The sequence below is a fragment of the Falco cherrug genome, chromosome 3 (assembly GCF_023634085.1).
Source record: "Falco cherrug isolate bFalChe1 chromosome 3, bFalChe1.pri, whole genome shotgun sequence".
In the NCBI taxonomy this organism is placed as follows: Eukaryota; Metazoa; Chordata; class Aves; order Falconiformes; family Falconidae; genus Falco; species Falco cherrug.
The window spans coordinates 65765492-65837580 of NC_073699.1; the positions used below are offsets into that span (position 1 = coordinate 65765492).

General features: G+C 38.0%; 1 protein-coding gene across 1 annotated transcript; it reads right to left on the reverse strand.

Annotated features, from left to right (window-relative positions):
• Nucleotides 1-6517: 6517 nt before the first annotated feature.
• On the reverse strand, nt 6518-16419 carry DSEL (dermatan sulfate epimerase like). The gene is made up of 2 exons (XM_055705635.1): nt 15837-16419; nt 6518-15143 (listed from the first exon to the last, which is right to left on the reverse strand). Exon 2 carries the CDS (start codon nt 14208-14210, stop codon nt 10560-10562), a length of 3651 nt encoding a protein of 1216 aa, XP_055561610.1. The 5' UTR covers nt 14211-15143; nt 15837-16419; the 3' UTR covers nt 6518-10559.
• Between the last annotated feature and the right edge of the window lie 55670 nt (nt 16420-72089).

The following is a 72089-nucleotide window of genomic DNA, read 5'->3' on the forward strand; positions in this document are numbered from 1 at the left end:
ACCTAAAATTGAGTTACTGAATCTTCATTGGTAATGTGAAATAAAAGCCAGTAAGTACAAGAGTAACTGCAAAGTATCTAAATATGGGTAAGACCACCTTTTCATGAGTTTTTTACATCTGCTTTCAGTTAGAAGTTGTTTAGGTGTCTAGGTGATTCTGTTTCAGAATTCCAACAAAAGCAAATTGGTCACATTTGTACCTGTTTTGCAGGATACCTTATAGAACATGAATAGTAATAATTTAATAACAGACTTAATGGAACTTCTGCTAGATTGACCCCATGGATTTTTTTCCTGAAACTTTAATAGCATCTGAATGTCTTTATTTTATAAATTATTTATTTATTTATATTATCTTTAAAAGGAATTGTGTAACTTTTTTTTCCTTTTGATTTCCTTGCACCATTAAATGAAAAATAAAATTGCACCTAGATTAATTTAAAAGACAGTAAAGCAAAGATATATAGATAAGCTTTTTAAAAGTACCCTTAAGTTGTAAACTTTTCAAGGGAGATTCTGGAAAGGATGCTATGAGTCTGTTGCTATGCACAGCCAACTGAACTAGGAGCAGTCAAAGCAGATTGATGGCAAGCACTTTCATCAATCTGTGAACAGTGAATATTAGAGCTCTTAGTTTATTGCCTACCCTGGCTCTTTACTAATCATTCTATTCACTTCATGTGTTAAAGGTACTAAGGCATGGCTATTATCAAAGAAAGATGCAATACAGATAGGTAAATTCCTATACACTACAGTCAAAGGGATCATTGCAAATGCAGCCTGGAGTAATTTAGAGGTACAAACATACATTCCAGTGACAGCAGTTTAAAAAAGTCCTAGTATATCAACCAAGCTAGGATATCTTCACTTAGACTTGCTCTTTTCTTTCAGCAAATGGAAGAAAACTCATCTTAATCTAGCCTGCAAATAAAGAGGATCATAAAGATTACCAATTAGGTTGAGAAATGGAGGAAAGCTACACTCATACTTTTAAAGATCTTTTATGATGCTGGCTTAATCATGACTGATAGTATTCTGATTGTCTGTTAATATGGGTATTTTCACATCCCCTCTATTTTGTTCAGCAACAGTGCAGTCCATTCTTTAACATGAAACAACTCTTTATTACAGAAATAATCTTTTATTTCAAATGTGTCACCAGTGGATGCTGGCAGTTGAGAAACCATCGATAGTGAATCTATACCCAGCAGGTGAAGCTGCACCCTCTCATTGAAAAGCATCCTTTGTTGTACAGGATGTTGTTATACAGCTACACTAGGTAATAGCTATCTAGTTACAAATTAACACAGCTTGGGAGTACAAAAGAATAGAACTGCTTTGAAGAAAAAAAAATAAATCAAAATACAACCAAACAAAAGTACCTTTTAACTTATCTTTCTGTCGGTACTTTTATGGTAATTCGAAACAGACAACGTTCAGCTGATCAGTTAAAGTGCATAATAAAGTCTATTATTCAGGCATTCACAGTGCGTGATATGGCAGCTCATTAAGACCTAAATATTCCAACACACGCTTTCAAGTCTGTTCTCTTCAGCAGCATAACATTTTGTTTCTCCTGTTTCTCAGTTCATTTCTGTGTACCTATCACAGTCCTCACCAGCTCTGAGATTATGTGTCTTGAAATCAAGTGGCATGTAGGATGCAATTTATGAAAAGAAAAGACTAGAACACAGCAGAAAGTTCAAGAAAATACAAAAAAATAAAATTTCAAACTAAGATTTGGAAAACATAGGAAAAAATATATTTTTAGGCAAGCTGTAGGACGGAAACCTAAATCATCTACAAAAAGCCCATACAAAATGGAAGAAACTCCTCTGTTAGAAAAGCAATGAAGACTGAAAGTATTAATGACTTTCACAGAAACAAGTGTGTATTTTTTATCTCTGACAGCCTGCCTTTTATCATGCTCTTGGTATTACATTGGATTTTTGGTTGTACATTGGATTTATTCACTTTGGAAAAACCTTTAAGAAAATAGCTGGAGATAAATATTGTCAAAGAATTTGCAAGAGACAGCAACATTTGTTTACACCACACCTTGCTGCTCCTATAATAGGTGTTTTCCATGTAATTTTCAAAGGCCAAAGTTGGGTTCAAGATTCAGAAGGTTAAAAAAATAATACTTGTAAAAGTACAGTGACATGACCTAGGATGAGTTACAAAGGATAAGCACATACCACTCATCAATTGCAAAATAGTTCAGCAGCCACTAACAGAGAAGGCACAGGGCTAACACCTTCCAATAAAAAAAACAAAACAGTAAAGCTATTTCACAGGTAAATATAATGGCAAGACTAAAAAACATGCAAAACTTTGCTTTAGAACATTTCACAAGATTTACAACTTTCACAAGAGAGAGAGAATCAGGTCTTATTCTTGCTCCTATGGTTAAGGTATATCCTAAGCACCTTCTGCCAAATTACATGAACTACAAAATGAGTTAGTTAAATTTGCAAAACTGCTGCAGGAAACTAGCTACAGTTCAGATGAACCTGCAGTGGGTTTTAGACATTTGCAGCATTAAGGATGCTGAACTACCTGTGCCTCTGGATCTGATAAGACGCTGCCTGCACCAGCCCACATTCAGTAAGAGAGATCCAGACAGCTACAGTTATTCTAGTTAACTTGATTATGTGTCTTTTAAAAAATAATTAAACACACATGAGAACATTCATGGTGGCTGGAACTTGCTCACCTACACTGTTAAATCGTTAGAATGGTCTCTGGGCCAAATATCAGTCTCCAAAAAAATCCCTGCATATAGTTCAGGAATTAGAACAGGCACTATTCTAAACACACAGTTTGCATATAGCTACACTGTTTATAGACTATAAGACTTCAAAATTATGGATTGCACCAGTTGTCCAGTTCCCGAGAACTAAGCAGGAAATCACCCTTTTTGTTCTAAGAATATAGCTCTTTTGTGATCTTTTACTTAACACCAAACATACTTACTGGGCATCCAGGGGCAGACAGAATCAGGTCTTGCTTTCAATATTTTCTGAAAGATAACAGTGGCTTCCACATTGAAAACAAACAAAACCAGCAATATTTTAAAAATTTAAATACATCCACTTGACCATATCACAAAGTTTTTTAATATCCTAAGTGGTGAAATAATTTAAGGAGAAAAAAAAAAAGGGGGATAACACAAAAGTATTATTTTACTAACAATATTTTTATTTTATGCAGGATGTTTCACAAAATTTTGTATGGACACTGTATGCACTAGAACTGCTCAGACACAAAAATCGACTTAGATGTAAGGCCATACACATTTAAAACCAAATTCACCCCACTTGAGGCCTTTCAGTGGGCCTAAAGAAAGATCTAGTCACTCCTGGCTTTCAAGGATCTGCAAAGAGGTAAGCAATGTCTGATTTACCTTTGAAGGCAACACTCAATTTTCCATTGATTCTAGAGTGACAAGGCTCCTTATTTAGCTGTGAAAGTTAAATTACCTAATGTGAGATTGATTAATTCAGGTCATGTTCTTAAACACCACAATATGTTTCTTAGTAAGATAGTAAACTAAATATTGAGCTTATACCAGCATAAAAGAACCTTTCAGAAATTATTGTTAGGTGAGAATGAAATCAGACTGTCTTTTTTCTCCTACATTACATATAAGTCTCAGCATATTGTCAGCTCAAAAGATGTATCGTTTAATTTAAAACAGTAACATTTTGGTAATGCGAAACAGCACTTTCCCATTATTAAATATTTTCAGAGACAGCACAACATTACCGATTCACATCCTTTATGTGAATAGTGTAGATCACGTATCAGCAAGTTTCTCCTGAGTAAAGAAAATCAAAGTCCTGACATTTGAAACTATGCTTTGTACATAATTTGGAATATCCATTTGTTTCTATACCTCTTTTTATGAGTTTATAAATTTATCACGACAGCCTGCAGGTAGCTTTGATTAGGGTTACAGAGCAATTTGTATTTTTTACATTTATAAAATACATTTCCTTTATTTATCAAATAACAAGAACAGTAATCTTTCATGATCACTTGAGGTATTTACTTCCTGTAAGTTCTGCTGGTTTGGAATATTCAGGCTAAGTAGATTATAATAGTTTGATAACAGTAGAAGATATTATTTCGGCCTTGTTTAAATCAATACTGCAACATTCACGGAGGTCAGCAAGGTATCATTCCACTTATGACCCAATCTGAACAGCTAACAATTTAGGGATTTGATCTGTGACTCAGTCCATGATATTCCACACTGAAATACAATAAAATGGAATTTGAGACTGTAACAGTCTCCAGACAGACTCCTCATTTGGAAAACACCCCAGTCATGATGAGATTTAAACAAAGGTTTTAGTGTGAACCAAAGCTAAAAGGGAGTCCAGAGGAAGGAAGGAAGGCTTATGATGCCCTGATCATAGAAGCATTTTAAGAACCTGTACTTATCCTCTTGAAAAAAATAATTTGACGAGCAAGTAAAAAGAAGTAATTTTGATAAATTACTTCCAAGTCACCTATATATCTATATATATCACAGTTTCTAATTATAAAATATTCCAACATATGGAATCCAACATATGGCCCACGCTGTGGTGGTGCACCTCTCCCCCTTTGACGACCCCAGAAGCTGCCAACTAGGCCTCAGTGCCTTCAGTAATGAGCTGGATGGCTGAACCCCCCTTGACCGTACCAGAAACCCTTACTCAGCCAAGGCAGAGAACGGCACTGTCCGGAACTCCCATTAACTGGTCATAGCAGGGAACAAGAATGGAGACAACCAGTTATTCTCTAACAACCCCGGAATGCTGCCCAGATTGTAGCCTGAGTGATAACCCAAGTGGAAATGTTCTTGGAATTTTTGAAAAATTACAGACTCAGATTGTGGCCAGGATGGAAATATGCAGATGACTAAAGCCAATAATCTCACAACCTTATTAACAGCTGTCCAAAGTGAGACCCTTTTGAGCTCTCCTGGACAAACGAGCTGCAACCAGCACCTCCCTCTGAGTGGGACATTGCTCAGAGCTCGCAAACCACCAAGTTTGTGATATGAGGGGGACCACTGTGGGAATCTGAAGAGACCTGGGCTGATACCCCTGCTCCTCGAGGTTCAACTTCACCTGCTGAGGAATGCAAAAGGCATTAGATGTAACTATTTCACTGAATTCAAAAGGAACTTTTAACAGGCATACCTTTGTTATGACATGCATTGTAAGCTTGAAGTAGTTAGGATATTTTTGTGATTTGAACAAATTTTATTTAGTATTTTATTTGCTGCTAAAATCCTATGGATAATTTTGAATTATGAACATTCTCTCCCTCCCTCTCTCCCCCCTTCAGATACAAAGCGTTGTCCAAATCTGAGACTAAGATTGGACCTAGCCACATGTAGACTCTGTAAGAGCTCAGAAAGCACCAGCATCTACTCTGAACCTTGTGATTTAGTAGAAGGGTCTCCTTTATTCTTTACCCCACTCTCTGTATCTCTTCCATTAAACATAAACTGTTGACCAAGTCTGAGCCTAAAACTGGACTTAGCCACACCTAAACTCTACAAGAGTTTAGAAAGCAAGGGGGTCCACTCCAAACCTCGGACTCAGTGGGAGGATCTCCTTTACCCTCTTATGCCTTTGATCTTTATGAAGTATTTCCAACTCTGACTCAATTGTAATTTGACTTATCTCTGTGCATTTATTCCATATAGTACGTAATAGAGTGAACCTTGCCATCAAATCTTGTGCAGTCACAATTCTACAAATTCATATTAAACCTTTTTCGCTCAGACCCTTTGGTAGTAATTTTTTAAGTGACCTGACCTAAACCACTCCTTTCACACACTCTCAAAGGGGATAATTTTTGGAACTTACAAAAATACTGAGGTAATATATTTTTATCCTTAATCTTGAACTGTGCATTTCAAATGTTTTCAGCAAATGCAGTATTAATTCCAGATTACATATGTTCATGTTCATCAAATAAATAGTGCCTCTGAGACTAACAATGGAAATAATTGACTGTCAAGGCATAGTGAGGACTCCCCTAGCAGTCACATCATGAAGTTTCAACAGCAAGTGAAACCGTTTTTATGGTTAAAAAAAGTAATAATCCCATGACTGCAGCTTTACAAATCAGTTACCAATAACTTTATAAAACCTGAAGTGCATTTTTTGTTTGATTTGCATTCTAACATATCAGAACAGTATTACATTGTCAGATGAATTGTGCCGTATATTTTACATATAATTGAGGCTCTTGTACAGAAATTCAACTCTGGATCTGGCAAATTAACTGTTCAAACATAAATCCCATGAGGACTGTGTGCCAACTGCATGCTAAGAGGGTGAAAGGAACCAATATGACCATGATACTGCAGCTCATCTCCACAAACATCGCTCTTGGGAAAAGCCTACTGGGAGCAATAGAGGCATTTAGGCACACTGAGAGACTAGATTCATGTGATTTGATAGAACTCTGAATGCCAAGACCCATGTGCATCTCCCCAGGGCCAACGTCACTTAGTACAAAGTAAATAACTGAAATGCTTTCCTTGGCATTTATTTTTCTTAGGCTTCTAAATATGATTCAGAAATAGACACATTTAAATAAAGCCTGCCTTTTTACAATACCTCAAAATCTTAGCTGTCTCAGAATTGGACAGGCCAAATTACGACATAATATAAATAATTATCAACATTTAACACAGGGAGAAAAAGGAAGCAAAATTAAGAAGTAGTACTGAGACTAGTTTTCAGAAGAGTGTAACTGAAAGTGCCAGAACACTTTTCAATACAATGTACCTAAACAGACATGTTTTTCAAAAAGATCTAACAATTCTCAAATTTTACTGACAGTCTTAAACATTAATATAGGGAGAAAATGGGAGGTTAATATCTGTGTCTATGTAGTGATCATTTTTCCTCTGGATGCCTGTGATAGAAGAGAATTTTGAGGATAGTTCTGCACACCCACAAAATCATTTCATATTATAACATTGCACTCATATTCTTCATACACAGAGACACCATAGCCTCAGTAAGAACACTTGCATAAGAAAAAGATCTATTTAATGACCAATTTGACTTAGGATCAACACAGACATAAAATTGGAATTTATCGTTTAATAGAGAAAGCAAGCTGGTTCTGGGGTTTTTTTTATTTATTTTTTTTATCACCAGGCCTCCACAGGCTTTTTAATACCACAACTGTCATGTTATGGATAGTGCCACTGAAATTTATTCTGCAAAGTCCCAGATCTGCAGTTTTTAGTGGGCATTCTCATCAACTATATGCATGTTTATTCAGCTTTCTGCTGTGTCTTGAGTTGCTGTTCATACAGGTAGAGGGCCACAATCTCAACACATGTCATTCAGCTCCACAGATGGGCTACCTCGTTTGGTACTAACCTTGGTCAAGTGGTCATGTACCTTATCATTTAAAACTCAATAAAACAACTATTTGATTGTAAATTGAAGACTTGCCATATATTAGCCATTCCTACTCTGTTGTTTTCAAAGACACAGCTTTTCCTTCTACGTATTTTTAGCATAATGATTATAATGTATTTGCCCTCAAAACAAGATCTAAAAATAAAGCAGAGTTCTCTTCTACCTTTTTGCATCTGCATAAGGAACACACATTGCAACAAAATCTGAGTAATATGCATTCTTTGAACCTGGAAGGTACAGTGCAGAAAAGAAATGGCTCCTAGATCTTGCACATATAATGACAGCAACGATGCTATTATAAATGTAAGTGCATGGGTTAACCAAAAGCAGCAGAGATAACACTCCAGACAGACAATTTTGTCCATCTTAACTCCTCAAAATCAAACAAAAGTTATTTTATAGGCTATTGTGGCATTCCATATGGTACTTTCAAGAATGGATTCAAAATTCTCTTTCTACTTCCACAAATACACAGTCAGTCTTAATTCTTACCTTCAGCTACCCTAAAACATCTGACAGAGAAAAGCCTTTTTATTTGCTCTGATTCTAGAACGTAAATCCTGGAAATAGAAGGCAAATGCTGAAAATTATTCTGTCAAGTACAGACTGTACAGACATTAATACCTTTTTATTTTTAACATATGATCAAAAATGGCTTCAGAGAGAAGCCAATTTGAGAGAATGATACTTGGAAACCAAAGTTTCACTAACATGTCAGTGTATCTTAACTTGTTTAATATTCCTCTTAACAGGGCATTCCACCTAGCCAGGGGTGAAATCCAAGACTGAAGGGGGAAAAAACAACTACTGCTAGTAAATGACCGCTAAGTTATGATTTGTGAGACCACAAAATATCAATAGCTTTATCATGCTAGAGGCCTATTTTGACATACTAATGCAGGGGTCCTCAAACTACGGCCCGCAGGCCGGATACAGCCCCCAGGGTCCTCAATCCGGCCCCCGGTATTTACAGACACCCCCCTGCCGGTGGTTGGGGGCGGGGGAAACCAAGCAGCCGCAGATGACTGCCTGCCACTTCATCCGCACGCCAGCCCCCTGTTTAAAAAGTTTGAGGATCCCTGTACTAATGAGTGGCCAAGAAAGAGTCGTTTTTATCTAGGTCATAATGAGATATCACAATGTGCTCCAAAGGATGTGAAATGTACGTATGGGAGGGACAAGACAGCAGAGTAAGACAGGGACGTAATAGTGAGATTGGAAGGAAAGACAAGAACTCCTTTATATTAAAAATCAGCAAAGGTACCTGTAATCTGTACAAAGAAAGTCACTGCACCTTTGACATTGTCAAATGCGAACCACCCAAAATAAACAGTAATTACGTGCATATTTCAATATAATAAGCCGAAACTCTGATCCCAGCTCCCACAAACCATCTGAAGCATATTTCAAGACAATTCCATTTGTAATAAAAACCAGATGGTAAAGGAAACAGATGTGTCTTTGTGATCTGATCTACACATCTGCAGACATTTATAATATGCATTCATTTCCAAAGAATGCTGAGCAAGTTAAATTGGGAAATGTGAATATATATATATATATATATATATATATATTTATTGGGCATGCACAAAGAAAGAGTGTGACTCAGGAAGAAAATAAGCTATGACAAAGACACATCTATTCTATCAAGCCTATCTGTTTCCAAACCAATACCATATTACAGTACCATGTTAAACACCAATCGTGATAAAAATCAAGACAACTTTGGAAATAGTTTACTGTGGGGAAACATCACTCAAATGTTGGGTTGCTGATCACAGGTGATTTTCAGATTTCTCCCCTCTCTGAAAGAAGACCTGAGGTTAGCAATGATTGTCCTTCAGAAATTCATTATACAGAAAAGCAAAACACCCCTCAGCAACACAGACCTGGAGATTTATTTAAGATCCTCTGAATCTCAGATTGCCATTTTATGCAGACATCAACAATAAGCCATTGACAATGACACCAAATATTTGCACCGGTCTCAGTGATAACTATGCACAAAATCAGCAGAGAAATGTGTTACAACAAAGAAGGATGGAAAAGTCTCACTACAGAAAGAGAAAATGCTTGCAGAACCTCTTAGGCAGGAGGTACAGGGTAAAGCAGCGCAAGGAGCCAAGATGTTAACAAACTTCAAAATTAAGTTAGGTTGAGGCAGGTCAAAGCTACACAAAATCTCCAAATTTAACTGCTTGTTTGGGAGATCTTGTTGGTTTCTGAGATTTAGTCCCATTTCTTTTTCTCTGGATAGTTTACTTCAGGCTCACAAAGCGTACCATATTGTCAGGCATGGAGAATTAAGTCTTTTCTTTCGTCAAAGCACAAAACACAGTACAAGTGCCACACCTCTGAGCTGAAGGAACCATGTCCTATAATGATATTCAGTATCCATGTCCATTTCAGTCCTAGGCCTGTCTGCTGAGACTGTAAATAAGGAACTAGATTCACTCAAATGTTCTGTTTCCTCCTGCTGAAGGGATGCTGAACAGCCTTAAATATCAGCTTATGTTTATTTTGCACCACCATATTGACCAGTGAGACACAGAAAGAATGCATCAGTAAACCTGTCCAAAGGGGCTAATTATCACCATTGGGAACAGGGCCAGTTTAACCAGTTTAATTTCATAAAAGCTGTCATACAGTCATCAGATGGTAAGTACTTTCAGGAACTAACCACTTGGGCTGGAGTCAAACTGGTGAACTGGAGGTGAAAATCTCCATATTCTATTACTAATCCCCTGAGCTAGAGAGTCCCCAGCTGGTAGTTCTGCAAAGATTCACACACCCTTTTTTAAAGGCAGCAAAAGTAGTTACAAGTGTTTTTAGGTTTTGTTGTTTTGTTTGGGTTTTTTTGGGTTTTTTTGGGTTTTTTTGTTTTTTTTGGTTTTTTGTTTTTTTTTTTAAAAAACCAACAAACAAACAAACACACAATAAACCAAAACCAAAACCACAGTCGCAAGAACAACTATCTTTTTCTTAAAATAATCTCTCTGAAAGTAGCAGACTATACACATTTTACAAGAATAAACAAACTTCTCTAATATTTATTCACAAATTGGGAGTCAGAGATCATTAGTGCAAATTCCTGCTGACCAGCAGCATTTATTCTATAAACTTTGGGTATCCTAAGTGGTCCATTAGAGAACAACAGATATCTTCAATCTGTCTAATTTCTTCATTGGGCATGTTCTGTTTCCAGGCATGAATGCTACTTGGTGAAATTTCCCCTTCATAAGGAAGATAGAAAAGACTGGTGGAGGTGGCAAATAATATTTGGTTTAAACTAGCAGGGGGAAGAGGAATACCAAGAAAGGCAAAAATTGTTTCAGCCGTCTTCTGAGGAAAGCTCACAATATCTTCAAACTTGACCAGGTGATAATTTGTTGGCAGCAAGTCCCCATTTATTCTCAATGCTGCTGCTGTGTTTGCTAGCCATAAATAGGACAACACAGAAACAGCGTTTGAATTAGAATTTGAGAGTTCTTTTCTTAATGATTCATATTCAAAGGCATAGCCTTCATTTAAACTGCATTTTCCTTTACCATTCTGCCCTTCAAACATTGCAGCCAAGTGTTGTGGAACGTTTTTCAAGGAGTAAAGGCTTGGCTTATTTTTGTACAACATTGAATAGATCCACGCCCGTGGGTCCCTCACTACATATAATGCTCTCATTGACAGTCCTAGGATTTCCTGAAAGAAGGGAAGCTTTAATGTCCAGCTCCCACTACTTAAGCTAAGTACAGGTCGTGCATTAGGATAATAGATGAGATGTCTTCTCAGTTCCCTAATATATTCAGCATCTTTATCTTGACTCCCTCTTGTCCTGCTTCTTTGCTCTGACAAAGATTCTCTCTTTTTGGTTCTTTTCTTTTTGTCTTTGCTTGTGGCAGAATGCTGAGCAATTTTACTTTTGCTGGCTTCATATAAATGAATGTTTTGTAAATGTAACTTTGTGTCTTGAACCAGAGACTGGAGCCACCCCTGGATACGATGAAAATGACCATTCTGGACATCAGAAACCTTCCATTCACATGGATCTACAAAGGAATCAATTTCAAATTCAGTCTCAGGAATTTCGAGATAGGGTGTAGGTATCCTGATGTATAAGAAGTCACTGCTATTGAAAAACAGCTGTTTTAAAATTTCTGCACCAGAAGCAGGAAGTGAAGTAATGATAACATCTGGCAAAACATCAGGGTTTCCTTCTAATTGTTTGGCTTTATTGCCTTTATCATGTTCCAGCCTTGTCATGTCACTGCTCCACTTTGCACAGATAGGCTGAGTACACATGCTCCACACATCCACCAATTCAATAAGCCACAATGTGACAACCAGTATCAGGATCCAACGCAACATTTTACCGAAGGATACATAAAACCGCCACTGAAAACCCAGTATGACCAAACTAACACCCAAAATTAACCCTGCAATTATGCTCACTTTGAATCCAAATGGGAAAGCTACCCTACTATTTTTTATCTGTTTTTTCATGGATTCAGTACCTAGACCAAACTTAGTCACTTTGTTTTCATGAACTACTTTTGCAAAACCACCGAATCCTAAGTAATCAAACCTTGTCTTTAAATTCTGATATTCAGTCACAACAGAGATGGTATTTTCAGTGTTGTTGACACTGAGTGAAATCTGAAATCCATATTTAGCATTATCTATGAGTCTACAGTCAGAAACATTGACATATGGGCCATAGAAAAGGTAAGCAATCCTTGTAAGTGTGTTTTTCATTGGAAAGGTAACATTTACAAACTGAGTCCATCGCTTTTTGAATTCAGCAGCTTGTTCTGCCTCCTGTATCCTAGCAACAGGACTACTCCCATGATGATCAAACCAAAACATCTTGTAGTGGGCATCCCACACATCCATCATAGCTCCATTGTATCTGTTCTTAAATTTATAGGGTATGTATTTAAAATCAATGTCAAGATTATGAAAAAAGGCACTGACAGAATTAACAGGAGAGTCTTCTTCCTTCTCGATATGGTCTACTACTAACAATGTTTGAGAATTTAAGAGCAGCAAAATGCGATACACACTTTTCAGTTTCATTGCTGATGTGTAAGCAGATACTGCCTCACCACTCACGAACATCATGTCTCCAGCCTGGGAAGCTGTTATAATTTCTCCAGTTGAGTCTCCAACCTCACCACCAATCCACTTCAGCCACTGGGCACACTCACCTAGCTGTCCCTCCCAAGGCTGGTTGCACTGGCTCGTAGGAGATGGAGAAAAGACCAAAACATTGTTCAGATGGCTCAGTTTAGGTCCATAAAGAGCCTCAGATACAAACACCTGTCCATTGGGAGCAAAAGTGAAAGAGTTCTGATCAGGATGTTCATGTCCCGGATTGAAACTTCTCCACCCATCAATCCAGGAATACGGTTGAAAGTGAACAATATCATAGACAGCACGTCCACCAAGTTTTCCAGACTTAAAGGACACAAAGGTGTTTGTCTGACTATTTGGCAGTCCAGCCCCATAAGTAACAACTCCCCAGTTCGGAAACACATGCATTTTAGCCATACCATAGTCAGGAGGCGGTTGAGGAGTGATTTCAGCAGTGTACCATATAAATTCAGTGTGTAGTGTGCTCCACCTCTGTGCCGTGGACGGCACCATTGGCCCATCCTTGGGTCTGTGTTTTCTAATCTGCTGTGCCAGCCAGTTGCCAGCTCCATTCTTCATAATAAACTTATCCAAGAAAACCAGTTGGCTCTCAGGACCATAAAACCAGTTGTAATTAGAATCCGCTATGCCCACTGTCCTCTGAAAGCCTGGTAACAGGGTGGCGTAGTAAAACCAAAAGTGCATTTTGAGCCAGTTATTCTCCAAATTGTTAATACCGAAGTGGCGCTGGGCCAGGAAAACATACTGCGTTACCGACTTGGCTGTGTAACTCCCATAAGCTACTCCTTCATCGAGAGTCCCGTCTACAATATGATTGAGCAGAAACATTGTTTTTTCCATCACATCAACAACAGTGTGTTTCCAAATATTTGCCTGAGATCCTCTGTCCACCCCTGCAACTAAAGCCCCAATAAGCAAAGCAAGCATGTTGGTTGCTTGGTGATTATGGAGAAGCTGCTTTCCCCAGGAACGAACCTTTGAGTACTCATACATTTCCTCACTTACAGACCATATCTTCTCCAGGTATTTTTGCCTTCTCTCATCTTCCAGTGAATTATACAAGAAGTCAAAAGCAGTGGCAAATCCTGTTAGGGAGTGACCAAGTGGCACTTCGTCTCCAGGTGCATTCTCAACCAACCAGTTTTTGTAGCCAGCCATTCTATCCATATACTCTAGAGCAAAATCAAACGCAGCTTTATCTTCGGGGCACAGCAAACAATAAAATGCTAGAGGTGGCAGATTGTTACCATAAATCTCATTCCACTTTGCAGCAAAATCAACATGCTTGGGTGGAGGTAAGTAGTATAAAGGGTTCGATAGCATAACCATCACCGCACTTCTGATGGCTCTAAATAGATGCAAATGGCTTGTATGAGCCTTCTGCCTCAGTGCCTCAACATCTTCAGCGCTGAAATACAAGCTTGGATGAAGAACTGTTTTTTTCAGTTTCTGCTCAGCACTAAGACCTTCAAGTTGCTGTTTTTCATATTGATCTACATTTTCTACGAAAGTCACCCAATCAGAGTAATTGCTTACAGATTCTTCAAAAGTGAAGACAGCAAACATCGTTAATGCTAGAAATAAAGTATGCCCTGTGAACATCAGAGCCATGATCCATTAGGCAGCTCCTCTTCCCCAGGCATGCATTTCCTAACAAAACACAATGTTCAGTTATCAAACTTTGATCCAGTTAGTACAAAAGTGAACATCTTAAGGCATATTTTGAGGAGAAAAGATTTAGTGTGTACTGTGCATTGTAACAGACAGTCAGTAATCAGAGCTGCAATACTGAAATAACAAGGCTCTTGAAAACTCAAATCTCAGGTGCCTTGTCTGGTCACAGTTTTCTCAAACAAAACACTAAATCTAAATACATAAATATTAAAATCAGGGAAAAAGTAAAATCTCTAGGACATGCATATAAAACACTGGTTCACAATGCCCAGTAACCTGAAAAGAAGAAATTGGAGGCATACATTTACTTTTTTAAAAAGCTTTCCATGAGGTCAAATTCCACTTCTGGAGCTGACAAAACTCCACTGATCACAACATTATTACACATTGTTTTAAATAAATTATATATTTGATGAAACAGGGAATTCATAGCACTGGGAAAAGAGACTCCAAAACTGAAGTTATTGTCTTCAGCCTTCACCTTATCTCAATTTCCACATACACTCTTTCTATTTTTCTCTTTTGGGACTCATGGGAGAGTGGGAAGAAAAAATAAATTAAAATAAAAATAATAATCAACATAGATCCTCCATTAGCTCCTTTTGATGAAACTGCAGTGCTTTTACCAATATTCCCCTCTGTTTGTGAAAGGTGTGTCTTAATTAATAGTCATGGAGCATCGACATATTTTCAAGTCTTCTTTCATCTTATCTTCAGCTAATGATGCCCAAATTTTGCCTCAGTGATTCAGGTAATCCTGCTCTTTCCGTTATGAAGCAAAAAGGAAACATGCGAAGGAGGCAGAAAGCCAGTATTTTTTTGTTAAAAGAACAGTTTCGGGTTTCCTTCTACTTTGCATGTTGGCTCTTTCTGTGGAAACAGAAACAAAATTTCTCTGAAGCTCTATAGGTGTCAGAACATATTTAAAGTACTTAAGATAACAAAGTACTTCTAAGTTTCTCAGAAAGATGAGTTAATACAGCTTTTCTTTTAGAGATTTTTTTTTTTTAAAAAAGGAGCATTTTCAAAGTTTCACAAAATTTATCTTCGGCAGAAAAGCAATTCAGACTGGCTACTTAAGCCCACTTTATTTCACCTTTTCCTGCGTGCCTACGAGGTCTCTGGGCGGATTCTCCCGTAACACTGTCAGGAGCTACCCAAGGAAATAAATCGCAAACACGCCACCAAAATTAAACGGAGCTCAAATAAAAACAAAATAAAATTGCACGCGTATCTGAGGCACAGCCCTGGTTCTGCCGGCGAAGCGAAGGCGTGAGGAGGGAAAGCAGCCAGACCGCCCCCCGCCGCCTGCTGCCGCGCCGCCCGAGGCGCCCCCGGCCCCGCCGGCCCCGGGACGAAGCCTCACGGCGCCCGCCGCGCCCCCCTGCGCCAAGCCGCCGCCGCCCGCGGCCAGCAGAGGGCGCCCGCCGCCGCCGCCCGGCCCCGCCGCTCCGGGGCCGCACAACTTGCACAAGTTTCGGCGGCGTCGGCGGGCGCGCCCCGCATGCTCCCCCGCCGCGGCCGGGGGCCTCCGTCTGCTCATGCCCGGCGTCCCCGTCTTACCGAAGCGGGTCCGGCGCGGGTCGGGGCGGCCGGCAGCTGCCGCGGGGCCGCGTCGCTCTGTCCCGGCCAGCGCAGCCCGGGGCCAGCCTCCGGCCGGGGAGCTGCGGGTGGCGGCGCGCTGCGCCAGCTCCCTCCGGCCGGGCCGGGCTGTGCTGGCGTCCGATCCCTTCCCCTTGCCGCTACTTTCCACCGGGCTGGCGGTAACTTCGGGCCCCTGCCCTCCGCCGGCGGCTCCCGGAGTTGATGGCGCGCGAGATGCGGAGGCGGGCGCCCGGCGACGGCACGGGCAGCGAGGGAAACTCGCAGGGATGGCGCTCCGGAGGGGCGGGGAGGGAGGGAGGGAGGGGAAGGGGGGGGCGGCAGAGCCGCCCCCGGTGGAACGGGGATGTGCCGATCCTCCGCGCCGTGCTCGGGCGGCGGGCGGGCTCCCGCCTCCGCCGCCGCTCCCGGCTGCTCCTCTTCCCTGCGACTGCGTGAGCTGGCTGCGGCTCCCAGCGCCGAGCCCAGCCCCGCTCCCGGCGGCGGATCCACCGCCGCCCCTGCGCCTCGCCAGCGGGCTGCCGGCGGAGCGGAGCGGAGCGCGGCGGGGGCGCCCGCGGGCGGGGCTGTGGCGGGCTGGGAGCGGCGGAGCCGGGGGGGGGCGGGGCCGCACCGCCCGGGCGGCTCCTGCGGTGGCTGCCCCGAGCCCGCAGTGAGGGCCGGCGAGGGAGTGCCCGGGGGGCGGCGGTGGAGCGGGCCCCGGTGCGGGCGGCGCGGGGAGCTGGCAGGTGTGAGAGCGCTCCGTGCAGGAGGAGATGCCGCGGGGAGTCCCCTCCCCCGCAGCCGGCGGCCGGCAGCTGCCGCCCCGCCGCGGACCAGCTCTCCGGCTCCCAGCCGGGGCCATGGCAGGGCACGGCGCGGCGGCGGCCCGGGGGCCGGCGGGCAGGGCCGGGCCGGGCGACAGGAGCCGGCTCTCCCGTGGGTAGCAACTTTGCGAGCGCAGAATAAATACATGGCAGTGCCCATATCTCAGAAACACGGGGGTACGCAGCACCTGCTAGCTGGAGCGGTCCCACTTTCTGTCACTGCTTCCCTGCGCCAGCACTTCGTGCGATGCAGTAAGATGGTTCTCGCTCAGCTTTAGCTGAAGGCTTCTGAAGTAAAATGCAAAACCCTACCGAGGTGTGAAAACCTCCGCCCCTCAGCTGGCTCAGGTCAGCGGTGCAGCGGAGGGGCGGCAGAAGGCCCTGGCTACCCCTGGTGGCGGCGGTCGCCCGCCGGGCTCTGAGGCTGTGACACCTGGCTCCGTCTGGGTAGCAGTTCGGATCGCCGGTGGTGGCCCGCGGAGCCTGGTTTTGTAACCTGCCTGATGTGGTACCAGGCTGTTCTTTGGCAGTAAGTGCACGCTAGGAAAAGAAAGGATGTGAGATTTGGGGTGTTACCATTCACTGTGTTTGGAAACTACCTCAAAGGATGTGGGATTTAATCATCCCAATAGTATATGTCACCACTTCTGCCCAGGCATAGCCTATATTCTTCTTAACTTTTCTTCCCCCCTCCCCCCCCCCAGTATCTTAGAAAATACAGTTGCATATTTAAATACTTTTTAAGCTACTCAATGTATAACTATCTTGAAATGAATATATGAATATATAAAGGCCATACATTATGGATACTGATTCTGTTTCTATGTGCTGTGGAGAGCACCTTAGAAGGATTAAATTATTAAATTATGCACATTTCCATCAATGATGAACTATGCTCAGAACCATCCTAATCTTTCAGATGTGCCCTATGGACTTGGCTTAAGAGGGAAAAATACTGATTATTGCCCAGATGGTATCTTCCCATCGGAAGAAATTTGCATAATGGCCAAAGATCAGTACATAATTCCCTGACCTTGAATATGTTAAAATTCTGTCTTTTCACGCTACTGGGGAAGTTATTCCAGGAGGAGAGCAAAGGGAAATGTAAAGCAATAATAGAGGCCACATTACTCTTTACATCGGTAGAAACTGAGTGGAATACACTACAGATGAAAACCTTCTAATTCTTTTTCCCTCTTTTCTCATTGTACCCTGCATTACCCATTATGTTTTTCCCAAGGCTGACCCATTCTGGAACATATTGAAGTCTCAGAGAATGACTTCTCCCATAAATAGTCAGGCAAGTCTGAACGAGCAGAACATGCGGAGGACTTCCGTTATGTTAAAAGTGAGAGTAAAGCCCTTCCAAGAGCCCTTCTCACTCTCTGGGACCTGTGGTGAGATCATGACATATACAGTGTTCAATTGCAATGTGATCTTTGTGAGGAAGCATGAAAATTAATTATTGACTGGCACCATATGTTCATAAACTATACCATTTTGACAAAGTTTTATATATAAGGCAGTGAAGGCATTTGTAAGGAATTTTGCTTTTTCGGTGGAAGCTCTTTCACATTAGCAAAGATGCACTGGCAGAATACTTAAGGCTGATTTTCTCCTAAGCTGATTGCAAAGCAAAAGCATCTTTAACCAAGTATGATTTCAACCAGTATAGGTTACTTTCTGCTATTTTCAAGTAATGTTGCTTAAAACTAAAACCCAAAACAAAACAACACCACCCAAATAACAACAGTGGTAGAACTCATATTAAATTATTTTTCTATTAGCAATTTTCAATAGTCAGCAAAGGCCCATAGTTACTATACTGCAACAGAAAACCAAAAACAAAACCTCATCAATTCAACCATTATCCAGGAGAAACAATTAAGTGAAGCAAACTTCAACAAATTTGGGTTAAGGTAATTAGAAATCGTGACCCTGAGTTGTAACCAACTCTTTTGCATAAAACGAGCTTGAATTGCATTGGCATTCCCTCTTACTTCATTGCATAGTGCTGTTTAAAGAGTGGTCAGTAAAATCACTTTCAAGAACAACTGATAATTTGAAAGTAACTAGTTAAAGTTATCATTTACGTTTTTATTTGTAGAAACACTGACCATCTGGCAACAAATTGCATTATATTGTTACATTTTCAAATATTCTTCATAACTCTGAATAATTTGCTGAAAAGCAAGGCTGGTGGGCTATCAGCAGGAAAAAAGACACTGTAAAATACCTAACAAGAAAATGAGTTTTGACACATGGGAAAGTGACCTCGCTGTCACTTCAGGTTCTTAGTATACGAGATCGTGAGTCATTGTTGGTGATATGCTCTGAGGTAACGCTTCAGGAATAGTATTCCCTGTTGATACCAAAATCAGCCATCTGAACGATCTTGAAAATGCTAGCAGCGTTATCCTGCTTGAGTACAGGCCAAGTGCTAACAGATGGAAGTGAAGAGTAGGATAATCAGCTGGACTGCAACAAAATGTTTTCCAGTGTCAAAGAGGATAAGAATTCAAAAGTTCATAAATGAATGAGATGCTGCTGTCAAATATGAGACATTGATCTGCATACACGAAAAGAACCAGATATTTAGGTAGGATCTGAACTGAGGTAACAAGGTGCCCGGTAATGGTGGACTCTTCAAACTTCTGTCCAACTCCTGAAGTAGCAGAAGTCCATAAACTCTTAAGTCAAAGTCCAAGTTTTATTTCAGAGGCTCTACAAGATTGTGGGAGAGTGATTGACCACTCAGAAATCTACCCATTATGGCAGGACTCAGTGCTTATGTCACACGATCATACTCATTTAGGAATCTGCCTAGCCACCCAAATCCTAACCGGCCTACTACTAGCCATACACTATACAGCGGACACAACTCTAGCCTTCTCATCCGTCGCCCACACATGCCGAAACGTACAATACGGATGATTAATCCGCAAGTTGGAAAAGACCTTTCAGATCATCAAGTCCAATGATTAACCAAGCACTGCCAGGTCCACCACTAAACCTTGTCCCTAAGAAACACATCTATGTGGTTTTTAAACTTCCAGGGATGGTGACTCAGCCACCTCCCCCTGGGCAGCCTGTTCCAATGCTTGACCACCCTTTCAGTGAAGATTTTTTTCCTAATATCCAATCTAAACCTCCCCTGGCACATATCGAGGCCATTTCCTCTTATTGCCTGCTACATGGGAGAAGAGACTGATGCCCACCTTGCTACAACCTCCTTTCAGGTAGTTGCAGAGAGCAATCAGGTCCTCTCTGAGCCTCCTTTTCTCCAGGCTAAACAACCCCAGTTCCCTCAGCTGCTCTTCACAAGACTTGTGCTCCAGACCCTCCACCAGCTTCATTGCCCTTCTCTAGACACACTCCAGCATCTCTACAACCCTCGTGAAGTGAGGGGGCCCAACACTGAATACAGCATTCGAGGTGCAGCCTCAGCAGTGTCGAGTACAGGGGGACAACCACTTCCCCAGTCCTGCTGGCCACACAGTTTCTCATACATGCCAGGATGCCTTTTGCCTTCTTGGCCACCTGGGCACACTGCTGGCTCATGGTCTACCAGCACCCCCAGGTCCTTTTCCTCCAGGCAGATTTGCAGCGACTCTTCCCAAAGCCTGTAGCATTGTGTGGGGTTGTTTTGACCCAAACTGAGGACCTGGCACTGAGCCCTGTTGAACCTCATACAACTGGCCTGGGCCCATCCATGCATACTGTCCAGATCCCTCTGCAGAGCCTTCCTGCCCTCAGGCAGATCAACACCACCCCCACCTGCACCCCCAGCTTGGTGTCATCTGCAGACTTACCGAGAGTGCACTGAATCCCCTCATCCAGATCATTGATACAGATATTAAACAGAACTGTCCCCAGTGCTGAGCCCTGGGGAACACGACTAGTGACTGGCCACCAGCTGGACGTAACTCCATTCACCACCACTGTTTGGGCTTGGCCATCCGGCCAGCTTTTGACCCCGCATAGAGTGCACCTGTCCAAGGCACGAGCAGGCAGTTTCTCCCGGGGAATGCTGTGGGAGACAACGTCAAAGGCTTTACTAAGGTCAAGATAGACAACATCCCTCATCCACTAGGCAGGTCATCTTGTCATAGAAGGAGATCTTGTTGGTCAATCAAGACCTGCCTTTTGTGTACCCATGCTGGCTGAGCCTGATTACCTTGTTGTCCTGCACGTGCCACGTGATGCCACTCAAGATGATCTGCTGCTCAACCTTCCCCAGCACTGAGGTCAGACTGACAGGCCTGTACTTTCCTGCCCTTCTTGTAGGTGGGTGTCACATTTGCTCACCTCCAGTCTTGTGGGACCTCCCCAGTTAGCCGGGACTGCTGATAAATGATGGAGAGTAGCTTGGCAAGCTGTTCTGCCAGCTCCCCCAGTACCCTTGGGTGGGTCCCATCTGGCCCCATAGTGTGTGTGTCTAAGTGGAGCAGCATTACTAACCCTAACTGTGGCCTGAAAGATATCCTTTTCTTAATCTGGATCCACTCATCGATCAATTCCTTGTGAATTCTTGCATAAATATACTTTATGCAAAGGTCATTTACAACAGACTAACAAAAAATCAATGGATGACAATGCAGTGGTCATGAGGATCCTCTTTAATGAAATAATTTGTCAGGAGTACCCACCTTTCACAGGGAAGACATGGGTTCAATGGTCTTTTATCCTTTAAGGGATGGTAACAAAAATCTCTCAACTCTCAAATGACTGAATTTCTTGCCTGTTTCAGCATACATCTTTTTATTCCAAACTAGGGGCATCCTGTGAAATCATGCTGTTTTTCATGAATATAATCACACACAGAAGCTTACACAAATAATTTTATCAGAGGGAAATAGAATGTCTGCCATCCAAGAATAGCATACGCATTTTACGATAAACAGGTGTTGGAACGAAGTGTCTACTGCGTTCTCAGAGACGGGATCATTCCTTCAGTTCGGGCTTCCCGTTCTGACTGTGACACTGATTTTTGCAGTACTCAAGTCCATGTCCTGTCTGTGTAACTCCACCAGACAGGAACACACTCAAAACCCTCGCTATTAGCTGGTCAACTAGTTTTGGAGGGAGAAATCAGGTGTTGCTGATGAACATTTGAAAAATAAAGGGGGTGAAACATAATGTGAATAAACAATTTATATCTAAGTTACTATCTTCTAGGGATTAAGTGAGTGCAGGGGAACTGTATTGTAGAGTGCACAGAAAAAAGCAAAACAGCATGTTGTGATGCTGTTCTTACTGTGGTCTTTATTTTTATTCTTTATATTTTATTTTTCATTTATTTTAATATAATTTATTTGTATTTATTTTAATATTGTTTTTAAATTTAGGAATGGTAACTAGTTAAAAGCAACCGCAACAAAACACTAGCAAGCAAGCAAGAATATCCTGCCTTTATTAAAAAAAAATTAACATGATTAAGTTTATCACACTGTGCAAGCAAAGTAGAAAAGGAAATGACATTTTTTTCCCATATTACAAAGGCTTTTTTTTAGTGGAGTTCTCCAGCACTGCAAAACTAGAGTGCTCACAGGCTGAAAGGTGCCTGGTGTCACTGTCAGCAGAGAGACGTAGGATGAAGCAACCGCCAAAAGCCGCAGTGCTGCACTCTTTCTCTGTCCCAGCTGCGTGCTCCTGCCAGCCCCTTTGTGTCGGAGCAGTTGGCAGTCTCATTGCTACATAATTGCTCGTGCAGACACAACAGGGCAGCACAGTTTTAAGCCAGTTTAAGTAGATTGTGAAACTGCATCTTAAAAATGCCAGCTGCATACAGCGGTAATTTTAAATCCATTCATGACTACCTCAGACTGCATACGAATTAAATAGTACTATTCATACTTTGGTAGCATTTTTATCAAACAATCTTCAGTGGAAGTGATTTAAAAACATCAGGGATGACATTGTGTACAGCAGTGGGACCTCAGGAAAATTTTCAGCAGTCAGAACAGCGTGGTGCCAAATTCTTAGGATATCAAATGCACTGGAGTAATGTCAGAGCAGATCTACAATGGTGCACATTTTTCACCATGGAAACTCATCACCAATTGGAGAAAGATTAATGCCGCAAACGTTGTATTTACGGAAGCATTTAAGTATTCAAGGCTTGCTCATTGCCCTTTATTTTGGCTGTTGTGCAACCTGTCCCTAACTGTTGTCATATTAAATACAGTAAGTTGGCAAATTAATCATATCATAAACCCAAAAGGCCATTAAAGGAAGGAGTCTTATTTTCCTTACCCCAGTGTCTTGGAAGTCTAAGAAATTCTTGGCATTAAACTCCCCCACCCCCCAAAAAAACCCCACAAAAGCAAGCCACCAAAAACCCCCAACACTAAGCTCACCAGGCATTAAGTTTTGAACCAGGGAATGATACAGTCACTGGACATAGGAGCCATCAAATAGATGCTACAGTTTGGAGCAGAGAAGAACTTAACATCAGAATCTCATCAGGCAGATAATCTCTATATAATATTGCTGGAAACAGGGTTTTACCCTTGGACTGCAAATAAAGGTCACACATGAAGAATCAATGCATAGAGTCATACCTATCCTTTGATTTTGGTATAACAAATCCCATGTTTCCTCATTTTAGCAGAGGTATTTCAACTGTAGCTTTGCAATACTAATATAAGCTCACTGTTGTGATTTCAGTGAAGTGCATGCCTTTCTATAGACTTTGTAAGCTTTGGATCTGGGCCTAAATCCCAGTACCCCATCACTGGCGACCCTCCGCCAACAGTTATTAATACAGTATTAGAATTAGCTTAAAGATGTTTTTAAATATACTGTCCTGCCCATGAGGAATATATAAGAAAAATATTCTTACTGGACAAGCAGAACCTACAGAGGCAGAAATTAAATCATAAGACTGAAAATAAAAACTGTTATGATCTACACCATTGTTTCCAAACCATATGATTAAGGAGATACTAAATTAGACATTCCAGTGAAAGTGTATAACTACAAATCTTAACTAAGCATATTAGTTCTATTCATTATGCTAATGTATAGGCTTCTATTTAGCAGCTTTAGAAGCATTAGAAAACAGGAAAGCTACAGTTTACAACCCATACGTGTATGCTCAGGTTGGCAGCAGTAATTAATAGTATGTCCTGGTTTTGCTTTTTATAAACCAAACAATATTTAAGACAGATATTAAGATGATTTACATCACAAAGAATTTAAAACTGTACTTACTTGAACTAAGCATATTGCATTAAGAGGAGTGTGAGCCGGAGTAACATGTATTAGTTCACTCATTATCTGAGGGAAACAGGTGAGTTCTCAGGTTCAAATGGAGTATCTCAGTTTGCCGCACAGTGCTCTGAATTTGCATAATATTTAACCAGTTCTACCTAAATATCCTAAGTGATTTGCTGTCAATAAAGGCCACATTCATCCAACTTAGTGGCATATCCTACTTTGCACAGTCCTATTAGATTTAATAAAATTACTATGAAGTACTACTTAATGAAAAGGTGTGGTTCTACAAGTACTTTAATATTAATGAGCACTCCTTGGAAAGGAATGATGTACCACTCTTATCATATCTGGTTGCCTATTCCCATCTCAAAGTGTCCTTTTCTTCAAGGACAGTATAGCTGTGATGAACCAGGTAAGAGGACTGATTTTTCAGAAATCTGACAAAATAAAGATTAGTTTCCAGCTAGGTAATTTCCTTCAGTTTAGTTCACCTGGCATAAGGTAACAATATATTTCTGGAGGTGGGGAGTAGTAAAACTTGCTTCTTTAGAGACTACTTTAAGGTAAACAGCCTGTGTAAAGCTGGTTGAATCCTTCCACACCTCATTCTGATGTTTTGCTCTGCAGGAGGAGAGGTCTAGAATACCAGCTATTTTTAATCATCTAAGTCAGCCTTAAAAATTTGAGAGTTATGCATGTTAAAATTTTTAAAAGTTGTCATGGTTTAACCCCAGCTGGCAACTAAACCCCACACAGCCACTCACTCATCCCTCCCAGTGTGATAGGTGAGAGAATAGAGTAAAAGTGAGAAAAGTCATGGGTTGATATAAACACAGATTAATAGGTAAAGCAAAAGCCATACATGCAAGCAAAACAAAACAAGGAATTGATTCACTGCTTCCCATCGGCAGGCAGGTGTTCAGTCATCCGCAGGAAAGCAGGGTGCCATAATGTGTAACAGTTGTTTGGGAAGACAAACACTAAAACTCCAAACATCCCATCCATCCTTCTTCTTCCCCCAGCTTTTTATGCTCAACACGACATCACATGGTATGGGTTATCCATTTGGTCAGTTGGGGTCAACTGTCCTGGCTGTGTTCCCTCCCAGCTTCTTGCCCCGCCCCCCCCCCCCCCCCCCCCCCCGCTCACTGATGGGGTGGGGTGAGGAACAGAAAAGAAAAGCCTTGACTCTATCTAAGCACTGCTCAGCAGTAACAAATACATCCCTGTGTTATCAACACTGGCTTCATCACAGATCCAAAACAACACCATACATGAAGAAAATTGATGCCGCCCCAGCCAAAACCAGCATAAAACTATAGACTATCAAGCCTTTTCAAGTAAGAGTTCATTGCTGCAAATATTTTTCAAAGTTATTTTAAAAAAAACATTCTCAAGCACTTACAGTTACTCATCAATTTTAACATAAAATTTGCTAAACGTTAAGTAGATTGCCACTGGCCTCCTTTAATTCATGTGAGGAAAGTGATGCAGAAATATTAAGCTCATAATAATATATCAGTAAATTATCATTGTCTCAGGTTGGATTATAGACCACTCAGCGACCTGTGTTCTCTTTCAACCTGGAATACAGGGTTCGTATTAAATTATTTTGGATCTAACTCAGATCTTTCAAAGGCTAATTTTGGGGCAGGTTCCACCCTAATTAGTTTTTCCTGCTAATGTATTTTGGCCTGCAGGTTTCTTTTAAAGTATCTTCTCCATCTGTACTCTGTTATTCTGAGTGCCTTTGTTGTCATTGTTTGTAACTTGTAAATGCTGCCAGAGAGACTGGTTATGTCTACATAACACCGCGTAGCTCTGCACACAGGCACCCAAGCTAGTTGTAACAAGCTTAGCTAACTGGAATAGATAACATGCTCTATTAATGAAGCTGTTCCTTCTGAGATCTAAGCTGATAATTGAAAATTTGCCTGAAAATTACTTCAGGGCAGTGGATGGTTCTTAGCTGACCCATGTTAAAGAGAAGACACTCTTTAAAATTTGGAGGATAAAGTTAGGATGCAAGTTGATCAGTGTATAGATCACTACATAGAGAAGTCACACTCCAGCGTTCATAAATTAACAGCAGCAGGTATAAAATGATCAAATAGCTGGAACCTGAAGCTCCAACTTTAATGATGTAGAACTTGTACATTATTAACAGTGGTTGCAATTAAGACTGGAGGAGCTTTTCAAAGAATATGATGTATTCTCTGTAATTTGAAGTCTTTAATTAAGACTGGATGTACCTCTCAAAAGATATTGTCAAATTTGATAATAAAAGAACTCAGGAGAAATTCAAAGGTCTTAAACTCTATGAATTTCTCATCACATCAGGCTTTCTTTTATGGCATTCATTCATCTAGAAAAGTGGAAAAATACAATGGACATTTATAAAGGTCATATAAATAGGTTTCTTATAATGGCAATTTAATTGCTTTCTGTTCTGCTAACATAACTGCTTTTGGAACCAGCTCGAGACCTCTCAGCAATATAGAAAAAAATGAATTTTGCCACTCTATGTGTGGGGAGGCAAGTCTGGTCCTTCAGCAGTAGAAGACAACATAGGGAGAACTAGTAGACCTGAAATGGGATGGCTGTCATGTCAAACTGCTTCTTTTCTCCCTCCCTGGTTCCACAATAGCAGTAACTTCTAGCCCATACACCCTGACCTTTTTGGCAATATTAGCCAACCAGAGTGACTTTCCAGGCATAAAGCATAGCTATAATTAAGCTGTGGATGTTTTCATGTCCATTCCAGGTGCTGCCTAGGCAACTGCCTATTCTGCCAATGCCTGAAATTGGCCCTGATTGCACTAGTGATTCATTAAACTATTGTGGATTCATTCAAAATCCCACCTTAGTAGCCATTATAAGGCCATATATAATAGTCTGCAGTACAACTTCTAAATCAACAATTCATATATAGTATAAAAGACTTTGTTTGGTTTATGAGGTCTTAAGAAACAAACAGCTATACAGAGGTGTTGTATATCAACTGATAAATACATTCTTTTCTTATACACATATGTACAATAGATACCCTTGGCACACATGAATAGTATCATTTTGACTCATAGGAATGATATATACACAGAAAGATAAATTCACTCAAGTATGCTATCTAAATCGTACTACTGAAAGGCAGTAGATGTAAGAACAAAAATATTCATCCATTTTGCATGAGATACTTGCCATCACAAATGCTTCAGAGAACACTTAAGCAGTTAGCATATTTCTGACATTTTTTCATTTCCAGAAAACAAGGCAATTGATAGATCTCTTTTCTATCTAATTGTGAGCAAATGTGGAGCCTTCCGTTTCAGATAGTTCTCCCCTTTGCTGTTCTACCACACAAAAAATTAATCCAGCTCCAGATCCTTTGTAATATATTTAAAATCACTACAGCAGCAAGCAAACAAATGCACAAACAAAGTCTGTCAAAAACCTGTTAAAAAAGATGAGTTCAATTGCCTGTGCTGAGCCATGCCTGTCCCACAAGCGTGGGATTACCCCTGGCAGGCAGAAAGGCAACAAGGAATCCCTAGTAAGCTCTGTAACCTTCCTTCTTCCTCCCAAATCCACAAGGTTTTGCAGCTTGCCCACAAAACAAGCCAAGTTCCAGCCATTTCAGACCAGAGCTTGTTAGACTTGTGACAGATAGGCACTGCTGCTGCCTAGAGTTGCAAAGAAATTGCTGAGAATTGTTCAGAATTTTCCTGACAGTTCTCTGTAAAAGTAAATGATTTATTGATTCTGCTGATTGATGGGATCAAAACATACTATTTGAACGCATGAAATCTCTTGAAATTATGACAATAACTGATAAAATTTCTAGTCATCTTACCCAGTCACGTCTATATTCCTCATCCTCTTGGCAGTTCACTTGATAGTGGGAAGGTACCCAACCTTCTCTTGAGCTCCGAGACCTTACCAACTTAACAAATAAGAAATAAGAACTTTGAGTCTGCTGTTAAATTAACATGAGTTCTTTGAAACTGTAGAAAATAGCACAAACCTGTTCAAGCATTTTTTTCTATCTTTGTTCTACCATAGAGTAAACCTTTTATTTAGGCAAAGCTTCAACACATTAGGCTACCTAAGAATATCAAATACCTATTATTAAAGATATTACAAATCAGACAATTTGCCTTCAAAATATATAGAACCATAGTCAGAAAAAGGAAAGTCTAAAAGTCTAAAGTATCAGCAGTTACAAATATAAATATTTCAAACATTAAACAATTTAAATATTTCAAAACAATTCAGCTTATGTTTTAAACTGGACAAGTTTCTCCAAACCCCATTATTTTAAAATGTCCTTCTAGGTCCAATGGCCTGCAAAGGAGATTGGGACCATCTTGGGGGGGGGGGGGGGGGGCGGGAAAAAAGTAGCCAAGCATTGGCCAGGGGTGCTCACAGACCACCCATCAGCTTTTCTCATCTAAACTTAGGTATGTGTCCTAAATCACCTATCTCAGAATATGTTAAACAGTGTACAACAGCAGTGTACTCTTTCCTTCCAAACTATTGAAGAAGTCTAGCTAAGAAGTCAAGATACACATGACTGGTTTAGATATGTCAGTGTAGATGGAGATGAATTTAGTGTCTGGTATCCAGTCCAGTATTGTCTGAAGTCAAAAAAGATTCTATTGTCTACCTCTCAGACATTAAATTAACCCCTTGGTCATTAAAAGTAAAATAAATCAAGGTCTATTTCAGTCTTGTTGTATTACAGTTTGAGATGTGCAATGTATCCTTTAAGAAAATCTGTGTGAAAGAGACAAGCTAGCCCATAGCAGTGGGGCTTAAATAGCATCAGAGATTTGGTGAAATAATGCAGTGCATCAGCCATACTCTATGCAATATTTTACAAGTTTTCTAAACATGCTGCAGCAAATTTATTTTAAAATGCATCATTTAAAGAAATATCCTGCTATAAAAGTAGTTTATTTTCATCTCAACAGTAACATGAGAATGCAGTTTAAAGAGTAAGTATTGTGGTGAGGCAATGTATAACTATCATCACCGTTATTTTCAAACACAGCTTTACTTGGGACTGTGAAATTTGCTGTGTACCTTTCATTCAAAAATCTATAAACACTTATGAGGAAGAGGCAGAGAGAGGAGGAAGAGGAAAATGTTGAGAAGGATTCTTTAATTAATAAAAATGCTGAACTGTAGGAGGGAATACATTAAAAATCAGTTATAACTTAACAACAAAGCTGTATGCAGTTAAATTTATCAGTTCATTGCTTTAAATATAGGACACTGTTTTGTTCATGATTGCATAGGTGGCAAATCTGCATTAGCTGTGGATTTTGTTTGACTCATATTGAGGAGCAAGGGCAAATCCTACTTCTACAGCATATACAAAAAACCCCAAACCTTTTTCACAGGCAGTTTGCTGTTAGGATTGCTTTTCAAGTTGAATGCCACTGAGTGAAGGAAAAGTGAGGTAGAATATTCTTCCGGAATGGGAAGCATCTGAACCTCTAAACCTCAACAAAATGTTGTTATTAATTACATTGACTTTTCCAGTCAGCTCTGAATAGCACTTTTCCATTTCTTATTCCAAAATTCTAACAAAAAAGGTGGAAGCAGACAGTATTTGCTATAATATTACAGCGGTAAATTGCAATGGTTTTCCTGAAGAGCATCTTGTTTCCACTTACAGTCTCCACTTACATGGAGTCTGTGGTATCACAGGAACTTTGTCTCAGTAAGCATTTACTAACTATACTGCAGTCGTATAGTGGACTTTGAGGCTTACTAATTTCACACAGAAACTAATCAAATTTAGTCTATTATTGAAACCATGAGTGAATTTCCAAAGGGCTTGTACTGTGTGCAAATGAAGGCACAAAGACAAGTTCCTTTTTGCCTGAAGATGGATACTGTTGAGAGATAGACTTTATCCTTCATAGCAAACCCAACAACAGACATGTTGAAGCAATTTGCAGCAATTTTAAAATTATTTTTGCAAACACTTGTTTCCAGCCATTCCAGTCACAATATTGAAAGATATATCTAAATAAGTACATCAAATTTAGGATTTTTTATGTCTTTTTCTTCTTTTTTTTTTTTTTTTTTTAAGAGTTGCAGTTTCCCCCTACATTTTACTTTTAGACCCAAATGTGCCCTGCTGTGCCAAACTGACATTTGAAGTATCCCAGGTAAGGTATCATCATGCAGCAACATGAAGAGACTGTAATATTCACTTCCAGGAAAACAGCACCAATAAAAGACAGGTCACAATATTTCTTTTTTTTTTCTTTAATTCTTACTTCACCAAAATATAAACTATCACACATCACACATAGATTTTCATACTTTTTTCCTCTCATGTGATTTTTGTCAGACCAATTACTCTATGTCACTCCCTTAGAAATTTCCCAATCTATTTTATATATTTGGTAATAGATGTCTGAAACGCTTTCCGTAATACTGCGTTCTTTAGAGAGGGTACCTTGGAGCTGCCAGTCTAACAGTTAGGATCTGCGTTCAAACAAAAATAAGCATAGAAGCAGAACAATAGCATTAACAAGCATAAGGAAAATGATCTGAGATGCTGACAACTAAAATGTTGCATTTTAAAAAGAAACTATTTTAACATTTCCTCTAGCATGGGAATTGGTTTTTTCCCCTCCCCACTCTCCTGTCCCCCTTCATTTCCCCCCCTGACACTAGAGAGAAAAAATGCTGTGACATGATGGGGAGGTAAAGTAGTTTTTATTCTATTTTCATAGCTCTTACCTAACCTTCTTGTCTCCTGTTCCTCAAGGGTCCTATTTTCCAACATCATAACGTCTGCTTTTTGTTTCTTAACCTTGCACTTTCCCTCTTTCCCTCTTTCCCTCCAGGCTATTCACTTATTTCCATTCCAATTCCTCCTCCCCATCAGGACTTCGGTAGGGGGAAGTGCAGGTTAAGCAGAAGACAGAAACTCCCTGCTCATAGTCTTGACTTTTACTTACATTACAGGAAAACTTCTGCCTTCCTTTCTCTTGCTACAGAAGCCAAATGCTATGCAGTTTCAACTCAATATGTGAAAAATGTTTTTTTTTGCAGTGGTTCTTTGGCTCTAGTGTTTCCGCTGCCTCCTGCAGGGTTGGTCCAACCTTGTAATTCCCTGTGAAATCACACACTCTTAATACTAGACAGACAGCACAATCTCAGCCTCGATGATGAATTCCTTTTCTTTGCTTAAAAGAAACTAAATGCTACAGTTTTGCAATGGACATTTAAAACAAAAAAAAAAAAAAGAAAGAAAATCTGCTATTTTAGCTGAAAATTCACGCAAAATACTCAGCCTGAGGCAGACACCTGACATAGCCAACATAGACACGTTTCAGTGCAGTGGTTGAAGTTCAGCAGTTCTAAACAAGTCCAGATAGAGTTTTGTAGAGACTGTAAACTCACAACAATTCAATACAATGGAGATGTAACTGCATGAGTTGAACGAATTAATTTCAACTTTTCCCCACTATTCTTTTACCACGGATGAAATTAAATGTTAATTTAGGGTCCTCCAGCCTCAACAGCTGTAAGGATAAAGCTGAGACCTGTTTGATTTCTGATTGGTTTTGTTTGCTTTTCAAAATGTGGATGTAAGACAATAAAAGCTGGTTGGTCATCTACCGGGAAAATAAAAATTTACAGGAAAGTCATTGCAAGAAACTACCATTCTCTTTCATAGAAATAGAAAATAGAAACCAAAATGTTCCCAACCAGTTATAGCTCTTTTACTAATTTTAAGGTGATTACCTTCTACCAACATCTAATGGAAGAGTAAGTATAATTTATTTCAGCCTGTTGTGTGGCATATTGGTGCTAGTGATAATAACACAAGTTCTAGTGTACTAGTTTTGCAGTATCAAGAAGCCATCTAATTTTTGCTTATATAACTGCAAATAACAGGAGTGTGTTTAATAAATTATTTAATAAATAGACAGAATAAGGCATAAAATTGCAAGATAAATCAGATTAAGGCAAAAGTACACATTTAATTAGGTTTCCTCCTTGTCTTCCATTAACCTTGCTGAATATTTTGTCACTTCTGAAGTAAATACATATCTGACAAAATAACATTATCAATTTTTTTTGTTTAAATTTGTATCTTTAAATGAAAGGAAGATAATAAACATAAACTAGCAATCAATGTTTTTTTATGAAAAAAGAAGTTTTGTTCCTAATAAATTTGGAACTGCTTGCAAGTAATTTTCTGGATATGAAGAAAATAATTAATAGCTGAGAATTTGTGTCTCAAGTTATGATTTCATTTATTTATTTATTTACTTACTTATTTATTTTTTAAATGGGAAAAGGGAGGCTTTTACTTAATACTACGTAGTGTTTAAAATTGGAATACTCTATATGAAAATAGTGCATTATATTTATATTTAAAGATGCATATTTGTACTTTAAGACTTAGATGAATGCTCAAAATGCAGTCTAGTTATTAATCTGAAATCTATAAGAATATCTGGACATAAATGGAAAAAAAAAAATAATACTAGCAAATTTTTACCTTATCCCTTTACCAACATAAATATTGGTTGAATAGTCATCTAGAAATGAAATGTCTTTGGCCATCCATTGAGTAATAGAACTTAATTGGTTATGAGTCAGATGTAAAATTAAAATTGTCAGAATCTAGATAATAAGGGGATCAGGAACTCCCTAATTGAAGGTGAACGTCTACAACCCCTAATCAGCTTTAGAAATTGCAAGACCAGGTTTATACTCCAAACAAGTTTAAATTATGACCACTGGCACTGCATCATGTTGGCAACACTGACAGGAAATCTATGTTTATGACAATTCTTGTTAAATGTGTATTTCAGTTTCCTTAAGAGCTCTGGAAAGCCAGCCTTTCCCCTGCTGTTGCCATCGAGGAAACTAGTGTCCTAGAATGTAAGGAGCGCCCGCTGTAGTCAGGCAACAAAACCAGTAGCAGCATCCACCACTCAGGTGATAATCATTGGCAATATCTATGAGACCACTCCTAGAAAGCCATTCCCAAGTGGCTACAGGAAAAGTAAGTCTGGGTCTCCAAGGATCTTTTCCCAAGTTTACCATGTCAGCTCTGCCCATATCCTCTGCCTTTTAGCTTCCCTGTGAGAAAAGCAGTGAAATTCAGTTTTGCCTGCCCTGCTGAGAATTCATAGACTGCTCTGTCCGAGTGCTAAACACATTCATGAAGAATAGCACCAAAGTATTGAACCAGTACATAATGAATCTTTCTAATCATGCCCTTGCCCTTCATTTCCAATAGTCAACAGCTCTCAGAAGTGTGAAATGTACAAACACATGAAGAGCTTTCCATAATTTATTTCTGTTTACCGAGAATAAAAGAAATAATGTGGCATCTCCCTGGCAAGCATATATTACCTTTCTCCATTAATAAAATATTCCCAAAAGGTTAATTACACAAAAATAAAATGCAGTTCAGCATTTAGACACTGTAGTAATACATTAATTAAGCCTTAATGTCAATGCCTATAACACTTTTGGGGGATTAATGACCAGCTGCGAGAGCTGGTGGTCCAAATCTTTTCCACAGGTCATTTATCCTACCTATTTATTCATTTTCTAAGAAATGGTCCTGAGTAAAGGTCATTACTGGTAAGTCACTTGTGTAAAAACAATATGTAATAACAAAAAACCTCACCTTGTTATGCTTTTATTATTCTGGAACATTTATCCAAAAGATAACATATACTCTTTCTTTAAGCCATACTAGTTTTTGTGGACAGCCAATATTTAAAATCGTAGGAAAGTTATTCCACAGATATATTTTTTACACTCATTTTTATTGTCACAAACAGAAGTTTAAAAAACTCCCTTCTTCCTGCTAACTCTGAGAAAAAGGGGGGGGGAAAGGCAAAACCTACTCTCACATTTTTTACAATAAACTATCTTGACTTTAATATATATATGTAAGACTTGAAAACCTAAAAGCCATAGACTGAAACAAAATTAAGTCATCTATGAAAACAAGCAAGCAAAAATCCACCAAGAGATCTCTCCCAATAATTTTTTTTTCTTCCAGTTGCTTATCCTGCAAACTCATCTTCAGGAAAATCAATGATAGTTTTATTTATTGAATGAATTAATATCAAGCTGCAGCTTTTACTCAGAACTCTGTCCTGCTGGGATCACAAAGTCCACTATCGGGAAGTTATAGGCAAAGGAAGGCAAAACAGCATACACCATCTAAAAACTACTGATCTGATAAACATGTGTCCAAGAGACCACTCCCTACACCTAGTGATCTTGCCAGTTTGCCATTACAGCTCCTTTCTTAGGTAAAAGCTAACATGATTCTTTTCTAAAACTTCAATTCCTATATTCATCACAATTTCATGTTGAAATTATTCAACAAAATTTAGGCTTGGGGTCCTACCTGGTGGTGAGTAGGATCAAGAAACTTTGTGTTTCCTCGATATCTGGAAACATCAGTATGGTTGGTTTTTTTCATTTTCATAATAGTACAGAGACTACATGTATTTGCAGATATAAAACTCAACATGGCATTGATTCTTAGGAACACCATTTCATAATGTTTTGCTGCCTTTTAACAATTTTTTTTTTTCATTTAAACCTTGTGTAGTCCTAATTATTACATAGAGCTTTATATTCTCACTTTCCAGAGACTGTACTGACTTCCCATTCATTTATGGGTGTAAATCCATGCTATTATTTTCCTCTGCAGTTATATGTGACTTGGCACCTGCCTTTTCTCCTTCTGCCATGTTTTTGAGGCTATGTCTACATCATGACAGCAGATTTCTGAGCTTTACTGTGCTAACTGCAAAAGTGGAAGCTTGGAGTAGTAAAATGATGGGATTGGTAAGCTGGCATTTATTTGCTCAGGCATAGCACCATGCACACAAAGCTTTCTCATCTTTCACAATTGCGCTGTCTGTCTGCACAGACCCTGTGGCTGTCATAATCTGTGAACCTCTGCACCATGCACTGTTCCCTAATGCAGACTTGGCAATAGCCATTCCTCTTAGGTTAAGTGAGAAGATTCAGTGATATTTAGGTTTATGTGTAGATTCTGCTGATAACAATGGGCTCCAAAATGTCCGGATATTTAACATTTGATAAACTAATATTTTTACTATCTTTGTGCATATCCAATAATTGATCCGCTAGCAGATGATCTCAGCAAAAAGAATAATAAATGAACAACAGTGGAAAGTGGACAATGTCTCTTGATTGTAGTCAGTGCAAGGGCCTTTGACAGTGCTCAGATGCATGCTTATTCTCTTTATTTGCTTTCCTTTGTGTTTGTTAAAGGGTTTCCAAGAATACGAAATCACTCTCCTTCATATCTATCTGAAAATGTTTGAAAAAATGAGTTGGCAGAGCTCAGATCTCCTCAGAGGCTGACCTGTTTTGGCTTCAGAGGTACACTAGTAATGGAGCTTGAAATTCAAATATAACATTAAAATATTGTGGAGAATCTCCTGCCCTTGCTAGGTTTTCTTCATCTCTGTTTTACACACAAGCTTTCTCTGCTGTGATTCCAAGTCTCTGCAGGCAAGGCTTTGTTTCTGTAAGCTGTTATTATGCTCTGGCAAGCTAAGGGAAGCTGTCAGATAGTCTACTTTGATGTCATCTGGATCCAAACAGAGAAGCTTTTTGTACAAACAAATAATTATCATTTCCTTGCTGCCCTTTGCCAGTTATCAGTACATATACTAGTGAAACTATACAATCAGAATCTCATCTTTTTCTTCTTTGTTTGTTTGGTTCTTTTATTGTTGTTGTTTTTGGGGTTTTTTGTTTGTTTTTCCTTTATCCCATAATAGACGAGAATGTAGTGTCTATTTTCTTTTTTGGTCATAAAATTGTTACATTATTTTACATATTTGGCTTTCTGATGAGTCTTCTAACAGTCAAATACTACTGTTAATTTTCTCAGACTTGCCCAAGTTTTTACAGTGTATTTGCCAGTGATTGTATATTCAACCGATGTTTAGTTTCTGGGATTAAAACCAGACACTTTTCCTTCTAATCGCTCAGTGCTTTCTGTTTCGTTTGTTCTTGTGCCTGTATACTTATGATGTCCATCTGTAGGCTGACTCCAGATTTGACAAAGAATACACTTAGGGTCTACTTATGATATTTTAATGTAAGCATATAGTTCAATATGTCTTTGCTACTTAACAGTTCCCATCATATTTTAATTATTTCCCCAAAGCTCTCCTTAAAAGTAAAATGAAATGAAACAACAATCAGCACTGATAACTTCAACTAAATGTGTGAAATAGAAACAAAGGAATTAGGCATTCTTCATCCCACTGCCTTGTCTCTCAGGTGTTATGGCCTGCTTTCTTGAAACCTACATATACATTAAATCAAAAAAACACACAAAAAAGCAGGCTGAAAAAATGTTACTTTAGATTTACAGTTCAACACAAAGTCAGGAAACGCAGTTTGGTGTTTGCTTGTGCAGCCTCCATTCAGTCTATATTTGCATCCCATCTTAGGTACTTAGTAATTCATGGGTTCCAATAAAAAAATATCCTGCGGAATGATGTCAATAGAAAATTCATAATGTACTTGCACCCAGAAAGGTGTATTCAATATGTGTAAAGAATATGAAATCCAATATTTCCGAATTTCAAGTGTTTCCCTTGCAGCCAGAGTTAGAGTGATCCAAATGGCACATCATGAGCTGACATAAACCCATAGGAATCTTTCCTATCTGGCTTTTCCCATAGAAGGGAAAGTGTCTGTTAAGGAAGAAGTACTGTGCAAAGAGTCAAATGGCCTGTCCTACATCTGCTTAAAACCCTCTCCAGGAACAGAGGTTACTATTGCTTCCATAACACTGTAAGGAATGGTGAAAGAATCTCTGCCCTAACAAAATCCCTCTGAGTCACTCAGAGCAGCTAACTGCTGCTTCTGCCTCCTGGAAAGCAGATATAAGGTGGTTGTGGCACTTCCTAAACACTTGGTTATTCCTGAAACTGGAAGCCAGTTCTGATGTAAATAATATCCTCCGGTATAAATAGCGTTCAATTTACTAGCTTTTAAGAAAAGAAAAATATGAGCAGAAAAACCTCCATCATATCTTACAAAGATAACCTTTTAGGTTTATAGCACAGGCTTTTATCATATAAGATACATGACTACATTAGTTGACATCCAGATACTGTCACAGAAGAAAAGGATTTTGCTTAAGCCGCAGACATTGAGCTGATTCTTTCACGTCATTGTTCCATATCTCCTGTCTGTTCCTAGGATGACATGTGCTGCTGCAGCTGTATTGGTTGGCAAGACAGCCCTGGCTATAGTGCTTATGCTTAGTTATTATTTTCATATCTGCCAAAATGTTTTGGATAAATGTAAACGAGAGAAAAGCTGTAACACATTTCAACTATTCACATCACAACAGAAAGCCAAGTAGAACATCTTTAGGTGAAAAAAGATCCCATTTATACCAGGAAAACTCCCTATTTTATCAGGTGTAATAGAGAGACTTTATTTCTCATAAGAGGTCTTTAGATAATATTTTTATAACTGAAAGGGGTTTTTCCTAATTAAAGGAATTGTCTTTAATGATTATGGTGTAAGCACTATCAGGACAGAATATCTTCTTGTTTGCCCTTGTCTTGTCAAAGGTTTTTGTTACGTCATTACTTTAGAGATGGCAATGAAGAATCATTTGTTTCCTGGTAGAAAAACTGGCATCAAAAAATGCCTTTAGATCCCATTTGTCATAGGTTTTTTAATGCAGCAGTGTCAACAGAACAGTAAGATTAAAAGCCTTATGATGTAACAGTTACAAATGATCAACAGCAAGGGATTGCAAAAGGTTTATACTTTTCTTTGGTCTCCAGTTTACTATCAGTGAATATCCCTAAACTATGAGATGAGCTGAAGTCTCTCATTAGGAAGCTGAAGACAGGTACTTTGCCTCTGTGAAAAGCATCAGCCGTTTGTCTGGGAAAGAACTCAGATTGAAGTTGCAGTGTATAAAGGATAAAAAAAAACCAACATGAAATACACCCGCATGAAAAAGAAAATCTGCCTTCTATGTGTTTACCTAATGTTTGCCTTTTTCTAAAAAATATTTACATTAGGAAATACTGTGAATGCCAAGTCCAGCAAGACACAATTAAGCAAAATAAATAGAAAAGGTGATACCTGAAAAATGGAAAAATATGCCTAGGTGCAGCCAGCAGCAGTAGAAAGAACATTTCTACTGACAGTGGACACTAAAAAATCTGAATTTGCAAGTTAACTAAAATTCCAACATTTGTTACCTTTCTGTGGCAGTTCATTTAAAAAAAATATGAATGTTATTTTACCAGATGTGCATGATAACCTTGTTTTTCCCTTATTGTTGGGAGGATGGATATTGAGATTTGTATCTTCTGCTTCTGCTGTCAGATCACTTGAAATCAAAAATTCCTCAGAGTGTGGAGAAGCTACATTAAATATACAGAGCTCAGCCAATGCTGTCGGTTGATTCTGGGAAGCAGCCAAATCTCTGACATTGGTTTTGCATTAATAGAACTCTGCACTGTGTTGAACATATGCTTCTCAACAGGCAGTATAGTACTGTTTACAACCAAGTGATGGTGCAATTATTTGCAGAACTTTATTTTTCCCCAGAAGAAAATGTAAGATCATTCCATCAACAGCCAAAAGAACTCTGAGGTTCCAGCACTTTAAAAATCAAGCTACTTAACTGCCCTAGTATAAGGCAGAATAGTATAGATTTAGAAACTTAATTTTAGGTACACGTTAAAGCATCCTAACTTCCTTTATTTGCCCCATTCACTGAAGATTTGCAAATACTTTCTAGAAACAGGAATACAAAGTTTCTGAAAAACAGTAACCTACTGCAATCTAAGAAACTCAAAATCAACTAAACCATTTAAAATATAGTAAGTACACAAAAGCACAAAGCTAAGTGAAATTTATGGTTTAATCTATAAAGTATGTTTAAGCCACATTAACAAGCAAAATATTGCCAATCCTAAGTGGCTGCAGTTATAAAATCTATATTCTTAAAGCAGGCACCTGACTCCCTGTGTATTACATAACAATATTAGTACGACTTTTCTCCCCTGCATTTTTTACGAAGAGGTTTGCTGTTGTTTTTGTTGTGGTTTTGTTTGTTTGTTTCTTTGTAATTAATTTTTAATTAATATTCCCATTACAACCTGTGGTAGCTGTACCTGCCTTAGAAACAAGTGAAGATATTAAAATATATCATGCATTGCTTGCTGTGCACAATCTCTGCAGAGGATTTGTTTTAAATTAAGTCTTTCTTTTCTTGATGATGGAAGTGCCTCACTTTGTGATGTGTCTGAGGATGTGATATGTCACTAAGGATTTACAGACTTCCTTTGGAATCTGGAATCTTAACTTCCTTTGGCAAGAGGTAGAGTCCTGCTTTCTTTCAGAATATCACGGTGATATGCCTCTTCTCTGAAGATAAAAGCACTCATTCAGAATGTTGTAAACACTAGCTGTATTTCTTTGTTTTGTCTAAACAGATACGGATCTCTAGTTCTTCCTTCTCAGGGGAGTATTGTAATGACTAAAGATAGGGGCTCTCAAGCCTTTCTGTTCAAGTTTCATGGGGCAATTTTAAGAAAGAAGAGGTGAAACAATGCCCAATTTAATAACTGAGAAATTTACATTTGAATAGACAAATGTCAGTTTTAGTTCCTACTCCAGTGACTGTTAATAGAGAGGATTCTCAGGAATGAATATGTCACACTTATTTATGGAAAGTAACCAGAATATTCCACCAGCTGCTCCTCATTTCCTGTCTTCTTCCAGTGGCCAATACTAGTGCAATTAATTAAAGCACCTTTTCTATCTTTCGCTTTGAACTCGATGCATACCTATGCTCCTGTACACAAAATGGTGAAAGCTTTGAGACTTTTTGTGATAGGTTATGGAGAAGCAGAAAATGACTGTATAAGAATTTCAGGACCTCTTACATAAATATGCTTACTAAATACATGAAAATGCGTGTTGAAGGGAAATACACATTACTGTTTGGAATCATAGAATCATAGAGTCATGTAGGTTGGAAAAGACCTTTCAAACATCAAGTCCAACCATCAACCAAGCACTGCCAAGTCCACTGTTACCGAAGTCTCGAAATGAAGAACTTATTGACACCAATGTGATGCAGATAAGCAGACACTTCTTTATTGATGGCCGGGTGCGTGAGTGAGTCCTCTCACAATCAACGCACACCAAACTTCAAAATCATACACCATATATAGAATTTATTCATACATATTCATTAAGTATTCATACATAAACATAATATTTCTCGAAAATCATTAACATACTCTCCTCCCATATTTGATTCTGTGCAGTAAAGATTAGAAAGATCTAGAAATGGGTCTGGGGTACGATTTGGGTAGGTGGTACATGAGTCGGTGGTCACTATCTCCCCCTGCCAGAATTACCTTTTACTTAAGATAACTGTTTCTTTGCAGGTATCTACGGGTTGTTCCAGTCGACTCTTCCCAGTTCCCATTAATTCTACATTTTGACATCTCAATGGATTCTTCTAGTGTACACGTAAAAACTGTATCCAATCATCTTGAACCTTAAGTCTGATATCTAAGTTCTAATCATTCCTACTAGGTGATTCTGTCCTGTTCTTTCGGCCTTGGTACAGGACGGTACAAAGGATTTCATAGTAGCTGTCGGTTGTTGTGCAAATACAGACTCCACTAAAATATTTCTTATCATTTTATATTCCTATTAAAATAACTCTATAAGATCAAATGTGTTTCAATATAATCAAATATGGTTGCTAATTCTAACTAAGAGCAGATATGTAACACTACCATGAAACCTTGTCCCTAAGAAACACATCTATGTGGTTTTTAAACTTCCAGGGATGGTGACTCAGCCACCTCCCCCTGGGCAGCCTGTTCCAATGCTTGACCACCCTTTCAGTGAAGATTTTTTTCCTAATATCCAATCTAAACCTCCCCTGGCACATATCGAGGCCATTTCCTCTTATTGCCTGCTACATGGGAGAAGAGACTGATGCCCACCTTGCTACAACCTCCTTTCAGGTAGTTGCAGAGAGCAATCAGGTCCTCTCTGAGCCTCCTTTTCTCCAGGCTAAACAACCCCAGTTCCCTCAGCTGCTCCTCACAAGACTTGTGCTCCAGACCCTCCACCAGCTTCATTGCCCTTCTCTAGACACACTCCAGCATCTCTACAACCCTCGTGAAGTGAGGGGGCCCAACACTGAATACAGCATTCGAGGTGCAGCCTCAGCAGTGTCGAGTACAGGGGGACAACCACTTCCCCAGTCCTGCTGGCCACACAGTTTCTCATATGTGCCAGGATGCCTTTTGCCTTCTTGGCCACCTGGGCACACTGCTGGCTCATGGTCTACCAGCACCCCCAGGTCCTTTTCCTCCAGGCAGATTTGCAGCGACTCTTCCCAAAGCCTGTAGCATTGTGTGGGGTTGTTTTGACCCAAACTGAGGACCTGGCACTGAGCCCTGTTGAACCTCATACAACTGGCCTGGGCCCATCCATGCATACTGTCCAGATCCCTCTGCAGAGCCTTCCTGCCCTCAGGCAGATCAACACCACCCCCACCTGCACCCCCAGCTTGGTGTCATCTGCAGACTTACCGAGAGTGCACTGAATCCCCTCATCCAGATCATTGATACAGATATTAAACAGAACTGTCCCCAGTGCTGAGCCCTGGGGAACACGACTAGTGACTGGCCACCAGCTGGACGTAACTCCATTCACCACCACTGTTTGGGCTTGGCCATCCGGCCAGCTTTTGACCCCGCATAGAGTGCACCTGTCCAAGGCACGAGCAGGCAGTTTCTCCCGGGGAATGCTGTGGGAGACAACGTCAAAGGCTTTACTAAGGTCAAGATAGACAACATCCCTCATCCACTAGGCAGGTCATCTTGTCATAGAAGGAGATCTTGTTGGTCAATCAAGACCTGCCTTTTGTGTACCCATGCTGGCTGAGCCTGATTACCTTGTTGTCCTGCACGTGCCACGTGATGCCACTCAAGATGATCTGCTGCTCAACCTTCCCCAGCACTGAGGTCAGACTGACAGGCCTGTACTTTCCTGCCCTTCTTGTAGGTGGGTGTCACATTTGCTCACCTCCAGTCTTGTGGGACCTCCCCGGTTAGCCGGGACTGCTGATAAATGATGGAGGGTAGCTTGGCAAGCTGTTCTGCCAGCTCCCCCAGTACCCTTGGGTGGGTCCCATCTGGCCCCATAGTGTGCGTGTCTAAGTGGTGTAGCAGGTCGCTGACCATTTCCTCTTGGATTATGGGGGCTTCACTCTACTCCCCAGCTCTGTCTTCCGGCTCAGGGGACTGGGTACCTGGAGAGCAACTGGTCTTCCTATTAAAGACTGAGGCAAAGGAGGCATTAAGTACCTCAGCCTTTGTCACTATGTTTCCCCCTGCAACCATTAAAGGATGGACATTCTCCTTAGCCCTCCTTTAACTGCTGATGTATTGATAGAAATATTTTCTATGGTCTTTTAAGGCTGTAGCTAGATAAAGTTCTAGTTGGGCTTTGGCCCTTCTGATTTTCTTCCTGCATAACCTCATGACATCCTTGTGGTCCTCCTGACTTGCCCGCCCCTTCTTCAAAGGCCATAAATGCTCCTTTTTATTCTGAGTTCCAGCCAAAGCTCTCTGTTCAGCCAGGCCAATCCTCTTCCCGGCAGGCTTACCTTTTGGCACATGGGGATGGCCTGCTCCTGCAACATTAAGATTTCCTTCTTGAAGAATGTCCACCCTTCCTGGACTCCTTTTCCCTTCAGGGCTGCCTCCCAAGGGCCTCTGCCAACCAGTCTCCTAAACAGTCCAAAGCCTGCCCTTCAGATGTCCAAGGCAGCAGTTCTGCTGACCCCACTCCTTACTTCTCTGAGAATCAAAACCTCTATCATTTCATGATCTCTATGCCAAAGATAGCCTCCAGCCATCACATCACCCACAAGTCCTTCTCTGTTTACAAACAGGTCCAGCAGGGTGCCTTCCCGAGTTGGCTCATTCACCAGCTCTGTTAGGAAGTCCAGGAACCTCCTAGAGTGTTTCCTCTCTGCTGTTTTGTATTTCCAGCAGACATCTGGGAAGTTGAAGTCCCCCATGAGAACAAGGGCTAGCAACTGTGAGACTTCTCCCAGCTGCTTACAGAACATTTAATCTGCCTCTTCATCCTGGTCAGGTAGCCTGTAACACACTGCCACCATGGTATCTGGCTTGTTGGCCTTCCCTCTGATTCTTACCCATAAACACTCAACACTATTGTCACCATCATTGAGCTCTGGACAATCAAATCACTCCCTAACATACCGGACTACCCCACCACCTCCCCTTCCTTGCCTACCCCTTCTGAAGTGTTTGTAGCCATCCACTGCAGCACTGCAGTTGTGCAAGTCATCCCACCATGTTTCTATGATGGCAACTATGTCACAGTTTTCTTGCTGCACAATGGCTGCCAGCTCCTCCTGTTTTTGTTGCCCATGCTGCATGCACTGGTGTAGAGGCACTTCAGCTGGGCTATTGATTCCATCACCTTTTTTGCAGGGGAGAAGCCCTAATCCCTATGTGACCATTCTCAGGTTCTTCCGTGGTCTCTAACACATCAATAACCCTTGTGTCTTTGCTGCCGCATGGATCTCCATCCCCTACCTCCGCTGAGATGGCAGACAGAAGGACCTCGCTAGCACAATGTCCTTTAAATATTACTGTGCTGCCCCCAGGCTTGTCTCTAGTCAGCCTAGTTTTATCCCTTTTCCCCTTCAAATCTAGTTTAAACCTATTTCAGTAAGTCCTGCTACCTCCTGTGCAAAGATCCTTTTCCACCTTTAAGACCGGTGTACCCCAGCTGATGTCAGCAGGCCTGCTGTCTTGTAAACCAACCCATGATCAAAAATCCCTAATAATGCTGTTTTGATGTCAGACTTGGAGCCAGGTATTGATCTGCTGGCTCTCCCTGTTTCTTCCCTCATCATTCCCTGCAACTGGAAGGATAGAGGAGAACACTACTTGTGCTCTTGATCCCTTAACCAGTTGTCCCAGGGCCCTGAAGTCTCTTTTGATTGCCCTTGGACTTCTTGTTGCAACTTCATCGCTGCCTACCTGAAAAATCAATAGTGGGTAATAATCTGAGAGCTTTACCAGGGTAGGAGGCTTTCTCTTCACATCTTTAACTGGACTCCAGGGAGGCAGCAGTCTTCCCCAAGTAGGTCCAGTCTGCATATTGGGCTTTCTGTTCACTTAAGAAGGGGTTCTTCTGTAACAATGACCCATCTTTTTTTCTTTAAAAAGAATTGTTTGTTCCTTAACAGCAAACTAGGTCATGGCTTCATCCCATTCTAGTTACTGAAAGGTTATCAGTAAGAGCATATCATCTTCTACATCTAGAACAAAACCAGAGCACTGAACTTTAAATTGCTGAGTCTAATTTAACATCTGGTCAAAGCAACACTTTGTCCTGAAATACTAGAACATTTCATCAGGGAAACACTTACCTCAGACCCCATACCAAACCCAAGAGGGTGGATATCCCTTTGGAGTCAGGGTAGCCTGCCCAAATCCCTGCTGAGCGGTTACACAAAGTGCTTTCAATCAACCGACTTGACTGCAAGTTGATATATCCTCAGGAAAAATGCTTAACAGCAGCTCCCAAATGTCATTATTACAGTCTTACTGTGCTGAGCTATGGAAAGTTACCATGCAATCTGTATAAAAAGAAACACAAACTGTGCAATTTTCCCTCCTGTACACTTTTTTTTTTTTCTTTTTATTTTCTTTTTATTGTAGTTTTGAATTAGAAGTCACATTCTCCACTGGTTCTCCAATGCTGGTGCACATTTGTTTCTGTGTATCTGGACACAGTGGTTATTACTGGGACAACCCTGATTTTATGTTTCAGGAGTCTAAATGCTTGAAATTTTCCAGCCATCTTCAAATTTCTTGAAGTCTATCAAAATATTAAATGTCTTAGATTGTGAAAACACCATCTCCTCAGTGCTTTGTGTGTGTATGACTAACAGATCAAGCAATGCATAAGTCAAAAGTTCTAGATCATGGGAGCACTGAGACATGGGATTAAAGATTGAGTTACTCATCACTTCCAAGAGTGAGGCAATTCTCAATATTCAGGGCTTTTGTTACTTCAGATATTTGTGTGCTAAAATATGAACCTTGTTTCCAAAAGACTCAGGGGTAGGAGAGATTCAAGCGTTAAAGTACTGAAAATCTGGAATCAAGAGAAATGGGACCTTCAGTCTAGCCTATATACTTTCGGTTTTGAGTTCTTTTATCTTGACACAGAGCAATGCCTAAATTTATTTTTAACTTTAGAAAGTGTTAATATTTTAATCTAATTTCCAGTATATTTTCTTGTATATCTGTAGAAATTCCATTTAAACCTTTTCTTCTCCTACTCAGCATAGAATAATGATCATGCTAATTGGAATTTTAAAAATAATTGACTAGCTCCATTTTTTCTTATCTTTCCATTTAAGCCTTTCTCTATAGTACCTGTGTAGGAAATACACATTGATTTAATATGCTTTATTTGAGTCATCATCTGCTTTTAGCAAGATATCAATAAATGAGCAGTTGGGAAATGCTACAGAGCCTTCCATCTTTATCAGTTTCAGAATAGGTTCAGCAGGCTCCAGACTCTGGAGAACTGCTAATGACTAGAATCATATTAACTCTTATAAAGCCCAGATACACAGCCACAATTATCCCAGCTACTTGTTCATGTGTGCTTCTAAAGTTAAAAAATACATTAGCTTACTATTTCATTTCTAGGTCCTGGTGCCCAGGCCATTTACACCTCAGGTGGGTGAGTCTGTGCATAGGTTCTCTTTTTAGAGTTCCACTAGGAGTGGTTCTGGGAAGAGTTTTCATTATGGAGAAATCCTGACAGGTATTTTAAACAAGACCCCATGAGGCATGACAGCCTACGTATGAAGTCATCCTTCAGAAGCCTAGCAGATGCTGTACCTTTCAAGTCATGCACCTTCACGCCATATGTCAGGGTAGCCACCTAATATCCTAAGCTTCATGGATTTAAAATGTTACCCTTGGTAACACCACACAATATCTCAGACATTGTGAACCAGACACACAAAAAAATCCCCCACCTAAACCATCTCTTATAAAAGCAAAAGCACCACATATAAGTCCAGGCCACAAGCTATGCAATGAGGTCATAGCTGTCTGCCCCAAGCACCTATGGTTGTCAGCTGAGGAGTGAGGACACGAGTTGCTTCATACCACAGAGCCCTGAAGACTAGGAATCTCTCTCTGGGGTGATGCTTGCTATTCCTTGATGAGTTCCTATTCTTAAAAGTCGTGGGGAAATCCCTTTACAGGATTATATCCTACAAAAATATTTTCTTTTCATTAAATTAAATGGCACCAATCAGTTGCTTTTTGTTTGCTTTGATTTTTAGGCTTTTTATAGGATCCAGATAGAAATGAATCATGAGATAATGAACAAACCCAGTATTTCAGTCAGCCTTCATTCTGTTCCTTTCATCATGTGAAAGAAGGCACACTTTAATGACAACATTTTGTTATCATTTAATTGCAACCATTTTGTCCTCTTTTTTGCCAGACCTGAAGGACAATAGAAATGACATATTAGAAATAAAACAGAAGATGCTATATCTGTTCTCTATCAAATATGGGCAGAAGAAAAGTTTGTAAGAGTGAATTATCACATTTAATCAGGAGATACCTGTGATTAAAGTCACCTTGTGTTTGCTTAAAAACATTTTGAAGGACAAATTGCTGACAAACACTGCTTTATTTATTCATACAGAAATTACATAAATAAATAAATAAATAAACCTCCTGACTAATGTACTGAAGTTGAGAACACTGAACACTGAACGTGAGTAGCTTTATTCCCAAGTAAATGTGTTGGGTACTGATGACCAAACTCAGCTCAACTTCCTGCAAATTATTTTTCCTGTGACTATATTTCAGCATCTGATTCGCTTAGGACCCTTCCCAAGGTTAGATTATTAGAAAAAATATTTTTTTCAATGAAATATTTTTTTTTCTCTGATTTATTCTCAAATGCTCATACGATTTTTGTTGTTGATTTTCCTTTTGGTCTCTAAAGACAAGTTCACATCTACAGAAACTTTAGTCCGTTAAGTTGAGCTGGTGAGATTCACCATTCAGCTTCTTTTCTTTAGGAAAAGAAGCCCCATTCACTTTATAGATCAGTTGCTGTGGTATATTCAGACCTTAGCTTGCTTGCTAAGATTGCCAGCAATTTTATCTCTGTCAGCAAATGTATACATATTGCTGTAAGGTTATTGCTATATTAACAATGTTTCACTAAGAAGTCAACTATAATATCCCATTTGGTGGTTTAAATCTACCTTATTATTGTATCTGCCAAAACATGAAATGTGGACTAAAATCTAAAGGAGAAAAAATTAGTGTGGAAAATGATCATATGTAATGCCTAAGAATTTTTTCCCTTTTCTTTTTTTGCATATGTATTCCCTCTTCCCACTTCCAGGATAAACCTCATGCTGTGTGTGACTAAAAAAAAAGGAAGTAAACAATTTTCTTCTCTCCATTCTATTTATGGATTTAGGGAAAAAAAATCTCAGAATTATATGTGAATACTTGTATTTTCTAGCAATACAGTATTTTTTTCCTTCTGCTCTCTCCAGACGGAGGAGCCTCTTCAAAAAAGGCATGTGCACCCCTTTCTTATTTAATGGACACTTCCTCTGGACGTTAAATTATTTACTTTTTCCACTGACCCAAGCTGAGGTGAACAATCAAAAAACCATACACACCACACATAATGTGTGCACACACACTCCCCCCCCCACCCCCCCAAAAAAACCGAACAAAAGCCCAAACCCTAAACAAACCAACAGAAAAATGCCAGGCAGAAATACATTAGGTCAAACAGAAGAGTAATAGTTTTCAAGAGATGTTTCACTCAGATTTACTCTTTAAATGAAGGATGATAATTTTTAGGGGGAAAAATGCTAGGTCAATCTATTTATTAGGAAAATATGTTTCTATTCTTAAAATGCTAAATATATGCTCAAAATAACCAACTGGAAAAAAACACACCTAACTTATTCTAGCTGTATGTGATGCTTTAAAAATATGCTGCTAATGCCTTAGGCCCGGTACTTTCAGTATTTTAAAACCTGTTTGCAAAATACAGCCAACTGCCATTTGTTCAGAGCATGTTAATTATGTGTATTGGCATTTAGATGGGAGATTAGGAGAGTAAAACTTTGCACTGCACTTTGCATACCATCTTTTATTTTTAACTTGTTGCTTGAGTATTATTGAAGAGGACAGTGTCACAGATTAGTACTGTTCAGTAAGTAATCTATTTCAGCTTCACGTTCTTTGCTGAAATATATATAATTCATAAAAAAAAGTCTTTTTTTGTTGCTGCTTAGGCTTTTGATCCTTCCTAGTGAAATACTAATATTAAAGAACATTTCATTTGGCTCTGCTAGTAAGATTAAAAAACGAGAAAACTAGATAGTGAAACGGGGGTGGGGGGTGGGGGGGGGGGGTGGAGAAAAAGGAAAAAGAAAACTTGACAAACAATACTCCTATTAGCATATTGAGCATAGTTCAAAAGAACCAGCCAATCCTCCTATCTGCCAGATGGGTCCTACCAGCTATGTTTCAATTATGAGATGGAGGTTCTCTAGGGAATCTGGTATGGACAATAGAAGTTTTTGTTTGTTTCCCCTTCCTGATTTTCTCTATGTAAGCTACACACAAAGTAAGTTTGAAAGATGCTTCTTTGGATAGAATTGTAAGTTTGAGCAGTAACATATTTTCAGTGATTAAAGACCATTCATATTTATACATACATACATATATATATTTAAATATGTAAAATATATATGGTATTCACCTTTTCTTCCCCTCCTTTTTCCACCAAACTCAAAAGCTTCATTAGATCTTTAGCAGTGCTTTTGTAGGTTTAAAGACACTGTTCCTGAGGCATCATTAAAGAACCATTCCTACCTGGAGGATTCTAATTAAAGTTTATTCAATTATTTGTGCTGCCAGAAAGCCCCAGTTACCACTAGAAAGTGACAATGAAATCCAGATGAAGTGAAAAGAATAATTGGTTAAGATTCATGAAGTGTTAAGCATATTTTAGGAAGTTACAATAGATCATTAGAACAGGAAATCACTGTATGTCAGCATTGATCTAACATTTTTGGGGAACCATATAACTGTGTAATATTTCATCTTTTCATCTTTTGGATCTTTTTCTTCTTATAGTATGTAAGTATAATTTGAAAGAAACAGAAAGAAATACTGAAAATCAGAGCCAACTTCAGCACGATGTGCTGGCCAGAGTTCTTTCAAGCAAAGAATATACAGAAATGAAAGTAGATAAAAAAATTTGTTCTATTTAGAAATTCAGGATAGGGTTTTGGAGGCTTTGTGGGTTTGCATAGATTTGTTTAAACTGTAGCTTTATGGTGAAGAAATGAGGTGTATTTACAAGAAGGAATAAGGTGGAATGAGAAGATTCAGTGGACAGTGGTAGAGACTAAATAGGCTCGAAAATCTGCAGGTACAGAGTAGTAAGTTTTATGCAAGAAATAACACAATTTAAGTTCATTTTTGTAGTTTGTGACTATTTGCAGTACATCTTATAACGCATATTATACTGAAGGCTAAATGATCAAAGATCCCTAAAAAGTATAAAAAGAACAAACAAGAAAGAGGGATTCAATATTAAAACCACAACCTAAGATATAGATTCAAGAAAATTTGGGAGTTTTCTTACAGAATGTTCTTTTCCTACTGGAAAATGTGGTTTTTGCAAGATCACAATTTTCTGTTTGTGTTTTTAAAGGAAAAGACAAAATTTAAATATTTTCATTCAAGCTCAACCTGATGTTGAATATGTCAGTCACTGAACAAAGGAGCAAAGATGCTCAGCTCTTGTTTCATACTTGCAGGTTATTTTGTAACAGAGTTTAAATCCAAATATTTCTATGTTGTTATTATTGGACTCCAGCAAAAGAAAATGTGAATTATTTTTATGAGTTGGGAAAAGCAATCTGTAACAAAACCTTGAGAATATTTTAGCAGAGCACACTGGAAAGAAAATATGAATAAAGAGGAGGAAAATAACTACCAGGAAAAACCCATCAGGAATAAGGGTATCCTTCTCTGCTGTTAAAACAATCTGAATTTCAGCATAACAATATACCTATGGTGATTTATATTGTTCATGACTTGTACCTGAACTGAAATATTAATAATATTTGCACTATATGCATTTGGTATAAAACTAAAAAGTAACAAACAAGAATATTCTTATGGGATATGATTATGAGTCTAAAAATAAGTTATCACAGTCCCTATGCGCTTTTATTCTTCTTCTTCCTGTTCCCAGATTTCAGTTGACTAGGAGGTAGTTTTCAAAGAACCTGCATGATAAAACTTCCTGTTCCAGAAAATAGACCCCTAAAGCCTCCTTATTTTGCATAGATAAAATCTCAAACTGCTCTGTAAAAGACAGTCATTTAGGTCAAGAAAACTAAGCTTACATATAATATTCTTTTCCTCTCATTAAGAATTATTCAGCAGTGAGGTAATAACATACCCTTTAATAATGTAAATCTAGACATAGTAAGAAAAAAGGTTTTGCTCAACATTCCCTAAGTATTATTCTCCCACAAATTATTCTCCAAGTAGGAACAGTTTGCCTTTGCATTGTCTTCATTAACTAAGAAAAAATGAAAACAAAACATTTTTTGTAAAAATCCAAGTAGAAATACCAGTTGACAGTTATCTCAGGCAACACAAGAAGGCATGCCAGTAAACCTGGAAAAAACGTAATCATTTTGTATTTTGATCATACTGAGAACAAAGCTTGAGGAACTAAAAAATTCTTTTATGGAATATGTCCAGTGGTGAAAAGGTCAGTGTTTCCTTCCAAGTGAATTGGAAAATCTCACTTAACATTTTTAGTAAAAAATATAAGGCAGTTTGCACTCCATTCTGTAAGTATAAACTGTAAGGACAAGTGTTTTGCTAACTAATGTAAAGCCCTACATAACTGTCTTGTACAACTTTTTATGGAGGAGACCATCACACTTTCTGGAAGTACTGTCCAAAACCAGATACAGGAATCATAAGCAGAAGATGAGTTTGTTGGTAGAAAATAAATCTTTCCTCAGTGCTGGTAATATATAGAAGTAGCAGTACTACTACCATGTTAAATCTACATTTTTAAAACAAAAAACAACAAAACAACAACAACAACAGAAAAGAATATTTCAAGAAAATAAATAAGTATTAATGTACTCTTTCAAAAATACTTCACCCTCAGAATCTTCAAAAATTTTTTTTCCTGCAGTGGCAATTCACAGTAGGTTGACTTGTGGCTAATTATGTCATTAATTTAGCCTGGGACCACAAACTTTTTCTGCAAAATGTTTAGATTCCCATGAGAAGTTCAAACACTGGCTAAGCCTTGGCATTACTTTGCTAAGCTTTGATTAAATAAGTGAAAAAGAGAATTTTTCTCTTTCCTGTTATTTCATATCTTTCCTCAGTCCCATCCATTTGTACTTGTTCTAATCATGAGGATATTTAGAAATATTTTACTTCAACTAATGATTGTTATAGCCACAATTTAACAGACATTTGTTTCTGTGCCATTATACATTTTTAAGTGAATTAGTTGTGCTTAAAATGGATTATTTTTTAACAGTACGCAGCTCAAGGCTAACAAGCAAAACACTAAATGTTCCTTTGTCATGATGAGTCATGAGCAAGGTCCAGCAGGCACACCTTCAGCCTCATGGGCAGCGTTGGACCACCATGGCCTACTGTCCATTGAGTGGGTATTGACATAATTTTCTCATTCTCATATTGCCTTTCTCTGACAATATGACCTAGGACTGGAATCAATAATAGCTCTTACATTCACATTTTACCACATTTGCAGAAGCAAGAACTCACAGTTTAGACAAGCAGGTTCTGCTTATATATCAGTTCTAGACACACATGCACAGACGTGCACACATGTGTGCACACATGCAGCACTTAGGAGGTGACATGTTTTCACAAACTTGAAGAAAATGTAAAACTTCACAAGAAATGTGCAGATGGCTGGAAAGTTTCAACCCTTTGGACTCCTAAACTGTGAAATTAGGGTTGTCCTGCTAACAATCCCTCTGTCCAGATGTACAGAAATTAATGTGCACCAGCACTGGAAAAGCAATAGAGAATGTGACTTCTAACTGAAAACTACAATAAGAAAGGATGAAATGAAGTATACAGGAGGGAAAACTGCACAGATCATTTGAATATTTTTTTTTTTTTAATAAAAGGTAGTGTAATACTTAGAGGTCTGTGTTCTTGAATCCCTGTCAGTGATCTCCCCAGCCCCTGGAACACCTAGGTATTAGCTTGAGACATGTTCAGGAGATGGAGAAGAGATCTCTGTCTCTGGTTCTGGGTTCTCTACCTCTGGGTTCTGGTAGAACAGGAGGAAAGGAAGGTTCATAGTGAAACAGGGCTTCTGCTTGTTATCATAACATTAAAAAAAAAGGTCAAGTTTTAGAGGTTTTAGAAATAATAAAGAAACAATAGCTTGTGATGAGCAAATCAAACCTCAAGACTTTGTTTGAATATAATTAAAAATCAGGCATTAATAAAACCGAAAATCAAGCAAGGTTTAAATATACAGCATTATGTAGGTAGCCTGTGATATTTGGTGGCCTATGATATAACCCTCTTCCAGCAGCATCCCGGGTCATTTCCCCTGGAAGTTACTCCCCTCTTCTAGTCACCTGGTCTTTTGTGATTGGCTGGTTACTGCTCTAGGATCTGGGTTTTGAGGTGAGGCCATGTTAAAGTCCACTAATGAAAATGAGCTGCATGGATTAAGAATAATTTTGGGATGTAGTAGTTAGCTAGGTTGCAATTTACTTTGTGAACTCGAAAATTAAGCAGCGAAAGTAGTCAAACAAATCTCTGCATGGTTCCATGTGGGTGGCCTGATACCATATTTCTCTGATTTTGGGCTTCAGCTTAATGCTGGCAAAACAAGATCCCACATCTGCCTGACCTCGGAAATTAATCTGTCTTGTACCAGAATTTTCTGTCACCTCAGATTTTTTGTCAGTCTTTCTGTACATTGCATCAAGCAAACAGGAAAAGTTAAAAATATTTTTTTAAACCTCAGAAATTACATCACTTTCAAAGTATCCTCACCAACCTACAACTACAAACGTGGAGAGCTGCAGCGTGGAGGAGAGAACAGGCAATGAAAATGCAAAAATATATTATACCAACTTCTCTTTCAATGCTAAAATTTGGGTAATATGGTCTAAAATGAGGTGCAATTCTCTCGCTATTTGCATTTATTTGTGAACTCCATAAACCCTGCCAAATATCATAGGCTACCTACATAATGCTGTATATTTAAACTTTGCTTGATTTTCTGTTTTATTAATGCCTGATTTTTAATTATATTAAAACAAAGTCTTGAGGTTTGATTTGCTCATCACAAGCTATTGTTTCTTTATTATTTCTAAAACCTCTAAAAATTGACCTTTTTTTTAATGTTATGATAACAAGCAGAAGCCCTGTTTCACTATGACAAATATATGTATGAAAAAAAATGCTTAGGACTGAAATAAACAGATGACTCACACAGGTCTGTTGAATTTTTGATTGAAAAATGTTTCTCAGGTTTTTAGTCAAATAATAAATTTTAGTGGGAAAAGACATAATTTTTTGTTTAAAATTCTTATAAAATAGTAATATCAAGAAATGTTGGGTGAAACCAGAAAAATTCAGTTCTTGTTAATAAAAAAAGAAGCATTTCATAAAAATCACAGTTACATGCAGAACAAAACAACCCTCCAAACTAATACTTACATTGAGGGATGACTTACTAAAATGCCTGGAAAAATAGTTTCTGAAATTTTCGTTTTAGAAAATCCATATGACAGCATATTAAAAGGCAGTCAGGAAAAGGGATTCCTTTTATAGGTTTGAACAAAGATGTGGATAAAAAATAAAATGGTATTTCCTCTGGCATCTTCTATATAAAAGCCCAGTATACCCTGAGCAGAAATAGCTAATAGCAGATTTTAAAATGAACACCTAAAACACTTTACTATATTCACTAAGAGCCAGCACAGTCAGGGCCACCACAAGAATCCTGACTACAACCAAAAGCTCACTCTGAAAATCCTGAGTCTTATTGCACAAAAAAAAATAAATTGTAAGGCTAATTAATTAGAATATTAATAGCTTAATACAATGCAATACTTGATGTCTGACCTGTCATATATAAATAAAACTGATGGCCATTTTAATTTACTGAAATAAATGGCAGTAATAGTTACTTTCCTAGGAACAAATGTGGCTCAGATTCTTTTGAAAATGATAATTTGCAAAAATTAATTTTCTTCTTTGAATAATGAAAGGATATGCTTTCCAGAAACTAAATTTGAAAATGTCTGTTATTGATGATCTAAATTTCTTAAAAATCATCTGTGTTATATATGTTTAGTGTGCTTCAAGAAATGTTGTATGCCTTTCCCTTTGGAAAGAGTCTCTTTCATAACAGGATTTCTTCTTTAAAAGACTTGGTTATCCAGCTCTAACATTACAAAATGAGTCTGATTCAGTGAATACTTGAATAGGATTCAATGAAATCTGAGTAGTATTACAGCCAAGAAAGTACACGAAAAAAGTCCACAGAAAGTATGACACTAAGTTGTGTGTTGTTTGCACTTGAAATGAAAATTAATTCTTTAGCTAAAACATACAACTAAAATCATAGTGGTACATGTTACTATGTATTTACATATACATTTGAAATGTCATACACATATTTGAAGTAAAAAAAAAAAAGTGAAAATAATAATAATTGTGATTCTTTTCATGGTAGTTATGTTTAAAATCTATTAGGAATAAGAGGGGCCACTTACCAGTAAGACACAGATAGTAAGATGCTACAACAGATGTTAAATAAGGAGGTGGGAGAACATACTGAAAAAGTTTAATTAAGCTTACTTCCCAGCTACATTTGCTTAGCCACAGTTTAAGGATATGATGACTAGTAAAGGTCAAAGGCGTCATCAAGAAGCTCTGATTCAATTTTGTGGAACTTCTTATTTTGGGATAAAAATGGGAAGGTAAACATTTACTCAAGCCAGAAAAATGGGTAAGATTTATACTTACTCAACTGGAAATTATTCTCAAGAGGAAAATTGTTGTCATGGGTAGAGAACATTAACTGCTCAAATTGCGGTTCTCTGGTTCCAAAGTGCTTGGGACATAGAGTCATCTGGAAACTGATTTTCCATTTCCTGATTGTAACAGAACGTTAAACAACAATAACATATGGCTATAAAACTAGTTCTCATTCAACTACTTTCAGAAACTTTGTATGTGAGTTCTAAGTAGAAAAATACTCTAAAGCAAAACAAATAACCAAGGTGGGGTTTTTTTTGTTTTTTTTTTTATATAAAACCAAAGTCTTATACTGTTTCATTTTGGAAAGACTGATGTAGGATCATGGCTTTCAGCAACAAAAAAAATTCAGTTTCATTCAACAACTACTAGGGCTTCCAATGTTGAGACAGACTGTCCATGCAACTGCCTTTGAGGTAGGATTTCAGGCTTAACTGGGCTTCTACTCAAACCAATTTGTTTCCTTCAGCTGTGCTGCCAGTTTTGCTACATTTTAGAAAGCTACTATTGACATTAAGACATTTTATTTTTTCATAAACAGAAGCAGGGAAATTTGTGTATGGAATTTAATTTGACATAAGCAAATTAAATTGTGGAAGTGCTGATACAGACAAAACTATGTAAGACCTGCCCTATTACCTGAAACAAGTACAGCAGACCTGCTTGTTATTCAAAATGGAAAAGAAATAAGTGGGTTTTTTCTGAATTCAGAATGTCTATGTCATTTGAGGTAATTATTTTAGCTCAGTTAATGAATATGAAATTAAAATAAAATATAGCAATAACAGTATGATTCTAAAATAGTGAGGTAAAATTGACTGAATGATTTGTGCAGCCAGGAAGAAGTATGCCCTGGACAATTAATTAATGCAGTTAAAATATTCTTATGAAAATAAATATTTTAATTAGATAAATTATGTCAAACAGACTGATCGCCTAAAACTTCCATTTGTGTCAAATTAAAATCTAAAATACTTCATAAACATAATACATTTAATAAAACATTACATAAATAAAACATACATATAGAAAACTATTCTTGCAGCTATTTAAATATATATCAGGCTCTTTCCTAAACATTGTCTTTCTATGCATATATAAAATAAAGATACCATTGCCATCAGAATTCACATAAAGTTTTCAGAACCTTACAGGAACTTACAAATGGAAGCATTTTTTACACGTAAGAAAACTTATAATAAAAGAAAAACAGACCTTCATCACTGCCTATGTCTAGAGCTCCTGCACCTCACCAATGCAAGCTGCACTTACAGTTAGGTTGTCTAGGGAAATTGTTTTGGTGTCTGTATTTTTACAAACATAAACATAATTATTATACTAACCCTACCTAAGAAAGACTTTTAAAGTCTTTTTAAAGAGAAGTGCTCTCCAATTTTGCATAATATAAGTGCTGACTAGGACTGGTGCCTCCAGTTAGTATCCTGTATCATCAGTGAGCTCTTCTGGGTGAACTGTCAGTTTGTCTCAAGGTGGTGTAACTCTTCTCTACATTTTTCAGAAGGGGACACTAAAGATATTTACACCCTTCAAGCCATTAGAGTAACAGTGAAAGGAAAAAAAAATCTTCTGGAATCTTAGTAAACAGACTGGCTAATCCAGATGATCCAAGGTTGCTCTTCAGGTTAATTTTCACAGTGATTTTATACCTATCTCCATGGATTTGGGATGAGTTGAATGTTAACAAATAGTTAATATTAAGAAGGGGTTGTTTTGTGTGATTTTTTTCCCCCCCACATTAAAGCCAAAATGGTAAATCAATCAAGACAATTAGAGGTTTCATTCCTAATTCTTATTTTTCCTATTCCTTTCTAACAGTAACTATGTTTTTTCCTCCCAGTCTTTGGGGGAAATTTTCTGATGAGTGGAAGACTGATCTCTAAACTACCATTTCCCTGTAGCCACTTGACATTTAGGATACCTGTTTTTTCAGAGTCAGCCATCCTACACCAGCTGTAGTGAGTTTCACATCATGGAACTGCCCTAAGCACAGGAGCACCACAGCTGCCAGGAAGCTCAGGGAAAGTTAAACATTTTTTGGAAACATTTTTATTTTGATATGTGCCACTGGAAGTGTGTTATTCTAAAAAGTTTCAGAGAGAGACTGGGAACTTGATATGTGCATTGATATACTAAACAAATAAAAACATTACAAGTGAATATATATTTCACTACAAATAACTTACCACCATTTTTTATTATAAATATAATGTTATATTTATTATTTAACAAGTCCAAGATAATACTTGTAGCTAATTGCTGGTTTTACTGAGTCCTTATTTAATTAATGCTGCCTTTGCCTAGACTAATTCTATTTTCTTCCCTTGGGGAGTATAAAGTATTAGAAACATTATATAAAGTACCAGAACTTTTTGCAACACAGTAGGTTTATTAGTCAGCTTTTGACAATTTTATTCTATATTCTCCTGTTGTGTTTTTTTTACCCTCTTAAAAGACATAGGTAATTTTTCAGTCACAGAAAGATGGCACACTGTTAACAGTGTGTTTAGAGCAGAAGAAAGCTTTGTATTGACTGTGGTACTTGGCAAATAGGCCAGACAGAGCCCCATCTGTACCACGGCAGCATCTCCAGTAGCTGCTAGTAGGAACCAATGCTTAGGAAATGAACAGAATAAACAGGGACCACAGAGGGTAATTCTTTTCTTAGTATAGCTTTCCTTACTCCAGCAATAGCCTGTAAATTCCTGAGCTTGCAGTTGAATTCAAACAGTTGTAATTGACAGTTACCAAAGTATGTGAAGTCCATATATTTCTGTAACACATTTTTAACCTGTGTAAGACAGAATCAGCTACCTATGTATATGGAAGTATATGGGAAGACAGAGATTTGCTCTCTGCTATTTGCCTTTTTTTCTAGATGCTGTATGCTTGCTTGGAAGCATCAATAATGGATTCCTAGGAGAGTCAGCATAGGTTTAGATCATATAATTTCAGAATTTATGCCTATAAATAATTAAAAAGAAAGGTTATAGTTAGTAAAACGTTCAAGAGTAGTGTTCAGATTACCATCACTACCGCTCAGATTATTGTCAACACAAAATAGCAAGGTATATACATACTAAACAATTAACATTTTAAAAGAAATAACAACCTGTGGTCAAATCTCATGTTCTAAGGTTAAATTTAAAGTCTCAGATTAATGGAATAACTCAGCTGCTTCAGGTTAGCAAGGATAGATGATTACCTTGTAATTTCCATTGAGGTTTGCTTTTCCTGCCAGACAAACTCAGATCTGTAGTCACTGAGCAACAGCTCCCATGTCTCTCTTTGCCACTTCCCTATTATTTCTCTGGCTTTTTTTCATTTCAAAGAAAGCTTAAATGGGAGTTACAAGAGAGAAAAAGGCAACAGCTAAGGAGTTAGGCACACTCAAATCAGTTAAAGCGCTGAAGCAGATTCTGTGCTGCAATTCTCTCCCAAACTGAATCATGGAGAGTTTGGAATGAGATGAGTGCTGACTATTTTAGTTTTCTTTATTCTTTAGGATTTCCTATAGCTTATTCTATGGTTTTAGGTCTGGAGGATATTTCTGTCATTTCAAAGATAATCTCTTCATTGAAATATCTCACTTTTATTAGACATGCAACAACCACACTTTTTGAAGACAGATTTTAGACTACCACATGAAGTATTTGAATGCATTGTGCCAGTGGCATTTAAGGTGTTCAGCTCACTGGATTTTATGGTTTTTTTTTAATATGAAAAAGTTATTTTATCTTTAGCTAAAACTAGATTTTTCTTTTTAAGATTGTTTTTGTTGCCTCTGCAGTATTCTGTGACACATGCATAGGAGTATTCTAGTCAGGACTGGCTGGAATTATGTTGATGCCTGCCATGTATTAGTCTATTCTTGAAGCATTTTAAAATCCATAACAGGACTCACAATTTGTTAATAGTTTCCAACAAACATCACAGATTTTTAAAACTTTTGTTTTATTTTAACTATTTTCAACAACTTAAAACAGTCATTTAAAATAAAATGTGTTTCCAGTAATACCCTTTGTAGAAGGGATTGAGCAAGAAAACAGCAACAAAAAACCCAACAAAAACACTTTGAGTCAAAGCTGTATTTCATCAACATTGCTGAAAACATGAAATGTTGTAATTTTTTTCATTCAATACTCTCTTGAGAGAAGAATTCACACATAGTTGTGGTTTTTCAGTTCAGTTTTGATAGATGAACCCTGCAGAATATGGACGCATTTAGGAAATGATTTACTTGTTTTTTCTTTCCATCTTTTCCCTGTCTTGGAGCAGCAAAAATAACAGAATTCAGAACAAAACCCCTTAACTTGGTACTTTTTTAAGTTTAAGTTAAAATATATCGGGTATTTTAAAGTCATGGCAGTAGGCAGGTGTTTATCATGTTAGCCAAAATCTGTACATTAATATTCCAGGGAAAGTGTTTTGTATTTCAACTGACCTGTTCCACATGTCTCTTCTGAGCATTGTTAAAGTGCACCTAGTTTTATTTTTTAAAATATATCCAGTTCACACTAAAAAAAATCTGAAATTTTGTTACATTGATATATAAAGATCCTCTCAGACCGTAGTGAAGTCCAAAGTTGTTACTCTTTCAGTCTGAACTGTTCTGTAACCCCACAAACAAATTCTGCTAAAAAAAAAATCAAAACAAAACCAGAAAAAAACACAAAACCAAAAAGAAACTTTTGAAAATCTTGTCAACATCAAGTTAAAAAGGGGTTACAGAGAAATAAAGTCCAACATTAACAACCTCATTGAAAGCATCCTTCCAAATCACCTCCAGCATCCAGCCCCACACCTCCACTGCTCTTGAGAGTATGAGTGCTTGATGTGATGACAATTACCATGGTATCACACTGCAACAATTGCAAACAACATGATGGCCTCAGAGATTAACTGTGTCTACTATATTATTGGCAATACTGACCTAGAAGTTGGACTTACAGAAAACAGATGTTGATTTTTAATACTTAAAAACATGAACAAATGCAAATCCAGCCCAGGACTTCATAGAGCTTATGCAATATCCATAGCAGAAGGTACACAGAAATATACTTTATGTTACACATCAAAAATGTATTGACTGGATACTTAACATAAACTATGGAACTGGAACTATCTGCTGATGAAGGCAGGTTTAGGCTGACATAAGCAGAGGGAGGCTGAATGGAGCTAAGTTACCTGGAATCTATCCTTAGGTGAATCACTGAGTCTACCCATGTACTAGTTAGTGGAAAGCAGACATGAAGGAAAAGGTCAGCTGAACAAGAGGAAGAGTAAAAAAAGTCTTACAATCTGTAGATCACCTAAGCATCTGGCATTTTGCCTTCAGGGACACACAAACCAGGTACCTACCAACCTGACTGTAAACAGATGAATTGCACAGAGTTTGTGCTATAGACATGTCCGCTGTAGCCAAGAAGAAAATCATATGGCTGCGACAAAGGTGTCCAAATGCTGTCTGGTTTGTTACCTTTTCATAGTATTAGCAAGCAGAGTATGCATTCTCAGAGAAGTGTGCCACTGTGTTTGTTGCAACCTAAGATGGAATGAGACTTTCAGGTGGAGACTTGTGTAGTAATCTAGCCTGGAATTAGCCTGTGAAGGAAAAGGTTATGAGAAGACACTGAAGGACTACAAACCATGGCTAAAAAGGCAAGTGCAACAGAAAGACTTGACAAAGGGTTTCAGAGAAAGGAAAAAAGACCTGAAGTTATTTAGTCTTCTGTTTAGTCCTTGTATACTGAACAGAATAAATTAAGAAATGCATGCCTTTACATAGCAAAAATTTATACATAAAATTGGGTCTGTCCTGTGAACTTTGTATCACATGTCCATGCCATCCATGCCAAGTCTCTGTGGTCAGGCAAAAAGTACCAATGCAGGCAAAAGTCTTTTGGGAAGTAATTAGTTTACCAGCTGATAACTACTTAAAAATAGGTACAAGGAGATGTAGGTTACAAACTCACTACCTTTCACATCAACTTCTCACTGTAATTATTTGCTATTTCAAATATACTTGTGTATACAGTGTAAGTAAGTTTTCTTACTTTCTTCCCATTAATTACCATTTATCCTACAGTGTTCCTAGTTGTGGAGCCTTTCAGATACAGCACATGTTGCTGAAGTTTAAGAGTTGAGAAAGAAATTTTAAAATATCCCACCAAATCAATGTATACCAAATATTATAAAGGGAGCCAAAACCATTTGGGTCTTTGCATTCACAAATTGACTTGTATTTCAGTGAGTTAAAATGTCTGTGCTGTGAATGATTCAAAATGGTGTATAAATTATAAACAAAGGTAATGCTTGAGAAAAACTTACTGAAATTTGCATAGAATAAACAACCAGAAGTAACAACATAAACTAGACATACATAGATCTAAGAAAAAGACATAAGAAAAAAAATGGAGAAGCTAGTAATTGTACTGCACACCATGTGTTCTTTATTGCTAAATACTCTTATTATTAAAGGTATTTAATGCTTGATTCTGTAGTGCACAAAGAATAGACAAGCTTTCCACATCCTTTTCCTCCATGGTTTTGATCAAAAATCACTTTGTAGACTGTAAGCACACTGTCACTAGTGTATGTGTATGTATGTAGAAATTTGTATGGACAGATGGCTCTAGCTGCTGCATTCTCTGGGAAGCAGAGGTTAAATAAGTGCCCACGGAATACAGAATTCCCAATATATTTGAAATTTCCCTGCTTTAAAGATTAATCAAAGGCTTTGTTTTCTCATAACCTCTGTCTCTGTCCTAATACGTAGAAATATGGCTGAAGATTGCTTCTGGCTCAGCTAGGCTAAGAAAAATTTGAGGCTCTCATTAGCAGTAGGATCAGCAGTCAAACCACTGTATAATGATATACTATACTGGCTTTTAAAATCAGAACTTTTATTTTGACAGAATAGACTTCATGGCAGATTTCCTGAATATGTATACTGGGACTTTTTCAATCTATTTCATAGTTCTGTTTCATAGAACAACCAACAGGGGCACTTTTACATTTAAATGTACGGTATGTTATGGTTATTTATTGTCACAGCTGACTTGTTCCCCGAAAGAGGAAAAGTCCAAGGGCCATTTAGCTTTCTATATTGTACAAAATGAATAGGATATATTTTCCAGGGATCTAGATATCCATTACCTGGCACTGAAAGAAGTGGCTCAGCTGTGAAAGTTTTTTCTAGAAGATGAGGGTGAGACGTTATGAGATGTTACTATAATAAATGTTTTTAATAGATCTTCCTTACAAAAATTCTACTGAGAAATTCATAAGCATAGTGTGAATAAATAGTCTATATTAATCTGCATGGATATAAGTAAGAAGGCCAAAATACTTCTATTTCTTGATTTGCTTTGGCAGTCAGAGACCATTAATAATATCAACCACTAAAGTAAATAGTGCCATAAACAATATCTCACTTTTCTCTCATTCTCCTTTTCAATAAAAATACTGGCTTTAGAGAATACCATTCCCCCATGTCACTGTTATTAGGGGGAGAGGGACTAACTGTAGTGCTGACGAACAGAATCATCAATGATATGTAGAACACAGTAAAAATAATACTGTCCTTTTCCAAGACAAAAAAAAGTGGGAATTTACACCTACATAAAAATATACATGAAATTAAAAGTCTGAAAAAAAATCATCACTGGAAAAACAATGAAAAACTACTTTGCATATCAGCAATGTCAGGTGCCATGGAAATGACTGATAATAAAGGAACAAATGACAGACATTAGTATTTAAATGAAAATCACTTCAGAATTAAATCATAACATAAAAGCCAAATTTAACTTGAGGGCTGCATCCTTATCCTTTCAATAACCACAATAACAAAACACAGAGGAAAAATATTCTCCAATAAACATGTGTTCCCAAGATTCACTTACACATTAGAATAAAGTGGTGTTCCACTTGGAATGGGAGCAAAACCTACTATTATGGCCTAATGATTGCAGGTAGCAGCATACAGCATGCAGCTTTCTTGTAGGAAAGGACAATCAGTTAAACATGCACAATAACTGCAGTCTTTTCAATCTCAGGATATAACTTCTTATTAAACAGAATTTTGGATACAAAAAAATCCTATTAGAAAGGTAGCATGGCAGTAGTGAAGGAAGACTGTCTAGGAACAAAAAGGGGGGAAACATTCGTTGATTTGTACCACTCTCCTGCTTAGATGGCCATGTCCTTGTCCCCAGAAAGTCCTACAAAAAAGCTACCATGGGCCACATAAAATATAAACACGCAAAACAGCTGGTCCATTTACATTCATGCAGGCCTGGGAGAATACTGCCTTCAGAGAGGGGGGTTGACCAGACTGTTGTCCAAGACCGGGGGAAGGGAAAGAACATGCTATTTATCACATGGTTGATGACTTAACTCATATGATTCTATGGAAATTCATCATTTGAATCTTCGTTTAAGTTGTCAGCCATGCATATAAAACTATTTTGAGACTAGTCCTCCTGTCTAATAGATAATGTCTTCAACATGGCCATGCTGACTGCTCACAGTGGTAAAGCAGAAAACAAACAAAAAGGAAATAAATTAGAAATCTAAAGGAGTTATTGAATGTAAAAACTAATAAGTTATATAGTCCACATTTTCTCAGTACAAATAAATAAAATACTAAAATCATAACTACAGTTATTGGATGTAAAAACTAATAAGTTATATAGCCCATACTTTCTCAGTACAAATAAATAAAATACTGAAATTATAACTACAGTAAAAAATCAAGTCTCAGACTTCTCATACAGTAAGTCTCTATGTTGCAAACAGATTTTTTATTTTATAACTCTTCTTCATTTTTGTGGAGTACTCCATATTCAAATTGCCTTTAAAAGTGGAAAGACAATGTGGCAGAAAACAGTTACTTGTTGGTTTTGGTATTATAGAAATTAATTTTCAAAAATGATGATCAGAAGTTAAGGTCATAATGTTCAACTTTTTATCCTTGGACCTGAAAGCTGACATATATTGCATTATCTTTTTCAAATCCCTCTCATCACTGTCCACCATTCCATGCATCAATTTGATTATCTGTATGATTATTAAAGGTAAAAAAAAGGTAATCTGAAAAATGGGGAGACAGGGGAGGAGAGGAAGTATTTTCCTTAACTATTCAGCTGTCTTAAAGTTCTAGAAAAATATATGTATACTTTTATTTTTCTATGTGATTATCAACCAAACAATTCATTGGGATTATTCAAATGTTTAAGTGCTTTGCTGACTTCAGTGTTTACAAAAAACTTGCTTAAGCTTTTGGTGAATAGAAAATAAATAACCAAAAATGCCCAGAGAATCTTTTTACACTTAACTGTTATAAACCACTCAAAGGCATATTGTCATCTTGAAATAATTGCATTAGGAAATTAGTGTCTCTGAGTTTCAGTCAAAGTTGTTATGCTTCTCAAGAGTCTTTTCTCAGTCAATGTAATACAGAATTAAAGCTGTCTATGCAAGTAGTCTTCCATAGGATTTCTTCTGACTTTGTCTTCCTCTGATTTCAAGTGCACAAGAGTCAAAAAACTATTAATGTTTAAAAGGACTATTGAAGAAATTGATCTAACATCACCTATCCTGTAGTTCCTCAGCAGGGTCTTATAAAGGAAGTAAAGAACAATACTATTTTAATTTTAAAGGAATACAGAAAACAATGTTGAAACAAATGAAGACAGTGTAGCAAATGGTGCAAATACTCAAATAAAAAATATTGGAAAAAATCCTGCAAAGCAATAATGAATTACAAAATGTCTGCACAGTGAGAAGTTGATAATAGAACTAATCTCATATACCATACCTGAATTTTATAAATGTTCATTATTATTATAATTGTGTATTGTTATTATAAATCATAAACTTTGTGAGATCATTGTGCAGTTTTAAAGGCAACTGTAATAGGCTGGCACTGAAAAACAGAACAGTGTGTTGCTTCAAAAAATGTAATGTTGAAAGTAAAAGCTTTTTAAAATTGAGACTTCCCCACCAAGCTTTTACTGATGAGACAATGATTGTTTTTTTTAAAAAAATGATACTAAAAATGAATGTGTCCAAAAGAGGAAACTGTGTATTGGGGAGGGACATTCATATCCTTAAAAAAAGTTGGACTGGGAAAAGATCAAAATAGTCCAGTTGCAACAGCTAATTGTTAAAATATTATCCAATCACATGTTCCATGTAAGGAATAAAGAAGCAAAAAAAAGGAACAAACAAGCACAAAGAAAGCAATAATGCCATGACCAGGGTTCTGATTAATAAGTGATTATTGGTAGTGGTGATTGAGAAAGGTAATCAAAGCAATTTTCCAGCATCATTACACTATCTTAAGAGAAGAGAAATCTTATTTGGTGTAGGAAGATAACCAAATAAACAGATAGACAACTTCTCAAGCAACGTTCATAATATGATTTTAAAAGCCAGAACTTTCCAAATTGAGTGTAAGGAGATATTCATGAGACTTCCTTTTGCATCTTTCACAGAGATTTTTTTTCTTTTTGCATCTTCCACATAAAAAAGTGAAGGAACAAGTTATCTACGGGAGGATACAGAGAAATTACCAGCAGCACAGTGTTAAAAAGCAGGATAACTTCTTAGCTGTTCTTTAAGCAATACTACAGTATAATTTGTTCTAAAACAGTTACATGAATATGAAAGTAGTTGATTGAACCATTATCGTCCTATGGTGTTTAAATTTGAGACCTCTTATGGAGACAACCTTCCGAAATTCCCATTTGCTGGTTTGCTGGCACTGCTAAAGTCAATCCTTATTTCTTTATATTGTTTGATTTAATAGAAGGAGGTAGAAATTAGTGAGGTTAAATTACTATGAAAATTAAAATGCTTATATTTTACGTATATACCAGGAATGACCCAAAGCAACAAAGAGTAAGTTTTATCAAAAATCTTAGCCCAGGCAAAGAAAGAAAAAGAAGTTAAAATATCTGGGAAAAATCCTTAGAACAGTTTGCTGTTCAGCTACATAGATTTTAGAAACTGCAAAACCCTTGCATCTCTCACAGATACCTTACAATTCTCTTTGTCTTTATGCACACCAACACTTAGGGTTTAATCAGCCTTCAAAGAACAGTGTCACCTTTGATCTATGACTTTACTCCAAGCCAACCAGACTAGGTCTAAACTGACCACTGCTTTTCCAGCTTTGGACTGTGCCAAATCTTCTTTTGGTGCCTGTGCCTGAGTACGGTCTTGATTTTACAAATGCAAGGGTCTCCAGCAAGCTGTTTCTATACTGTCTGAACAAGCAGAATTTGAACGTGAACCCAGAATAGTTTTTCTGCATTGGAGAATCTTTTGGCTCATTCAACACAACACAAATCGAGAAGCAGTGTAGAGACACTGTGAATGATAAGGGAATTTGGGCTCATTCATGAATTTGAATTTGAATCCCCACCTATTTCATCTTGTACATTCATTTCTTGCTTTAATTCTTGGACAAATACAAATGGTGTGAGAGAACAGAAACATTATTCAGAAAATATCAGTATTGGAGTGCTACATCTGCTGTAGAATAAAACTACTAAATAATAATATGGCAATTTAGTGCTCTGTAATTATTAGAATATGTTCCACCACAGAGTCTCGTTTGGAATGTAAAAGCAAAACTGAAGAATGCGAAAACATTTGTAAAAAAATTCAAAGTCAGAAATGGTAGGAAAACAGTAATATTCAGTGCAAAATGAAGCACTTTTCAAGTTCTCACTATAGAAAGAAATAAAAACCATAGTAAAGAACCAATTTAATCTTGTAGTGTCAAAAGTCAGAGTCTTCCCGTTCTCTAGCTCTCTTAGTTCAAAGTCCTTTGAGATGTTTTTATGCCAGAATTTTATGCCTCTTTTTTTAATTTATTTTTTTATTTCCTCTCACGAAGTCATTCTGTTAAAAAGTATAACAAAGAGAAATACTGATTTCTTCCTCTGAGGTCAAGGATTTGCACCACGGAGACATAAAAAAAAATTCGCTTTTCTGTGTCTGCTTCTCTCTTATTTGTGAGTACATCTAACCTTCAAATATGAGATATTACAGAAACTACCAGTCTACAGTTATCATCATCTGTATGCTCTTTTAGACTGCTGCAAACAATGTAGTCATTAGTGGAACCCTGGGCAAAACTATTTTCACTACTGGGTGAAAAAACCCCAAAGGAAATAGTGTAGATAACAGTACAGAGAGAACATTCCTGTATATAATCTTCTGATTTTCTGTGTCCAATGTATTGAAATTAAATATAATATATAAAAAATATACATACTCTAAATATAAAACCAGTATTATGTCATACATTAGTGTTTGCTATATATCAGGTTTTGAAAAGAAAGATAATTTATATTTTCTTTCACATAGTCCATTAGTAACAAAAGACTGATGTCGCTTTTATATAAATATATTCAGTCCAAGAAATACTGAAAGTAAATTTTGTTCTTTCTTTTTAACAGCTTAAGTAGACCAACTATTCTTCCTCTTTGTTTTTGTTTTTGTTTTTGTTTTTGTTTTTGTTTTAATATAAGATGTGACATAATCAAAAGAAAATTTTAAAATTTTTACACCTATGTAGATCTGGATGCAGGTCAAGTCGAAGAAAAAATCATGGACTCAGATGCACTTTTATGTCTTTTACTCCCTTTCCACCACTAGTACAGAAATAAAGTTTTCTTCTAATGCCTTCTCAGTCTTATGTCTGTATTCTCTGATCATCATCTTCTTTATGATACCAAAGTCTTATTTATGCAACCCAGTCTGTTCTTCCTTGATGCTTATATTAGAATCTTAATCCTTCTTGGGTGGGCAGTGAAAAACTCAGTTCAGCAGCACCATCTTTGTCTTGGACCTTTCAAGATACCTTTGGTAGCATCCCAGATCTATTCTGCATTAAAGGGTTGAGGAAGTCAGTAATCAAACTGTCACTGACAGACATCAAGTCTAAGCACATTTATGAATGCTCAGACCTTGCATTCTGAAATTACTTTGACTTGGGGAAGGGGCAGTTACCCCTTCAAATAAAGAAATTCAGATTTTTTCAAATGTAACAAATGCAATGGGATTTGGAATCCAAAAAGCTGATTTGGCAAAGAGTTGGAAAAGGATGGCACTGCAGGGATATGTCTATTATGTCAATGTCCTCTTAAATCTCTGTGAAAAATTATTGTTCTGCCTGATTTATACCAGGTAGTTTATTCTGAATCTTTTATATTGGAACTGGGTGCCCTAGCTGTTAGAAAGAACTACACTCTTGGGTCTTTTTTCCTGATTTTTAGCAATAATTGCAAGTATATAAATAGAAAATTTTAATATCTGTCATAGGTTCAACCAATACAAGAAAAAAAAAAATTTGGCCACATAATAAACAAACAAGAAATCTCAGAGAGAGAGGAAAAAAAGACACTGTTGGTTCAAAATCAATATTTCTTTTTTCTTTGTGGGTATGTAATTTAGACTCCGAATCTCTCTGTGCCTAATATAAGCCTATATAGCTGGATATATTAAAAGCTTAGATAAAATGGAGAAGTCTGAGAAGTGTCTATGATCTTTTTTTTCCCAGGAAATACATTTATAATTTTAACTGAAACACCTAACTACAGTGGAGGACAAGACTGAAGTGAATCATCCAGCTAGGTGTGATTGCAGTATTCTTAAACACTTGTGGTGGTGCATCTCACCCCCTCCCTGGGGATGCTCCATGATCTCAGGAATCCCTGTTAGGGCTTAGCCTCCATGTAATGGGCTGGGCAGTTCAGCATCCCTTGACCATACTGGAAACTCTTGCACAGTCAAGGTGGGAAACTGCACTGGCTGTACCAGGAACATCCCTTATCTGAACAACACCTGACAGGCTTGAAAATCCCTGGCAAGCCTGAAAAAACTTTATTATGACTCCAAGCAGTATGATACCACTGGCAATGGCATTAAAAAAATAATACATTAATTGCCAACTTGGATTGAGGCCAGGACAGAGAATTACAGATGACTAAAGCCAGTCATCTCTGAACCTGTAAACATTGGTCCTAAGTGAGGCCCTTTGAGCTCTCCTGGACTGCAGTGGGCTGTGAGCAGCATCCCCCTCTGAGGGAGTTGCCTCTCAGACCTTGTGAACCCCCATGTTTGCAATACCAGGGGAACTGCCACCAAAAGCTGACCACGGGGTCTGGGTCTGATTTTTCCTGCTTCCCCAGGCTCAGCTTTTGCCTGTTGAGAAATGCGAAGGCATTCAACATGAATACTTCACTGAGGAACTTTTAACAGGTATACCTTTGTGCAGATATCTTTATAATCTATTCCTTTGTGTCTGTGTGCATGTGTGTGTGAATCGATTTAATAACTTCACAATAAGTATAGAATAAATATTATCGTTTTGAATCCATAGTTAAGCCACTTTTATAATTTAAGTAAATCCTAATTGATCCATTTGGTTGATGATTAAGTGCTGCTAAAACCCTATGATCAGCCTTAAACTGTGAATATTCCTTATATCCTTTAGACATAAACCATTGACCAAGTCTGAGACTAGGATTTGATCTAGCGACACCAACTCTACTAAGTCTAGAAAGCAAAGGGGTCCACTGTGAACCTTGTGACTCAACAGGAGGGTCTCTCTTACCCTTTCACATTTTCAGTCTCAGTGTAAATCATTTCAGCTTAATTTTAATTAGATTCTTCTTTGTGTGATTTATCTACATAGTAAATAACAGAGTGAACCTTGCCATCAAACTTTATGAAGTTGCAATCCTACAAATTCCTGTTAAAACTATTTCACTCATGCCTTTGATGGTATTCTTTAAGTAACTTAAACCACTCATTTGTGAAAAAGTTTCAGGATAGAAATAAAATTTTAGATGTCTTAAGTGGTAAAATTAGTTGTTAGAAGTATGGGGACAAAAAGAAAGCAGAAAGACAAGTTTGGGTACAGAATCTAATATTAACCAATAAAGACAGAGATCGAGAGTTTAGAACTGGTTTAAAAGCCTCAGAGAAAAATTTTCTTACTTTCATTGCATAGCTGTGTATGAGAGAGAATGAAACTAATAGTTTGGCAAACAGTGAATAAAATTGAAAATGTATAACCATTAAAGTTTCTTAGCACCATTTGAACTTGAATAAGTTCAGCAATGTGACTGTGAAAAGATGTTAGGTGAGATGTTGTGAAAGCTTCCCTCTTGTAATTTGCCCATAGGAATTCACAGTACTGAGGAACTATTTCTGCACATATATCAGACTTAAGGGAGTAAAAAATCTAAATCACATACACATAATACATTTCAGGAACATTTCCTTTTTCTTTCCTGTTGGGAAGAAAATGAAAAAGGAGTATAAAAGAAGAAGAAAGAAACAATGATTGTTATTGTAATGCAGAAAAAATACTGTATTTGAAGGACTTGGTATCATTCCTGACATTATTCCATATTCCTCTCCTTCCATATTTTCTCTCTTAAAAATGGTCACAAGCATTGTGCTGAAATAGCAAACACTGGTAAGAAATGCTACCCCTACAGGAAGTTTACTTCTAACATTGGAACTTGTGTTCTCCAAAGGCTTGGATGATAATTTAAATCTATGGTGATAATTAACAGGAAGGATATTATGCAGAAGCAAATGACCGGGAGGATCAAATATCTTCTGGACTTTGCTGAGGATGAACAGAAAATTTTCATTTTCTTTCACTAAATAAAAGCAAGACCTTCAGACTCAGACTATCAGACTATACATTTTTGTTTGTGTTAATGCACAGCTGTTTAGGATAAGCAGGATAGCTGGGGGCGAAGGAAAACCAGTGCACTAACCCATCATAAAAAAAGCACTTTTGTGTACACTGATCTTAGTCAGATCCTTAGCATGTACGAGGATATTCCAGCTTTTTACACCCACATTATTTTTAATTGTGAATAGGGGTGTGTCCTCTATTGCAGAGCTAGCCCTTTACAGGGTCATTAATGTACTTCATTTGTGGTTGGGAAGGTATGAGTACCTTTTTTGTCTTTAAGCAATCATAAAAGCCAAATGTATATTTTCCCTGAGTGACTGATAGCAAGAACTTGTGGTATGCATTATCTAGGCACTCACTGATATTTCAATGGTCTGAGCAAATATTCTTAGATTGTGAGAGTGTTTTTGTAGCTCATGTATCACTGATTACTTTCAGAGGATGATTTCTGTCAAGATAATATTATGCTGCAGTGGATTGAAGCTGGGTTAATTAGCATTGATAACATACAGCTGTGGGCTGGCTTAAGGGGCTGCAGGTTGACCAGTGTAGATAAGGTGCAGCTGTGGCTGGTTAAGTTAAGTGGTTGAGAGCAATGAAGAGAGAGGAAGAAGCAAGGGGAGTGAGGACACATGCCCTGGATGAGGTGAAGAGAAGGCAGCAGAGGGACTGGTATGAAGAGTATGCTGGTATGAGATGGTAAAAGACCTTGTTGCAGCCGGCTAGCTTGGAGAATGGTGTGACGTTATGCTTTAGCATAGATTATTTTATTCAGAGAATAGACCTGTTAGACTGTATTTCAACTGAATTTATACATTGTATATGGACCATGTACACATCTGCCAGAAATTATAGGTTTTGTTTCTGTAGTTGTAAAAAGGCAAAATATATAGGTACATAGACATCCAGAAGTGCAGATAAATAGATGTGGAAGGGTTTTATAAACCCTCCTTTATATACCCTCATTGTCCATCCAGTCCTTCTTCCTATCAGCCATACAGCTATATAGTTATCAATCGTGGCACATTCACCCAACATGCTCTTGAAGATTTTCAAGTGATCTCCCATCTCCTCCAACAGCTATTTCAAATGGAAAGAACAGTGCTTTGTTATGCTTCATAAAGGCATGTTTTTCCCATCTATCTAATCTCTC

Coding starts and splice junctions, on each gene's coding strand:
- DSEL (XM_055705635.1), bottom strand. CDS start 14,210: ATGGCTCTGATGTTCACAGGGCATACTTTATTTCTAGCATTAACGATG.